We start from the raw sequence: 72,089 nt of genomic DNA, 5'->3' as shown, positions 1-72,089 counted from the left end.
CATTGGCCAATATTAGTATTTTTTATTTTTTTTATAGCATTGGCCAATATTAGTAAAAAAATAAAAAAATTATTGGAATTGGCCAATATAAATGTTTTTTTTTTATTTATTTATTATTATTATCTCCATTTGCCAATAGTTTTTTTTTTATTATTATTATCGACATTGGCTAATATGAATGTCTTTTTGAGTATCGCATTGGCCAAAATTAGTGTTTTTGTTTTTTTATAATTTTTTTTTATCCCCTTTTCTCCCCAATTTGGCATGCCCAATTCCCACTACTTATTAGGTCCTAGTGGTGACACACCTCAATCCGGGTGGCGGAGGACAAGTCTCAGTTGCCTCCGCTTCTGAGACAGTCAATCCACGCATCTTATCACGTGGCTCGCTGTGCATGACACTGCAGAGACTCACAGCATGGGAGGCGCATGCTACTCTCCATGATCCATGCACAGCTTACCACGTGTCCCATTGAGAGGGAGAACCACTAATCACGACCACGTGGAGGTTACCTCATGTGACTCTACCCTCCCTAGCAACCGGGCCAATTTGGTTGCTTAGGAGACCTGGCTGGAGTCACTCAGCACACCCTAGATTCGAACTCACGACTCCAGGGGTGGTAGTCAGCGTCAATATTTGCTGAGCTACCCAGACCCCCAAATTATTGTTTTTTTTAATGATCAGCACTGGCAAATATTACTGATTTTTAATTATCATATTGGGCAATTAAAGTGTTATTTTTTATTTATTTTTTAATGATCTGTATTTGCCAATATTAGATTTGTTTATTATTATTATTGGCCAATATTTTTTTTTATATGTTTTTTATATATTTTTTTTATACATTTTATATTATTCCCCCCTCCCACCCATAATATCAGCCATCATTTCATCGTTATTGGCCATTAGAAATAATTAGCTGTTGGTGAAAATTTCTGTTTGTGTGTCCCTTTAGAAAAGAGGTATAAAAAAAACATGAGCTCTTTCCTGTGTTTAGAGGTGAACTCTGATAAGTGTCTCTCTCTCTCTCTCTCTGTGTGTGTGTGTGTGTGTGTGTGTGTGTGTTTGAGGCTCAGTGTGGGATCTGGAAGTGTTTGATGAGTTTCCTCATTATGGCCTGCAGCCTCTTTTATAGGGAGTCAGTTCCATGTTTTGGAAGTTTGTGTGTGTGTGTGTGTGTGTGTGTGTGTGTGTGTGTGTGTGCGTGCGTGCCTGTGTGCGTGACTGTGTGCGTGACTGCGTGCATGCATGTGCGTGTGCGTGCATGTGGATGTGGTAGGGCTGACCCCATTGTCCTGTGTGACCTCGCTGATGTGAGTGTTTGTGGACGGGACAGAGGGGTGCCCTTCCTGGAGTGAACTCTCTGTGGTCATTATTTCCACCCGTAACCCTGGACAAGTGGCACTGACAGCCTAACAGATCAAAGCGCAGGCAGACCATTCAACTGTGTGTGTGTGTGTGTGTGGTGTGTGTGTGTGAGGGGGGGTTAGCTTTGTCTAATAAAATGTGATGTCGAGGCAGGGAGCTCGCAAGCAGATGACAGAGAGGACTTACAAAAGTCTTTGGCTGGCAACAGTGCATGTCTTTGTTTTTAAGTGTCTGAGTGTGTAAAAGAGCAAGAGAGAGAGAGAGGCTTGTTTGTGTGGTAGTAAAATCTTTAGTGTTTCACTCACTCATTTGACGTGTGCACATTTTCTTATCAACAAATTGACATTTGTTCAAAGATTGTGCATTATAGCTCTAATTTTCACGGCAGTCTGCACTAAAGAACTTGTTTATTTCTGCAACTAGAGTATATACAGTGACTCCAAAAGTATTTGGACATTTCAGTAACACTTAGAAATGTAAGAATGTCATTGCATTAGAAAAAAAAAAAAAACAGCTTTTCTCTTATTCTTAGTCTGAAAAAGTCTTAGTATTAACCGACTTTTATCTTTTAATTTTTAGTGTTGTAAGAAGTCCAGACTGTTACAGAGTTGAAATAATGTGGCACTAAAGCGTTAGGCTTTAGGTTAGTATAATTAACTATATGTAATTTGCAAGGCAGTAACCAGTTTTTGGTAAGTTACTCAAAAAAAGTAATCTGCTCCAAATTGGTAATTACTTCTCTATAATTGTAATCAGATTTAATGATCACTTCAATGAAAAAGTAATCACATTACTTATTAACTTTTTTAAAGTTACTTTCTAAAACATTTTTCACTTTTTTTTACATTTTTGATTTTGCCCAACAAATTAAAAATGTCTATATTTCCTCCTTGTTCACTGTTGCACATCCCTCCACTGTGACAAAAATGCAAACATATATGCATAAGAACATATGTATTCATAAAATTGTACATGTATTATACATACATATACTTTAGAAATATGTAGCTATAATTTAAAATGTAATGTGTTACACTGCTTTCTGACTAAAAAAGTAATTAGATAAAACATTATGTAATAGAGTGCAACAGTCTGGTTCCGGAAGTAAAAATCCAATTCATTTATCCCATAGACGAACTGATTTCAACGATAACTTATAAACCTTTAGAGACAGACCTACCTTGAGCTACGAGGTTGTTCTTCAATGGTTTATTCTTTCGTTAAGCCATCCGTCTGCGTTTTAAATTTCACTGTTTAAAAATTGTGTTTGATAGCGTAATTCATGATAAGCAACTGCATTAGCCATGGTACAGCAGAGAAAGATCCACCAATCAGAGAACTGCGGCCAGCGAAACCTGCAAAATGTGCCTCGGAGCGACCACCTACTCCCATGAAGCACTCTGAATGACGTAATCCCTTTCACCCTTAAACTACCTATATCATATCCTATTTACATATTGGAATATTTTACAATAAACGTAAAATACTGTATATTGTTGCTATCCTTATAATCAACAACCTAAAATCAATAGTTTTATATATTCCCATCGTTTTTTATTCAATGACATCATTTACAATGCTTCATGAGATTGTAGTTTGTGCCCTCATGAAAGACGGTAAGTACACAGTCTTGTACCTTTGTCTTTACGTTCGATTTTCAAATACTTTTTTGCCTCAAAAAAAAGTTTGTGATGTTGTGATTCACCTCAGAGCTGGTTGGTTTGGTTCATGGCTTACAACTCTTTTATGAAGGATTTTATAAAAAGTCTGTGGAAGAAATTAATGGGGAAAAATACTTCCGGAACCCAGGCAGCTGAAAAAGTGGTTGGGAACTGTTGCGCTCTATTCAAGCAGTATTCGTTTTTTTCACTTCCTGTGGCTAAAATTGGAATATATACATTTCCAAGAGGTACACACTTGACTCAACTGCACATCCTAGCACAGAAACTGATTGTGTGGAGCAGTGCACGCTTATTCATTACGTGCAACGAATCTCTCAAGCATAATAAACACGGGAGCGGATTTACTGTATGGAGAATGTAGACTTCACCTGCAAGCGCTGAGCCAGGTCTGGGAGAGATACCGGCAAGTTGCTGTATCTCTTCGCATGCCAGAAATGCTCAATCACTGTCATCTGATCCAGTGTCAAAAACGAAACCACGCCAGAGAGACCCAGCATGTGCCAATAGAGGCTGAACGTCAGGCAGTGAAAACAAATTCAGCAAATTAAACTTAGGCATTCAGTTTTTTTTATATATATATCTGTATGTAATAGTGTCTTATAATGCATTGACAACGTACACTTAAGTTTATATTGCCAATAAAGCTTGATATAAATTAAATCTGCCCATTTGATCCTGTTAATAAAAAAAGTCCACTGGAAAACGCCGGAAGATTTTGACCAGTTTTTTTGTTAACTTTTCCCCACATTTGGGATTGAATCAGTCAACGTGAGCCACTTTGAAAAGTTTTCATAAATCTATTTGTCCCACTTAATGAATACTGTGTTTTATTGGGGCCTTTAGCCCTTGCAACAGGGTGAGTTTTTACCCCAAATACCATCCTTTCACTTATTGGACAACTATATATATATATATATATTTTTTTTTTTTTTTTTTTAATCGCCTTGAACAAAACTTAAAATGACAAATAAGTCATTTGTCTCAAAATAAATGTGATAATTTCAGGGATTTTACAGGTAAACAATACATATATACTGATTAAAAGAACAGGATTTATTTGCAATGCAGTGAACTGTATTTGCATCACACAGCACAGATTGAGTCTTCATATTCTCAGTGCTGTAAGACACCCAGAATTCAGTATTCTAAGTGGACTTAGCCATCTTCTTTGTTCTATAGTCTCTTTCTCAGAGAGAGAGAGGCAGACTCGTTTAAGCGTCTTCAGGAGTCTGTTTTAGAGAGATGTCATGTCTTTTCCCATGTCCTTTGTGTGGTGCGCCGAGGTTCGAGGGGAAGGCAAACACACAAATGCATCCACACACACTCTCACAACGGGGGTAGAGAGGTGATCTCATGGGGGTGGAATGATTATCTGTGCCTCTATTTGGGCTGATAAATGCCTGGATTAGTCAGGCGGGTGTGTGTGGGGCGGGTCACTGGGTTCAGGGGAAAAGTTTGGCGGGGGAAAACGGTCCCTTGCCTCACGTTGCCCCAAACTCTCTCTCTTTCACACACATAGGTTTTTTTGGTTGTTGTTTGGGAGCTGGTAGAGGGCATGAACGTTGAAGTAAAAAATGGTGAGAGTGATGAATGAAAAAGAGATTAATAATATAAGAAAGGGAAGGAGAAAGACATGCTGGGATTAGAGAAAGAGAGGTCATAAGCAAAAGAAAGGAACAGAGAGAAAGAGAGAGAGAGGGTAACATATGGAAGAATTTATGGATAGGTTCTCCTGGTGGAGGTGTAAGCTTAGGAATGCCCTTATAAAGTGAATAACAGGCTTTTGCCCTGAGGTAGCGGCCGTCACACACTCTTTGACGCGTTTTTTCAAAAAGCACACACACACACACACACACACACACACACACACACACACACACACACACACACACACACACACACACATTCTGCACTTATAGTGGAAAGACTTGGTCTGTGGAGGGAAATAAGTGTGTGCTGTTAAAATGAAAGAGCATGATGGTATGGCTGATGTGATCGCTGACAGGATATTTTCCATGTAACCTACACCTGGTGGTCATAACTGTTAGTAATCGACTGCACATACACTCACATCAACACACACTTGTGCACACATCAGGTCACACACATCTGAATTAGCCTAACACTTGAGTAATTGTGCGATTGACGAAGTACACTGCCATCTAGTTGTTTATCTTGGTAATTGGAATATACCAAAACGTTTAATCCTAATGTTTCAGGTTCAGTTCAAATAAGGTCTATTGACTGCATTTGTGGCGTTATGTCGATTACCACAAAACAATTGTGGTTATATGCAGGGCAATGCACTTCGAGGATTTTTCATGGGATAGTTCACCCAAAAATGAAAATTCAATCAATGTTTACTCACCCCTGTGTTGTTATAACCCCATATGACTTTCTTTCTTTTATTTGACACAAAGGGAGTAATTGTGAAAAAAAATATTGTTCTCAGTGATGCCATACAATGGCAGTTTTTGTTGACCACCTCTTCAAGCTTCAAAAGGGCACAAAAGTATAATTCAGAATTCTAATTAATTATTCAATGAGACTCATAATTGTTATGAAAGCATACGATAAGGTTTGGTGCGAAACAAACCGAAATTTAATGTATTATTTAGTACAAATGTTCAATGGCCGTTATTCCCTGTATGCGGCATTCATGAGTCTTTGCATGAGAGCAACTGTAGTTAAGCCCCGTTCACACTGTCAGCGATTTTGTCGCTTGTCTCTGTATTTCTTGACGCTAGTGGGCGTTCCTACTGCTGTTGCTCTAACGTTATTGACTGGCTGCACAACTGGCCATAGCTAGATTGCCAGTAAAACAAATATATAATTCTTATTTGACAAGGAATCATTTGTTTTGCCTCTAATAATGAACATTCTGCAGGGGAGAGAACAGTGAAATCGATGACAACAACAATTCCGTCTTTGCTGCACTCGTCTCCAGTATCTCACAAGAGACAGATGAGGTGAGCTTCTCTGTCTTCGTCGCTTGACACGCCCACATCCTGTTGCCAAAGGCTGCTGTCATTCATGTTGCAGGAAGTCACCAGCTCTTATTGAAAATGAATGGTCTCCGGTCGCTTGCAGCGACAAAATCACTGAAGCCCCGTTTACACTGTCAGCGATATTGTCGCTGCAAGCGACAGGAGACCATTCATTTTCAATGAGAGCTGGCGACACAAGCAGCAGCAATGTGTGGGCTTGTACCTGATTCTGAGGTAAATTTGTATAATTTGTATTTGTAAAATAAGACAATCTACAATAGAAATATGAAGTATCTGACTACAACTGCCTCTTATAATTTAATTAGCCATGTATTGTATTACTGAAGTATGTGTGGGATATATAGAAAAAATCATGACACCCTTTTTCATTTAATTTATTTATTTCATCATGCTGCTCAGCGGCTCTGTAATGTCTATGCCAGGGGTTCTCAACGGGGTCGGTACTGCCACCCAGTGGGCGTTCAAAGGATGCCAAGGGGCGCTAAGAGCAAATTAGTAGAGAGGGGGGTGTTAGGTTACAAATTGGGGGGGGGGGGCGTTTTTTAGTCATGCTAATCAAATCTATTGTCAAGTTCTTGTTTGCATAAAACATTTTATCTAGACTCCATTATATGGGTTGGTATGCATTTGTACTGTGGTTCATCTGATTCTGAAGTCTAGCAATACAGCGTCAAATAGACAGGATAAATTACAACCTCGGCTAATGCACCTGTATGGCTCTGTAGGGGGATACATCTCAACGGACAGAGCAGTGCGAGCGCAAAGCAGGTGTGTTTTTACACACAGACTGGTCTCGAGCTCTTAAACGCGAACCTCTGATCATTGCAGCGCTGCGAGAACCAGTGAGAAGCACAAAACCATTTGAATTCGGCACAGAATTCTACATGACCACCCTTGAATTTACTATAGTAACACTAACTGTACTTTATGCAGAAATAGATTCATAATATTCATATTAGCATATCACTACTTCAGCTCTATTAAATTTAAATTAGGGGAGTGAGGGAATATAATACATTTTTGTTTCAACTTTTAAATGGTTATATTTTGTATTTACTGTTTTTACATGTGTTTAGAGTTGGCCTACTGTTTGTAATTACAAAAAATGCCATAGTTTGTTTTATAGAAATACACAAAACCAGTTATATTTTCTTACACTCAAACAAACATATTTTAGCCTATTTTTTATTATTATTATTTTTTTAGATGAAATAGAATGTGTAAATCCTAAAAAAAAAAAAAAAAAGGCTAAAATATTTTTGAGTGTAAGAAAATATAACTGATTTTGTTTGCCTTCAGAAATTCCAAGAGAATACTCTTTTGAATCAATAAGTACCTGATAAAAGGAGTTCCAACTCAGTCACACTGTTAGAATAATTTAAATTAGGTGTTAACTTTTTACTTTTTGTAGGTGTTATAGATAATCTTATTGTTGTTGATACCAGTAAATTTACATCTACATCCAACTCAAAATCATTGCTGTAATGTTGAATGAGCATTTCAGTGGGACAAAATATTCAATATTATTGGTCTTCTCACTTATTTTTTAAATATAATAACAATCCCACTTTTAGTTCCTGTTTTCACATTTTCATTTTATAGGCCCCAGATACAGCCCTCCATCTGCTTAAATTTAAGAAACACAAGGTTTGGTCTCACAGTCATGGCCTGCTGAATTTATTAACAAAACTTTAAAATTATGCAATGCAACAAATTTGCATCGAGCAAATTAAGCAAAATAAATAAATAAATAAATAAATAAATGCATGTAATCAAGTGAACTTCATTTAAATTAGTTGTTTCAAAGAAAAAAGTTTACTTGAATCCCTTTGTCTTGGGAAAGAAATAAAAGGTTCATTTAAATTACTTTGCCATGTCAAATTTTGTTGGCTTTACACAATTTAATTAGGTTCCCTCTTCCAGAAGTATTTGAGTTGAGAATATATAGTGATTTTAAGATAAGAAACTAATTTCAAACATGTGGAACTACTGTCCATGATTAAATCAAGTTCAGCCAAAGAGTTTTGTGTGTGTGTGTGTGTGTGTGTGTGTGATTTGCCTTCTTAATAATAATAATAATAATAATAATAATAATTATTATTATTATTATTATTATTTATATAACGCCTTCCACAAAACCCAATGTCACTTCACAATGCAAATGAACACAGCACAAGAAAGAGGTATAACAACAAAAAAGACCAACAAAAAGAACTAAAACAAACAATATGTAAATGGTCCTTCAATGGTTCTTAAGTCTATAGCACCTTATCAATTATAATTTTCTCTATATAGGGTTCTTGAGTTGGCTGTAAGTTTCACTGGAGATGCAAGAAGTTTTTGATGTTACATTATAAGTTCTTCAAATAAGCACATTAGGTCCTCGGTTCTTTAAAACAGAACTTTTAATTTTTCTAAAAGAATAGACCAAATAATGTTCTAAAGAACTAGAGAATAAATTATTTGTGGAACTTTTAAAAACTCCTTTTTTTTCTGTGCTAATAGTTATTGACATCATTACACAGTTCTTTTTCAGTTGCAAATGTTCAACATTACAATGTCATGAACTGACATGAGGTTACATTGAGATTCATAAAAAGAGCAAAAGATTAGTTTGGAGCAGACCCTGTCATGGTTTACATCATGTCTTCATGGCTGCCGTGGTAGTGTGAGGTCATAACATGTATGTGTGTGTTCTACACCTCTGGATTCTTTCTCACATTTAGAGAGAGAGAGAGAGAGAGAGAGAGAGAGAGAGAGAGAGAGAGAGAGAGAGAGAGAGAGAGAGAGAGAGAGAGAGAGAGAGAGAGAGAGAGAGAGAGAGAGAGAGAGAGAGAGAAAGATGACCCAGATATTACTGGGCAACTGAACAACCAGACATGTAACACTCACCTGAATACAATAACATTACACAGACAGCAAAATGCGAAAACATATGTATTTATTTATGTAATACTCTATCAATTATTCAAAAGAAAAACAGTGATACACTAAGCATAATCTTTTTGTTTTTTTACATTCTAAAATAAAAATACTAGAAAAGGTAAAGACTGCAACACTCTCAGTGCAAAAAGACACACACACACACCCACACACCCACACACACACTCGGACACCACTGTGCTTATGTTACACTCTCAAAGTGCAACAAACACATCCACTGAATAAGCTAGAGAATATTTACACACTGTAAAACTCATAATTGCAGAGAGAGAGTGTGAGGGTGTGAAAATAAGAGAGCTTGTGTCATTTTTTTATGTGTGTCAACCACAATTGCAATGCTTCTGAAAGGTTCTCCTTTTTTATTTATTTTTATTTATTTCTTTTGCATTTTATAGTTCTTTAGTATATTGTATTTAGTGTTTACTGATTTGATAATTTTTTCTTTTATTTGTATTTTTCTCCAACATCTAGGAAACTAAACATTTTGTGTATCAGAAAATCCCTCTGTATGTGTAAAAGTGCGCTGTGAAATTACTGCAAACTGCTCTGAAGGAACTGGCAAGTGGGTCTTTCACTTTTAGTTTGACACTGATGGTAGTTTTCAGCTAACTTTGTAAAAAAAAAAAAACTCCCAAAGCATTCTCAAAGCATGCCACGAAAACCAGTATTCTGGAACATTTCACATTAGAATTAGAATACATCAAAGAACTCCATTTGCATCACATGTGTTCTACATAGAACCCGCCTTTCTTCATTTCAGGTTCCATGAATCTGACTCTGGGAAATCACTGTTGGGTGATGTATGCTTGGTTCTAACACTCTAACTGAGATCTTCAAGGGAAACATGTTTAGATCATTTCCTAAACCCCCAATAAAAAGATCTGAATGATTTCACCCAAGTATACAAAGAATGAAAATTCCCCCCCAAAACCTGAACATTCTCATTTTTGGCTTTTTGTCCTTTCAGTGTTTAGACAAGATGGTTATATTTACTATAAGAACCATGATGGAATTTTGGTTTCAGTGGCTGCATCCCAATTCACATACTATCAGTAGCCTACTGTATAGTAGGCAAAATTAGAATTAGTGTCCCCAAACCATAGTATGTTTACAATAATTAGCCTAAGGTGCAAGGATGATATACATTTTTAGGCGGATTTTTTAAGCTTTTTTTTTTTTTTTTTTTTGCTTATATTGCCTACAACCCTTTTGCGCAATGGAAGAGAAGGTATTTGTAACGGTTTTCCTTTGACTGTTTTAGTTCAAGTTAAGTTGGCATTGCTCCCATATTAGATTTTAAATGTATTAACCTTAAAGTATAATGAATTTAGCTAAATGCTAATGCTTATATGCAAACGTAAACTATCAAGACACCATTTTAAAAAGTGATGTCATTCTTCATGCTCAAAAGTATGTACTTCCCCATTACCAGCTAAGTACATACATTTAGTGTGCAGTATGGGTGCGTTCCGTTCAGAAGTGATCCTCCCTAAGCCCTATTTTCTTTCAAAGACATAAACATTCACTGTGAGAGATTTAGATGACTGAAAAGTGTGGGGGTCAAAAATAAGGGTTATTCGGAACTCAATTTTTGAATCATTTTAATTGGAAATTCTGTTTGGAATGACCTTACAGCATGACTATCATAATTGTTCTCCCTTCGAAGTGCCCTCAGAAAGGCATCATCTATGCCGTTTGACATGCAGGGTATAAGCATGCGAGTTGGGATGCAGCACACGTGACGAACACTATACTGCTACTGCCCTCTACTGTTGAGTTATGTTAATCCACCTGTTTGTTTGCAGAACTAAGCACCTTACAATGTTTTGCCAAAGTTTTTGGTTAGTAATAACCCCCCCACCCCCTGTAAATTATGTTAGCTGTAGGATTAGCCTTCCATTTGTAAACCTTTATGACATCGTACCTCTGACCTTTAATCCCCTCCCTAAAGTCTCTTATAAATCACAGTGAACCCAGGTCTCCAAGGCAATACTTTTTACTTGGATGTCAGCTTTGTACATGTGTATGAGTGTACATATGTGAGTGTATGCGGTACAATAAAAAAAAGTGCTGCATTTTATGTGCAATTAATTGTACATGGTTAAGAGTGACATCAAAGCGAGTAAGTACATTGACGAGTGTCTTGTGTGTGTGTTGATGTAATTTTGTGTGTGTTAGATGAGCAGAGAACATGTTTAGATGTGTGATTGTGTTAATGGGATGGCAGTAAGGGCTTCAGACATTGGGCTCCATCTTTAGGGGTGTGGCTTTATCACACCTGAGTAGACATCAACCAGAGCTTTAGCATGACATCACAGTTCTGCCCATAGCAAAGAACAAGAGAGCACAGTGTCTCCATTGCAATCACTGTATACTAGAGCGTAACACTGTGTCTGTGTCGCATAAATTGGCATATAAAATCTGCATTGGTCCCTCAAATGATTGACAGCAAAGCCAGACAATGGCTAAGTGACACCAACACCTGATCACTGTTCATTGGCAATTCCACATAATCATTAAGTAACATTAAGTTTCCACTTTAATGTGAATGCAGTACATCTCTCAAAGTCATCCTTATTCAATTCTCTGAACACATATTAAATTACTTCGACTCTATTAAAGGCCAGAAGCATACTTTAAGCAAGTATATGAACGCAAATGCCACTATCCAAAAACTTGCATTTTCAGAAATGCATCAGAAAGCAATTTATGTTCAAGTATGCAATTCAAGTATGTGCTGCACTTTCAGGTCACATCTACTCTAATCCTTTTTCACTGAAAACTCTATTTTAAGTTTCCTAACTGTTTTTCAAAGTATGGGGTTTTTCAAAACACACTGGATGAGAGGTGTAAACGTAGTGAAATCAATGTGTTTATAAATGAAAATGTATTAATGTGGACATGGCCACAGTGTTGTCACAAGGTCGTGTCTAGAAGGGATCCCTCTCTCGCCAATCACGCGAGATTCTTACACAGTGTTCATTTGAAGTCGCACAGCAACAAGGAGCGCTCGTAAAAGATTATTTTAAATGGTTTTGATGAACAGTCAGTTTTCGTGATCAATTCAAATATTTCACATAATGCATTTTATAACTTTAGCTTTATGTCTTCTACTTTCAGTCATGAGATATTGTTGGTCACTGGAGAAGTACATCAATCAGCTCAGTTATCAAGAGGCTGACTGGGTGGTCAAGTGATATCATTCATGAATTACTATTATTGTCAATAAAGTCAACATAACAGAATCTAAGATTTAAAATAATATGTGCCTTAACATGAATTTATTGTATGTCAAAATATTACTGTATCCAAGAAACATGGGATGCCATATGAGATTACAAAAAATAACAGTATTTCTTAATAATAATAATACTAATAATAAGGTGGAGGCTATTTGCACTAAGTGTAAACAGCAACATCTTCTTTGCACTAAGTGCAAAATTGTTAGACGGATATTATTTGCACCTCTAATTAAATACTAACAGGGCATCTCTGCAGTGTGTTTATTTAGAGTCCCACATATACTCTAAACCACCCTATCACTGCAAGGAAATCAACCTTTTTATTCATTTGATTTATTATTATAAGTAGTATTAAAGAAAAATATTAAGAGAGGAGACAGGAAACAGGGTTGGGAAAACTAAAAGGGAAGATTAGAACCCAGGTCATCCGCACTGAAAAAGCACATTCACATCATCTTATCACATTTTGTATCTCACCATTGTAGAGACACTTAAGGAGCAGTTTTCTTTAATTTAGCTGTTTCCACCACACTATTTCAGTGCAAATAGCCACACTATGTGCCAGGTATTTATACCTAGTGCTAATAGTCACTCTGTGATAATGATAATAATAATAATAATGTTATATTATTGATATTATTGACATTTCTAATGCTTTCCATCATTAATACGTTGAGATGCGAGCAAAAAAGCACAGGCGAAAGCATCTTAAGAGAATGTGCAAGAAGTTTACACCTCTTGTCCAATGGAATGGCATTTTCCTCCACCGATAACAGACACTATCGGAAATGCTCTCTAGTGCCACTTACTTGGGAAGTGATGACGTTAGAAAACAGAGATTTCAAACGGATTATTGTGGACCTGGACATATGCTACGTCCAAACTTATATGCTTTTATTTGAAAACACATTGATTTTGCTACGTTTACACCTCACGTCCACATTGCAACAACATTTTCCACCAAAGAAAATGGACACTTTCAAAAACTCTCTCTAGTACCATGGACGTTAGAAAACTGAAAACAGACATTTCAAATGAAAACGGATTAGTGTGGATGTGAACTTTTTTTGCCACATTTTGCGCTAATTTCGCTATGTTTACACCTCTCATCAACACTAGAACGGTGTTTTTCTCCAATAAAAAGTCCTCCAATACCGCATACTTCGGAAAACGATGACGTGATTTTCTAATAATAATAATAATAATTCCTTACATTTATATAGTGCTTTTCTAGGCACTCAAAGCACTTTTACATAGAATAGGGGGACTCTCCTCAACCACCACCAGTGTGCAACATCCACCTGGATGATGTGACAGCAGCCATAGTGCGCCAGTACACTCACCACACACCAGCTACTGGTGGAGAGGAGAGAGTAGAGTAATACAGCAATGGAATGGGGATTATTAGGAGGCCATGATTGAAAAAGGCCTATGGGGGAAATTTGGCCAGGACACCAGGGTTACACCCCTACTCTTTACAAGATGTGTCCTGGGCTTTTTAATGACCACAGACAGTCAGGACCTCAGTTTAACATCTCATCTGAAAGACAGTGCCTTTTTACAGTATAGTGTCCCCATCACTATACTGGAGCATTAGGACCCACACAGACCACAGGGTGAGAACCCCCTGCTGGCCTCCCTAATACCTCTTCCAGCAGCAACCTTAGTTTTTCCCCAGGAGGTCTCCCATCCAGGTACTGGCCAGGCTCAACCCTGCTTAGCTATAGTGGGCAACCAGGCAAGAGCTGCAGGGTGATATGGCTGCCGGGTAACATGCATGTAGTTATCATAGGCACTGCCCTCCTGGCAAACCAAGCATGGTTCTGACATGGCAATAGTGTAAATGCCTTTGTGTATGCTTTGAGTGGATTCTAAAATCAGATGAGCTGATTTTAAAGGAAAATGGATTAGTATGGATGTGGCCTTAATTAAACTGTCGACATGTTTAGCTAGCTCCCTGCATAATAACACTTCTGGTTTAATGAACACATATTTGAAGGCAACTGTCACCCCATTTTGGTTTGTTAAAAATACATCATGTACAACAGTACAGCAAGCTGGCAATGCGTTTGTCAAGCATTTGCTTCTGCGTATTTGTGTAGTGTGTTTCCAGCCTAATCAGCTCATCTGATTTTAGAATCCGCTCAAAGCATAGACAAAGGCATTTACTCTATTGCCATGTCAGAACCATGCTTGGTTTGCCAGGGGGGCAGTACCTATGATGACTACATGCATGTTTTTCATAGTTAACATCCAATGGCAAGTGTGCTTAAATGCACTAGCATAGCTCTTTAATTGTCCATGGTAAACTCAGAAGAGCTTTGGGTACAGTCTGATGAGAGTAAATAGACTGTTCTTTGTTGCTTAGTCTTTTCTGTGTAAGCTAAGCCTTTTTATATAACCTCCAGAAAGTCTTCAGCAGTACAACAATATTGCCTCATGCCTGCCCTTGACTCTAGTCACAATGATATACGAGCATGTAAACTGACAGTATGTCTGCATTGTGCTTCATAAAAGTACGCTGTCTGTAATAAAGATTTATTATCTGACATGGTGTATGGCCAGATTTATGAAAGCCATTGTGATGAACGAAACCTCTCACCTTAGTCAAACGTGGTACCACAAAATTTGTCATTCTCCGATCCCTGATCAGGTGACTGGAACTGCATGTGCAAACTAATTTAAAGGTATAGTTCACCCAAAAAGAAATGTTGTTATCATTTACTCACCCTTTATGTTGTTCCAAACCTGTATGACTTTCTTTTTTTGCATGGAACACAAAAGGAGATGTTTGGCAGAATATTAGGCTGCAATGACGCAACTAATATTCTGCCTAACATCTCCTTTTGTGTGACATGATAGAACAAAGTCAAAGGGGTTTAGAAAAACACAACAGTGAGTTAATGATGAAAGAATTTTCATTTTGGGGGGAACTATCCCTTTAATATGTGCTAACTTCCCTAGTAAAGTTCTTCAAAAGTTTTACATGTGTATGACATGTAGCTGTTAAGATTGAACATTCAAGAAAGGAGTTGAACAGCACCAAATGTTAGGCCATAAAGCAGCTGATATTAGTGTGTATCTGTGAGTTTCCAAGACTCACAATTGGGTGCACCTGCTGACCACACAAGACAGGAAGTGCCCAGTACCTCACAGTTTATCTGACCAACATCCTCCATAAAGGCTAATCCATAAAAAGTCCAATCTCTACAGTAATAACCCAACTAATCAAACCAATAACCTAATATCTCACAATCCAGCCAATCAAGTCCATCCCAGAAATCATAGGAACAACAGCCTGACACCTAACAATCCAACATTTAAAATATAGACACCAAAAATATATTATTTCCAAATAAACTCTGAATATGAAAACAAAAATAAAAATAAATAACAAAAACGTCATCCATGCTGTATAACCAAATGCATAGGCATAAAAAACCATTTTGTTTCAATGGAATTACCGCACATATTTCACCACACATTATATATTATTTCCCCAGACACACAGATGAGTGCCAAATATACACCGATCAGCCACAACATTAAAACCACCTGCCTAATATTGTGTAGCTCCCACTCGTGACGCCAAAACAGCGCCAACCCAATTCTTCTCACCACAATTGTACAGAGTGGTTATTTGAGTTACTGTAGACTTTGTCAGTTTGAACCAGTCTGGCCATTCTCTGTTGACCTCTCTCATCAACAAGGCATTTTCATCCACAGAAATGCTGCTCACTGGAAGTTTTTTTTTTTTTTTGAGACCATTCAGAGTAAATTCTAGAGACTGTTGTGTGTGAAAATCCCTGGAGATCAGCAGTTACAGAAATACTCAAACCAGCCCATCTGGCACCAACAATCATGCCACAGTCCAAATCACTGGGATCAAATGTTTTCCCCATTCTGATGGTTGATCAGTGAACGACTGGCTGATTAGATAATCACATGGATGATTGTTGGTGCCAGATGGGCTGGTTTGAGTATTTCTGTAACTGCTGATCTCCTGGGATTTTCACACACAGCAGTCTCTAGAATTTACTCAGAATGGTGTCAAAAACAAACATCCTGTGAGCAGCAGGTCTGTGGATGGAAATGCCTTGTTGATGAGAGAGGTCAACAGAGAATGGCCAGACTGGTTCGAACTGACAAAGTCTACGGTAACTCAAATAACCGCTATGTACAATTGTGGTGAGAAGAATATAATCTCAGAATGCTATTCTGAGATGCGAGTTGGCGCTGTTTTGGCAGCATGAGGGGGACCTACACAATATTAGGCAGGTGGTTTTAATGTTGTGGCTGATTGGTGTATATAAACACCCCCAAAAAAGGATAGAAAATAAATAGAAATACCATTTCGAAGAGGACAAATATCATCTCATGGGTATAAGTGTACTATGTCCACTCTTAGATTTTGTCTCATTTAGAGTTCTTCTTTATAAAACTGCTAATTATATTAATCATATTTAATAATAAGACAGTTATTTCCGATATAAAAATATCAAATATAAACGGCAAAAGGAAACCAGGGAGATCTGATAATCCTTCAGATATATTTCATGTAATCCTGCTTTTTCTGTTCCTGCTAGCTGTCAATCAATGTTTGAACATGCCCCCAATTGGGTGTGTTGGTTTATCTCCATGGCTGCAGTCCACTGGTCACCCATTATATAGCAGTGTCCCAAAATACAGTTGTTTGGGTGGAGTAAGAAGAAGGGCTGTATTTCTTTCCCCCATTGGTCTTCTTCCAGCTGGGGAGGATAGGCATGCTGTCCTGCTTGCAGAGAGCTTTGTCTGTAGGTCTCTGTCTGGCTTTTATCTCCTTGCAGAGGTGACGTTTCTTCTCGATCATCTCCATCATGGTGCTGTCCCCACATGCCCAAGGCATTGGGGGGATCTAATGTGCAAGGAGGGGTGGCAAGGGGGGTCAGAGAATGTTGGTGGCAATCAAACCTGGCCACATTACATAAACATTCTAACTCTAGAATACTATCTTATCTTTTTAGTAACCATGGGGATTTCAGAATCCTAACTTGAACTAGATTTTAACATAAGACCAAAAAATGAATTCTGTCATCATTTACTCACCCTCATATTGTTCCAAACACTTCCATTGCATCTTTTCCCACACAATGAAAGTGAATGTTGACTGAGGCTGTCATTCTGTCTAGTATCTCCTTTTGTGTTCCAGAGAAGAAAAAAGTCATTTTGGAACAACATGAGGGTGAGTGAATGTTTGGATGAACAATCCCTCTACGACTTAAGATAGGAAGTTTCTACCATATTTAACCCTTTGATTAGGGGTGGGCAATATACCGGTTGCATTGAATAATGCCAGAATATTGCAGGAAATGCACATATTAACTAAGGAATTATTAAATAACACCTTTACCAACTGTGCATTTATATCTAGTATCTAGCCACAAAAAGGTCTCCAGTATCCAACGGAAATCTAAATGCAAAACAAATTAGTAATGGAGGGGTTTGATTCAGAATCAAAGCAAACACTTCAACATGTTCGTAATAAAAGAGAGAAACCTTTTTTTTTTTTTTTTTTTGCTTTGGATTGAAAAACAATGCAGAGTAGATGAAATAGATAAATAATTATCAAAAATTATATTTTATAATTGTTGAAGAGAGAGGTCAACAGAGAATGGCCAGACTGGTTTGAACTGACAAAGTCTATGGTAACTCAGATAACCACTCTGTACAATTACGGTGAGAAGAATCCACATACACACAAAAACAATATCTCTCAGTCTTAATCATGTCCACACACATAATAAATGACCATGCACCTAAACGTTGTATAGGCAACACAAAATCTCAGAGAATATTTCAGACATGTGCACACACACACATACTGTACAGACTTGTGCTTTTAAGGTAGGAAGCAGTAGACAGACAAAGAAAGGACAGTGGACGCAGATGAGGAGAACATGTAATTTTGACAAAGTTTTATTTTTTGTATTTTTTGGGGGGGTTAGTTTTATCCCTCGGTTTTATGATTTATTGGGGTTAGTTAAATTACAGTCACTAACAATCAAACACACACAACTGGGGAGTGAGAGTGGAGCTGAATACCATAAACTTTATGTTTTTCTTTTGAAGTATTCTGAGTAAAAGAGTTTCCATTGTGTAAGCATAACTGATCTGTGTCATCAGTGTGTATATCCGTTATCTATGGCTATAGCTATGTCAATATGAAACCATTTTAATTGGTTTGTTTTCTAATATCGTTACATTGTGTCCTAATGTATCAGAAATCTCTGTCAGCTGTGAGATGTGTAACTGACTCCCCAGTCTCTGTGAAAGTGACAGCAAAATGAAAAGCAGACTAATTATTACAGGATTTGTGTACATAATACAGTAGCTCTAAAAACCGTTTGAAGAAGGCAACAGACAAACAGGAGAGGGCATTTGACAGACACTGAGGTAAATGTCATGTCTAGATACGTACATATATACACACATTAAACAGTCTGTAGAAATTGAAATACTTTATGGAAATGTCAGACAGTTCTTTACTGCTTAAAGTGGCACTTAAATTATGTTTTAGTTTAAAAGGATAGTTCACCCAAAAATGAAAATTCTCTCATCATATACTCACCCTCATGCCATCCCTGAGGGGATGTGTATGACTTTCTTCATTCTGCAGAACACAGACAAAGATTTTTAGAACATCATCTCAGCTCTGTTTGTCCATTCAATGCAAGTGGACAGATCTTTGAAGCTCCAAAATGGACATTAAGGCAGTATAAAAGTATTCATATGACTCCAGTGATTTAATCCATATCTTCTGAAGCGATGTGATAGGTGTAGGTGAGAAACATATAAATATTTAAGTCCTGTTTACCATAAATTCCATGTAGGTATAGCTGAAAATCACCAAAATAAGGTGGGGTTACTCGAGAAGGGGCATGGTTACTCAAAGAGGGTTGAATCATCTCCAAAAAGGTTTGTCACTTCCACTCAAGGTTAGGGTTAGGGAAAGGGTTAGGTTAGGGGCTCCCTAAATCTTTACTGGTGGTTTGGAGCTCCCACCCCATATTGGAGCACTAGCTGCAGCTATATACTTCTCATATATTCTACTCAATGCCCAATAGGTTGCGATATGCATGAAGACTGAGGATTGCCAACAACTAAAGAAGAAGAATGTAAAAGTGAAAATGGAGATTTCTGATATTGATCTGTTTCTCATCCACACCTATAATATTGCTTCTGAAGACACTGGAGTCATATGGATTACTTTTATGCTGCCTTTATGTGCTTTTTGAACTGTCAATGTTTTGGCCACCATTCACTTGCATTGTATGGACCTACAGAGCTGAGATATTCTTCTAAAAATCTTTGTGTTCTGCAGAAGGAAGAAAATCATACACATTTGGGATTGTGTGATTCAATTATGAGAGAATTTTCATTTTTAGGTGAACAATGCCTTTGAGAAATATTAAAGCAATGTTGCAAAATATTATGTTAAATGAGATCTATGCCTCTGAATTCAGGAGCTGATCATTGTTTTTGTATGTTTCATGGTATTAGTGCACTTGTTGTTTGATGTCTGTACATCTGTGGATCCCAAACAATGTCTGAAACATTAATAGAAAGGGACACATTGGTCGAGAGTAAGACTGTCCATATGCTCTGAGGAGGTTCTCATTCAAATTCACATCAGTTAAACCTTCTAAAGTGCTTAAACCGCCTGACATATAAAACCCTGATTGTGGATCTCTTGGCATAAACTCCACTGAGAGGATGATTTCAATGTGAGAGCCTCTTCAGGGCATGATGAGAAGAGCAGCCCTAATCTGGACCAAACACAAACACACACATACACATATACAGAGACAGACAATGAACGCTGTGAGCGTTGATCCAAAATGAACTGAACACACAGCAGTAGCAGCAGTAGAGCCAAAGGAAGTGCAACAGACATGATAGGATAAACACACAGCCATGAGGTCAAAGGTCAAAGACATGAAGTTTTGTATTGCTGGGCAGATTGAGAGCGACAGACACGCAGACAGGAACCGAACTCCACACGCATGCGATCTCGCTCACTCTGAGGAATAAGGGGGCTGTACCTGGCACGGGCTCCCACTTTGATGGGCTGAGGGGTCAGGGCCATGTCTTTGGGGCGTTCCAACAGGGCAGGGGACTCCTGATGTGGAGGCAGAGCGACCAAGTTTACACCCCGTTTTTGTTTCTAAAAAGGACAGAGTATGCTAGCTCAGTGTCTAAAATCAACTTAAGGGAGTTTCTTTAACTTATAGCGCTGTGGATTTCTAGACACTAAAGTCTAGTTACAACATTTTTACTCTCTTTTTTTTTTTAATTATTATTATTAGTGTATGTACATGCATCACTCATGTTTAGCATTGGTTTTTTTTTTTTTTTTTTTTCAGTCATGAAAATTCTCACCACAGTGTCATTTCCACCACATCTCAAACTCTTTATTGTGTTTAATAGAATTCTATGATGGAATTTAATTTTTTTATTATTATTTTTTTTATAAAATAGCTTACTCCTTTGTCTTGCTAAGGCTTATTTCATAGCTAAGATATTGTGTATCCATAATACACTAAATGTAATAATATTTTCACACTTTTTGCATAATTTGTCAAAATTACAACTTGATTGCAAATGACGGCCAATGAAAAAATTATGCCTGCAGTTTTTATTTACCTTGATTTGATTTTGTTTTCCCTAAACATCACTTGTCTCACATTTAATCTGATGCATGCTCTTCAATTACACTTTTGTAAACTTGGTACACAAGTACACTAACTTTTGAAAAAATAAAATAAAAAATAGAAAATAGAAAATAAAAAATAGGGTGGTAGAAATGACACCATAACTGTGGGACAGCCATAATTTTGAAACATTTATAGAAATAATTTTCACACAATAAATACTCAAAAAGGTTAGTTTTTTCACTCTTTGTTTGCATGATCATAGTTTAAAACATGTCATGATTTGTATTTTTATCATGGATTTTTTATTTTTTAATGTTGAATGTCTGGGTCTGGGACAAGGCTAAAACAACAAAATCTATATTAAAAAATGCGTTTGAAAAGCAAAAAAATAAAAAAATAAAAATAATACATAAAATAAAATAAATAAATAAAAATACACGATGAAGACCTAGTAACAAGTTTTCAAGTCAGTTTTAATGTGACCTTCAAATAATAAAAAAATAAAAATTAAATTTTTTTTTTTTTGAAATCTGTTATATAATGTCAATAAAAATCAAATCCTGGGACATGAAATTAACCAAAAACGTCAATATGACACACCTATTTGCCTTTACCTGATTATTTTTCACACAACTAGTGTTGACCTAAAAACTCACCTCCAAGCATGGTGGTCGGGCTGACGGAAGAGCGGCCAAACCGACTGGGCGTGGCTGTGGGTGTGGATGATTGTCCTGTGGGCGTTTCCCAGTCTTGTGATTTTGGAGAAGAGCTACGAAGAGCTCTGTCCCTACTGTCACTTCTGCCTTTATTTTCAACTAGAAGAGAAAGTAGTAGAGATTTCAGCATGCATTTTAAGAAACCAAATGCCAAGAGTGATTGTATGACTGGCATAAGCAAGAATACGGATTGCTGCACCTCTTCTGTCTATGTGCCTTGATCTCTGCGTATGTCTGTCTCTGTTAATATGAGAATGACCAAACAGTACCATACATGTGTGCTATAGTGCTGTACAGCAGTGCTGCAGTACAATATATGACCACAGGGTGTCACTACAGAGCCAAAATAACATGTTTGGAATAGCATACAACCATATTACCCTTACTACTTCTGTAGTAAGCAGCATGTATACTCTGCACAGAATACCTGTATTCTCAGATGACCTAATACAATATGCCAAATGTTCCTTATACAACAGCACACTTTGATGGGTACTTCTTCTCCCAGTGTATTGAATAAACCAGAAGGTAGATCAACAATTTTTAACATCTCCTTTTTGATTCATCATTTAGGGTACTGCAAGAAGTTAAGTCAGTTTTACACATACTTGGATTAAAAGCGCAAAATAGCTGTTTTTATCTCTGAGATCATAACTGGATGCTACTTGCTGAATAAAACATGCAATATAATGAGGTCAAGTGACAATGGTGAAGCCTAGTATTGTTTGTAATGTCTATGCATAATGCATACTGTTTCACAAACACTTTTTAAAAGAATAGTTAAAAGTATGCTGTAAGCAGTACGCAAGTATCCATTCTGAACATAGCCATTGAGCTAGCAAATGACAAAGTTGCTTTTGTAATAAACAAGGCTAGTATTAAATAAATATTGAAAATGAATAAAAAAAAGCATCTTTCTCAGATCTTCTTCTGTGTGTTTCTTTTTGCTTCTTTACATCTGTACCTTTACTGAAACTTTAATTGTTTTTGATGTCTATCCATCATTCACCTTTCTATTTGCCATTCCATCTCTCTCTTAATCTCTCTCTCTCTCCCTCCCTCTCTCCCCTCACAGGGAATCCATTAATAGTCACATTCATCACGTCTTTTGTTGGCTCTGAAGACATTAGGAAAATTGCTTTACTAACAGATGAAAGCTTTTCAATTATTTCAGCTGGCAAGAGTATCTGAATGTGTGTCCGTATCGTCTGTATAGACGTGTGGTTAGTAACATTGTCTGACACTTATGGGCATATGAATTGAAGGTGACATCAGTGTATTTCATCAGTGAGTGTAGTCGGGTGTGGGTGTGTGTATTGGACATATCCATATGCTAATACAAAGCCATGAGCTACTTCAGTTCATTTCAGTTCACTCTGCATTGCCACAATGTTAAAGGGCTAGTTTGCCCAAAACTATTCTCCCCTTCATGTTGTTCCAAACCTGTCTGTCTTTCGTTCTTCTGAGGAACACAACATTTTTGTTAACGAACATTCTGCATTCTTGTCTCATGTGATTTAACTCGCTAAAAACCGTACTACCTGTATGTTATCTCTCTAGAAACACACACACACATGTTGGTGCGGCTATCCTTATGAGGACTCTCCATAGACATAATGATTTTTATACTGTACGAACTATAGATTCTATCCCCTAACCCTAAATTTTTTTAAGCATTTTGAATTATGGGGACACTAGAAATGTCCTCATAAACCACATTTATAGCATAATACCCTTGTAATTACCAGTTTGTAACCTAAAACAAGGTCCTCGTAAACCACCCAATCCCCCCCCCCCCCCCAAACACACACACACACACATTCAGTTGTCTGGCCACGTCTGTTGAAATATTCCATTAGTCTGTGGTGTCCTGCTCCATCAGTTTCCATTTAATTAGTGTCCTCTGTCATTAATGTTGGGCACTAAGGCTAAGACTGCAGCAAATTTATCATATTTGCCTATTAACACGCACACAGTCAATGCCTGCATGTGGCCTGTTGAAACACTCTGCTGTGTGAGTGTGTGTGTGTGTGTGTGTGTGTGTGTGTATGAGTGGGTCCATTAGAGGAGGCAATTTGTGTAGGTGTGAACTGGCAATACTCTAGTCTTATCAGTGTTCACAGGGTCAGGTTGTTCTACGAGGTTCCTCAGCTTGCAGCAGCCAACTTAAGAAGCTGTTCCCTTCATCAAGTTAGAAGCAAATTTCATGCCAAATACCTTTTAGAAATCAGAGATAATATGCACATCCTAGCTCATAAACATACCACCTTTGACACACTTAAACAAGACGAAAAGTGACATCAGGAGAGAGACAGAACAGAGATGGGGAGGAACAGATGAGACTGGAACAGCCATTAGGAAAAACATGGGCACACACTATTGATGTCATAAATGAGAAATAGAAGTCATTGATGTCATGAAGGAGCTTTGGAAGTGATTCTTATGAGAATATCTCAGCTCTATAGGTCCTTTCAATGCAAGTGAATGGTGGCCAGACTGTTGAAGCTCCAAAAATCACATAAAGGCAGCATCACTGTAATCTCTATGACTCCAGTGGTTTAATCTATGTCTTCTGAAGTGATGCAATCATGTTGGGTGCGAAACAGATAAATATTTCAATCCTTTTTATTATAAGTCTCCACTTTCACTTTCACTTTCAGAATGTGAAATTGAAAGTGGAGATTTATAGTAAAAAAAGGATCTTAATATTGATCTTTTTTCACCCACACCTATCTTATTGCTTCTGAAGACATGGATTTAACCACTGGAGTCATAGGGATTACTTTTATGCTGCCTTAATGTGATTTTTTAAGCTGCACTGCAAAAAAATCATTTTCTTAATTAGTATTTTTGTCTTCTATTCCTGTAAAAATATCGAAATATTCTTAAAACATGATATGTTTACTTGACAAGCAAAATTGGCATAAGATATTTAGTAAGGTTTATGCTTAAACCAAGAAGAAAAAAAATCCGCCAATAGGATAAGAAAAATAAACTTGTTTTCCCTTTGAATTTATTTTTCTTACCCCTTTGGCAAATATTTTTTTTTTTTTTTTTTTAAAACATAAACCTCACTAAATTTAGTTAGATTTCTCTGAAAACAACAAAAACTGTCTTAAGCCATTTTGCTTTTTGGAAGGAAAAGAAAACAGTGATGTCATAAAATAACTATGGAAGTGATAGAAAACAGTGATGTCATCAAGGAATGTTGGAAGGAACAGAAAATAGTGAGGTTGTAAAGAATATTTAAAAGGAATAGTAAATAGTGTTAAAGGAGATTGTGTTGGAAGAGAAAACAGTTATGTCATAAAGGAGTTTTGGAAAAACAGAAAAATGTGATGTCATAAAATAACTATGGAAGTGATAAAAACAGTGATGTCATCAAGCAGCTTTAAAAAGGGACATAAAACAGTGATGTCATAAAGGAGCTTTGGAAAGAATAGAAAACAGTGATGTCATAAAGGAGCTTTGGATAGAACAGAACAGTGATGTCTTAAAGAAGCTTGGCAATTAACAGAAAGCAGTGATGTCATAAAGGAGCTTTGGAATTAATAGAAAAGGAAGCTTTGGAAAGAATAGAAAACAGTGATGTAATAAAGTATCTTTAGAAAGAAATTGAAAAGAGTGATGTCATAAAGTAGCTTTGAATAGAACAGAACAGTGATGTCATAAAGGAGTTTTGGAATGAATAGAAAGGGAAGGTTTGGAAGGAATAGGAAACTGTGATGTCATGAGCTTTAGAAAGAAATAGAAAAGAGTGGTGCCTTAAAGGAGCTTTGGAAGTAATGGAAAAGAGTGATTTCATAAAATTATTTTCAGTTGCATTGGAACCAGTTCTCCTGTTGAATGGCACATTCAGATAGCCAAACTGATCTGCCATCATGATACTTTTGCACAGATAAGCACTCTATGTCTCAGTAGGGCACAATGTAAGCACTCCTGTACCTCTAAATTATGCTTATGAATGCCAAACCCATTGCCATAATGATGAGGAAATATATTAAATGTGTGGGATCATTATTAGCATATGCTAATGTAACCTTAGAGTATTTGAACGTAGACACTTAACTATTAAACTATTCAGTGCTGCAGGGAAAGCACTATTAAATTTAGATGCATACATTATGCGTAACTGTAGATTACTGTCTGTTCAGGCTTATTTATAGCCAGTTATGGGCACTGTATGGTATATTAAAAACAAACTAATATGTCTTTTAATCTAGACTGATCCTTTACATAGATTCACACACACACACACACACACACACACACACACACACACACACACACGTTGGTGCGGCTATCATTCTGAGGACTCTCCACAGACATAATGATTTTTATACTCTACGAACTATAGATTCTATTCCCTACCCCTACCCCTAAACCTAACCCTCACAAAAAACATTCTGCACTTTTACATTTTCAAAAAAACATAGTTTTGTATGTTTTTTAAGCGATCTGAATTATGGGGACACAAGAAGTGTCCTCATAAACCACATTTATAGCATAATACCCTTGTAATTACCAGTTTGTAACCTAAAAAAAGTCCTCGTAAACCACCCAAACCCACCCACTCACACACACAGTGGCAGCCTGTTAATCTCACAAACTCCACACTCTGTCAGGCACGAAGCCAAAGTCACAGATCCGTGGAAGACATACTGACAGGAGGTGTTTGTGTGTGTGTACCTGTATAATGCCATTGCTGGACCTGACTGATTGACAGACTGTTGTGATTCTGTGTGTGTTTTTTATGTGCCTGTGTGTATGTGCATATGCCTCAGAAATGAGCTCACATTGAGGTATGAATAGAATAACAATAGAAAATCTAATCTACATGTGTTTGTGCATGTGTATTTTGAGGGTTCTTATCGACATGATAGCCTTGACTGATTAATTTCAAGTACGTCAGAATTAATTAATAACGATTTTAATCATGATTTGAAAGCTCATGAGAAAGAAATTCAACAACACTCTCTACACAAAAATCCAGCGACCTTCACAGTAAGCCAAACTATTACACAACAAATAATGATGTTAATTTGAAGAGGCTCCGTTTGGGGTGGGAGAATTTGGGTAATTTTCTCTCTCTCTCTCTCTCTCTCTCTCTCTGTCTGACTGTCTCTTGCTCTATAAGCACGTTGAACAGTCCACGTGTAGGTTGATTGCTCAATTTATAATCTGTGAACATCCTCAAACACATTTCCACACAGACATACCTGAGGTGATGATGGAAGTGGACTGTAGAAACAGGACATGAAAGCCATCTCTTCTCCACACACAGGGGAAAAAATAACACTTGAGAAAAAGTCCTTAGCTGCAGCTCTCAAGACGATTGCACACGCTCTTTAAACCCAATCAAGCTTTGCTCTCTGAGACAACACCGCTCGCTTTGAAGATGTAACTGAAAGAGCTACCTATCACCCCCAGATATCACACAGTCAAACCTTTATTTAACCATTCTAGCAAACTGCAGTATTAGCTTGGTTTAAAATCTGTGGATCCAATTGATTCATTTCACTTTTAGTATCTTTAGAAACTGGCATTTGTTTGATTGCCCTACTTAAAGACCATGCTGATCTGGTTTATGCTGGTTAGTGATGGTTTGATGTAGCTGGTTAAACAGGACACAAAGAACACCAGCATTCAAAACACAACATACACTGGTGACCTGACATTTATATATATGCATTTGATGGACGTTCTATCCAAAGTGGCTTACATTCAAGGCATATATTTTGCCAGTATGTGTGTTCTTGGGAATCAATCCCACAACTTTGGCTTTGCCAGTACCGTGCTAAAGCAGTTGAGCTATGGGAACGAGCCATGCTGGTCTTTTCAGCAGGATGTTGTAGGCTTAAGTATTTTTTCTAGATTGTTTATTTTCTTCTTAATAATACCCTACTGGTAAACCCTTGCTAATAACATGCTGCAGTCTTTTAAATGGCAAAAATGGCATTATATATCCATTTAGGGCCAAACGTATAAGACATGCTAGTGCTTTTTATCATGCTTTAATATAATTTGCTCTAATACTTTGGTTAACAATTATTGTATCTTTGAAGGAATATTCCGGATTCAAGCCAAGTTAAGCTCAATTGAGATTAATGTTGATTACCACATAAATACATTTTGACCAGTACCTCCTTTTCTTGAAAAAAGGCAAAAATCTGGTTTAAAGTGAGGTACTTAAAATGGAAGTGAATGGGCCAATCTGTAAAAACTAAAATACTCAAAAGTGTACCCACAAGATATCAACAATATGCATGTTAACATGATTTTAGTGTAATAAAATTGCTTACAAATGTTTTCTATGCAAAGTTATATCCAATTTTAAAACTTCGTTACCTAGATGATGTTACGACGTAAACCCTAAAACTAAAAAACAACCGTAAAACAATTGACACTCACCATCTGCTGACTCTTTGCTCTTGCGTCCTCCAGAACCTTTCTTCAGCATGTTCCGGCCAGAGGTGAACAAATTGCTAAGCTCATCTAATGGACTGGTGGGTGTACGACAACCCCGACCTCCTGATCCTGAACTTGACCCTCCTGATCCTGAAGCTGTGGAGACATTTTGCATGGAGCCCCCGTGCACGCTGGACGAGTTTGAGAGCCGCCCACTTCCGTGTGGAACTCCAGATGCACTGCGAGGGATTGTACCAGTCATGAGAGCGTCATATGGTGGGGGCCGTTTCAAAGTGAGAGGCGTTAGTGCACGACCCATACTAACAGGAGACGGGCAGGCGGAGTGGCTCCGTGGGTAACCGTGCGCTGCGGATGATCCCCCGTTTTTGTACTGCCCAGATGGCAGAGGTGGGGCAGAAGACCGTCCTGATGCTGTGATCGTCTGTTGCTCCTTAGTCTCTGCTGACTTCTTATGATGATGATGATGATGGTGGTGGTGGTGTTTACCAGACACCTGCTGAGCTTCCAGTGGTTGTCCAGGGTCTGCAGAAGTTGGGGATGCACCAGGTTTGCCATATCCAACGTTCTCCAGCACGGGCAGTTTGGTGACCTCTAGTGGAGTGAGAGGGGACTCATCAGAGTTGGGGGAATACTGGGCAGGCATGGGTGGAAAAACCAAAAGTGGGGGGCGATGGGAAAGCAGATTTGGGAAAGGGGCAGGAATGTCACAGAGTGCACCGCGTGGAGTGGTTGGTCGTGTAAGTTCTACTTCTGGCACCAAAGGAGTGGGACCTGTCTCCCAACGTAATTGGTTATGGTCTAACAATGAAGCAATATCATCATAGGTGGGATATTTCATTTCCTCATACACACTTTCACTTTGATCGTCCTCCTCATCGCCGGTGGCTCCGGCAATTTGACTAAAGTCTCGTAAAATGTTTCCAACCATTTCTATATAAACAGGCTCTGTCTCCTCGTCGGTGTCTGGGGCGGGGCTTTGATTCTGAGATGCCGACTTCTTTTTCTGTCGTCGTGGCAGAGAGGCAGACTTGGCCTTGTTTCCATGGTTTTGGATGTAGGACTCGTCAAAGGATGTGCTGAGCTGGGTGTTGGGGTTGCGTTTGGGTTTAGGCGGAGGCATGCGACGGTACTCCTCACTGCAGGGGCGGGATTTAGATGCTGTAGGTAAGAGAACAGAAATGTTTAGATTATGTCCATTTGTAATGTCACTATACATAAATACAAAAAATAGAAAAAATGTATGTTGCTTGCATAGACACATGTAGACCTTATTAGCAAATATTTAAAGATTTCTTGCTATATTTTCCCCTCTCATATGCAGATGTGTAAATATATGTAGACAGAGGCTCTGTTCCAAAATGTAGTCAGCTGCTTGCTGTCAACTGCCTAAATATGAAGCAGCAACCTTCTAAGGCAGCATCCTAAGCATCACTGAACCTCATAAATGACTAAATTTGAAATGCATGCAACACACAAATAGCATTCCTCACCCAAACCATATGAGAGACTTGACATAACGTAAATTGACAGATGCTGTCTTGTGCCAATTTTCACAAGATTTGATTTGTCATAAACATTGGACTATATTTTGTGGATGATACAGTACTGTACAGTCAGGGTTGGGAGGGTTACTTTTGAAATGTATTCCACTACAGATTACAAAATACATGCTGTAAAATATAATTTGTAACGTATTCCGTTAGATTATTCAAGGTCAGTAATGTATTCTAAATACTTTGGATTACTTCTTCAGCACTGGTAGATTTTTTCACTTGTTTTGACTACAAAAACTCTGCCAGTACAGTAAGACAAAATACACGTTAAAAATACATTCTCTGAAAATCCTAAATATCTTATGCAGTGTTGTTTCTAAAACAAGATAAATCAAACTGATCTTGTTTTAAGGATTTATAGATATTTTTACAGGAAAACAATAAAAAAATTATCAAGAATACGATTTTTGCCCTAATATCAAAGGTCTTACTAGAAAAAAAGAAATTATGATCCAATGTGAATTTTCTTGATAAAAAAATATGATCGTGCCTGGTAACATGTGCATGTAAAATGGCTAGAAATATCATTTTAGCTTAGCGTAAAGCTGACAATTTACACAAGGTTTATTTCTATTTCTTCTGCTCCAAACTTACTTCAAATTTACTTCTCTGTCTGCTCGTATGAATGTGACACATCATAAGAAAGTGTTTCACCGCTGTTCAAATGCACTTTGGAATGCATCATTTAGATGTATAAATGTTTTCCATCTGAAAGGACTAAATATTAAATGAAACAAATGACAATAAAATGCAAAGTAACCTCTTCAGTAATCAAAATACTTTTTCAATGTAACTGTATTCTAATTACCAATAATTTAAATTGTAACTGTAGTGGATTACAGTTATTTATATTTCGTATTTTAAATATGTAATCCCAATACATGTATTCCGTTACTCCCCAACCCTGTGTACAGTACAGTAAAGTTCAAAATTAAACAGAGTATTAGTAAAATGCTATTATAAATAATGTTGATCATCAGAGAACTGCCAGAGAAAATCTTTATTTAAACATCTAATAAAAGGGGTAGGACTAGTTATCATAAACGCAACGGGATGGATTGGTAATAACCATAAATTAATCTTACTCCAAAAACATCCATAATATAACTGTTTATTAAATCTTAGTATGAGCTAATAAACTATTAAACCAAATGATTATTTCAACTGAGACAATAAAAAATTGCAGTACAACTTATAGTCTATAATTTACATATACATCTATATTACCACACAGATATAATGACAATGCAGTATTCAGAATTTAATTATGTTAGCCAGTCTTTTGATTTGTGGTAAGTACAACCACAGATATGAAATGCTTTCAGAATTGTACAATTGTAAATAAATCCTTCTTGATGCAAAATTCCTGTGACTTCTCTTCTAAAACAGCAATTTTTTTTTTTGTTGCAAACTCCAAATAATGTTCTCTTCAAATGAATGTATAATGGCCAACATATTGAAAATATAACACCTAGGCAGTCAATTTATTATATGATGAACTGTTTCCACACTAAAGCAACTTATGCAGCACTCTGCAGCATCTCCTCCATTGATGTACATTCAAACAGGTCTCCTTGTTGACCATTCCAAGATGCTGGTGTGGTTGACGTATCCTGACCAGCCGAACTGATTCTTTTCAGTACTGGATGCAATACAATTTCTTGCCATCTGTCTGCCTTCTTGGATGAATGTATTCTGTTCTCTCTGTTCTGTTGCTCAGATTTTGGTATCTTATAAGGCAGAAACATTTTGCTACCTTCTGTTCTCAGCAGTCTGTAGGCAGCTTGCTAGGGTTTGGAACAGAGCTACTGTACAGTGTCTTTAAGTGCTTGCATTTTAGCATTGAAGCCAATAAGATAAGAATGTATGTACAGTAGTCAGGGTTGGGGAGTAACAGAATACATGGAATGGGATTACGTATTTAAAATACAAAATATTAGAACTGTATTCCACTACAGTTACAATTTAAATCATTGGTAATTAGAATACAGTTACATTGAAAAAATATTTTGATTACTGAAGAGATTACTTTGTATTTTATTGTCATTTGTTTCATTTAATATTTAGTCCTTTCAGATGGAAAACATTTATACATATAAATGATGTGATCCAAAGTGCATTTGAACAGCGGTGAAACACTTTCTTATGATGTGTTACATTCGTATGAGCAGACAGAGAAGAAAGTTTGAAGTAAGTTTGGAGCACAAGAAATAGATTTTTTTATCAAGAAAATTTACGTTGGATTATCATTTCTTTTTTCTAGTAAGACCTTTGATATTAGGGCAAAAATCCTATTCTTGATAATAATTTTTGTATTGTTTTCCTGTAAAAATATCTAAAAATCCTTAAAACAAAATCAATTAGATTTATCTTGTTTTAGAAACAACACTGCATACGATATTTAGGTTTTTCAGAGAATGTATTTTTAACATGTGTATTTTGTCTTACTGTACTTGCAGAGTTTTTATAGTCAAAACAAGTGAAAAAATCTACCAGTGCTGAAGAAGTAATCCAAAGTATTTAGAATACATTACTGACCTCGAGTAATCTAACGGAATACATTACAAATTACATTTTACAGCATGTATTCTGTAATCTGTAGTGGAATACATTTCAAAAGTAACCCTCCCAACCCTGACAGTAGTATACTGTATATAAGTGGATGAGGAAGAACAGCTTCCTCTAGTATCAAAATGAACCATGAGTTTATAGCATTTTGCTATGGAATTTAACAGTACAGCTTACATAGATTAGATAGTTTAGCAGTACAGTATTGCAGCTAGCAGTGTCATTGTGGCCAATACTTGTGTTAGCATAAAATACTAGCACTGCTAGCCTAGTCAGCATGCATTAACTTTTAAAGTGAGTGCAAACCCACAAAGCTGTATGGGGCTGTGCTGGTCCCATTACTGTTCCATTGTGTATGTTATTGTGTAGATGATACAGTACAAAAATTCCAAATTAAACAGAGTATGAGTAAAATGCTATTATAAATCATGTTGATCATCAGAGAACTGCCTGATGCTTTATTTAAACATCTAATAAAAGGATTTTGTGTATGTGGTCGCCTTTGATGCTTCTAACGTTTTATTCTTTCTGCTCTCATCACGTCCTCCACTGCTCTCCCTGTACGGTGGGTAATCCTGAATGCATGTGGTTATGAAGTGAGTTAATAGGCTTCTCCGAGGACTTTTTAGTGAGAATAGAGTTCAACACTCTGCTTGAGACAGGATTAATTATGCACAATTGAACTACCAGTGCTGAGAATCAAGGCAAGCTGGCCACACTCAATGTAACTGGTGTTGTAAGCTTGAAGAGATTTATAAGACGCCATGAAATCGCTTGTCAAGCACAGTTTTTATTCCCATTTCTATATTTTTTCTATTGAAACAGGAATTTTGGGTGGGAAGCTGTAGTTACATCCCAGCCATGAACCATAATTTGCTACTTGCTATTCAGGTGCAGGAGGCAGTAGGGAGAGGGACATTCTCATTCTAGAGGAGTAATCGACTAATCAAGTACTCGAATACTTAAATTTACAAGTAATCGAATGCTTTTTTTGTGGTTTAGAGTACTGAACTACAAAATTACTTGAAAATTCCTATCCCTATTCTAAAGAACATTTGATTGGACAAAAATCTATGTAGTGCAAGATAAATCATCAATATTTCTAATCTGTTCTCCTAGGAGAAAAAGACTTTCCATTTTAAATGTGTATATCTACTGAAACTTAATTTTGCCTACATTTAGGAGTACACTTGCATATAGATGACCTCAAAGCAAAAGAGACATGAACTAAGCTACAATTTTGATATCATGGGGTCTATAGATGGTTTATGACCCAAAATGAAAATTCTGTATTATTTTCTCACACTTGTTTCGTTTCAAACCTGTATGAATTCTTTCTTCCTTGAAACACAAAAGCAGATGTTAGGCAGAATATTAGCGACTGAAAACCTCAGTCACAATCCAGTTTCATTGTATGGGGTAGAGCAGCATCAACATTTCTCATGTGTTCCACAGAAGAAAGTAATACAGGTTTGGAACAACATAAGGATGAGTAAATGATGACAGGATTTTAATTTTTGAGTAAGCTATCCCTTTAAGATTTGATTTGTGAATGCGAGGAGAAGAGGTCACAGAAAAATCAAATACACACAAACAGTTTTATAAACATAGAGGAGGGCGGAGAGAAAGAACTCGTGTAAAGAAAACTAGGTCATTTTAATTTCATGAATGAATTTTGCTCTGTTTAATCATCTCAGTGGATGCCACTGTTTCCATTTCTCTTCCTTTCTCCCCCTCTTGTTTTCTCACACACTCACACTCCACCTTGTCATCATTCTTTATCATATCTACATCACCTCAACTGTGCTCAGTGAAAGGCGGCTTCACTGACCCGTTTCTTCTAGCAGTTTTAAGGGGTGGTGCGTGTTTGAGTGTGGCTCATGCCAATAGCAAGTGCAAGTGATAGTTATTGGGGCAGCAAGTGATGGATGCAAATTTTTAATCTCATGTAAAGCTGGCTGAAGCCATAATTACGTAATTCTCAAGAGACACAGTCCTGTGTGTGTGTGTGTGTGCGTGTGTGCGTGTGCGTGTGTGTGTATGTGTGTGTGAGTGAGTGAGTGAGTGTGTGCTTATGTTATGTAAAGGACAGGGGTTTAAATCAGCATTGTGGTGGAACTCTATGATACACAGTCAGCAAGAATGACAAAATTATTTCACTTATCTTTCAGTAAAAGACTGAGAGACAGAGAGACCCATGTGACAGAACAAGGACAGAGTAGACTGCATTCTCAGCAATTTCACACACACACACACACACACACACACACACACACACACACACACACACACACACACACACACAATTTTGATATTTACTTTTTACTTGTACACTTTGTGAGGACTTCCCATTGACTTTTTTCACTCTTAATTACTACACTCTAACCCTACCCCTTACAGACACCTTGTGGTTCCTTATGAACCTTTTTCTTTTTTTAACTAATGAGGATATCACAGGTGGGTTTAAAATGGTTTTACTGTATTTGTGGAAACATTTTAAGAAATGTACTAGAAAATATACTCAAGTATAGCAAAACAAGTACACACTACATAATGATCTTTTTCCTACCAGCATTCATCCTGCAAGTACATACATGTTAGATTATACCTCTCCATGCCCTATCTCTCTCACCCATCTATCCATCTCTTTCATTTCCCTACCTTTTCCATCCATCTCTTTCGCTCCCTTCTCTCCCCTCTTGTTTTCAAGTAAGAACATTTTAAAAGCTGGAAAACAAGTTTTCAGCTAACGACCCTGCATCAGTGTGAAGTGGCCTGAAAGACATTACTAACTACAAGACACCACCCCCAACACTGTAGGGAATCAACTGGCTGGCAACCTTAATGTGTTTTACTGTAGATTTTAAAAGCCCAGTCTCACCCCCCACACACACTCTGACCTTCACTTCACACAAACACCAACCCCCCCCCCCCCCCCCCACCCAAACCTGCACTTAAGGTCTGTGAAGAGGATGTGTGCCTGGACTTCCGGAAACAGAAGACAAGGAAAGCACAGGGCCCAGATGGTTTCACCCACTTGTCTAAATGCCTGTGCTGACCAGCTGGCCCCCATCTTCACACAGATCTTCAGCACATCACTGGAGCACTGTGAAGTTCCCAGCTGCTTCAAATGCTCCACCATCATCCCTGTCCCAAAGAAACCAAGATTGCAGGATTTAATGACTACAGACCTGTCACCCTGACGTCTGTGGTCATGAAGTCATTTGAGAGACTGGTGTTGGCCCACCTGAAGGACATCACTGGAGCATTTCTGGATCCCTTGCAGTTTGCCTATCGAGCTAACTGGTCGGTGGATGATGCAGTCAGTATGGGACTGCATTACATACTGCAACATCTAGACAGACCAGGGACTTAACCAGCTTTCTGACAGACAGGCAGCAGTTAGTGAGGCCGGGAAAATTCACTTCCAGCACATGTACAATCAGCACTGTGTCCCCCAGGGATGTGTGCTCTCCCCACTACTGTTTGATCAGTTTGATGGCTGTGACACTATGGTTGGCTGGAAAAAATATAGGGCACTGTGTTCCAGAGGGCAGCAGGTGCATGATGTACCTTCCTCTCAAAGCACATCCCTCCCTCCCTCTCTCTCTCTCTCTATCTATCTCTCTCTCTCTCTCTCTCTCTCTTTCTCTCTTTCCCTGTCCCTCCCTCTCTCTTTGAAGCAGAGTAACAGTGTTGTGCTGTTTTTCCCCATCAGAGGATTTGGCCAATTTTCTCCTCTCTAATCTAGTACACTAGATATAGTATACCAGATAAGATAAGATGTAGTGTAATAAGATCTGGGTTACCCACACTGTTTGGCAAATGTATTTTTATGACTGTTCGAGTCATTTGTGATTTCTGGATGCAGATTTCTAAAAATCATTTTGATTTAGACTGATTTGTTGATGAATTTGAAACTTTCTTTGAAAAGAATCGACTCAAAATGATTTGCTCACAAACTGGGCATCTTTATGGCTTTCAAACAAGTTTTACTCTACACAAGAACAGACGATTACAGTATTTTAGACTAGAGCATAATAAGAAAATTATACAGTATATTCACTGTAGAAATCTCAATGACTTTTAAAATTGTCTTAATTTTCATGGCTTTGCCAGACCTGGAAAACACAATTCTAAAATTCCATATTTCCTGGTCTTCCATGACCGTGGGAACCTTGTTAGCTACTAGATCAAGTGTAGTGTTTCATAACTAATATACTATATATGTTAATCTGTGTATGTGTACGTGTAACACAATGCATTTGTATTGATTTCCCTCTAAATTAGAGGTGAAGTATGGGGTGAAATAAGCCCTGCCACTGAGATATACAGCACAGGCCGTAGGGGCACCACATCCCAAATGTCATTAAGTTTAATATGATGCTGTTTAATGAATGCTGATCATGATTTATTTAGGTTTGTATGCATGCCAAAAGCTCTCTCTCTCTCTCTCATATATATATATATCTCTCATGTGTAGCAGAGATGCATGTATGCATTTGTGTTATCCCATGTGTCATCTACTCTATATATGGAACAAACATGTTCCCTTTTACAATAGGCCAACATATAGAGGAAAACACACTCACACACATGCAGGCCATCACACACACTATTGCTCTTTGGAATAAAATGGAAGAAGAGAGAGATAAAGTGTAGAAAGTGAAGGGTACACTAACATAAAAGTACCACAGTATTACCATTTCTTTTTTTATTTAGATATGTACCATGATAAATCATGTTTTTTGGACAATTACCATGGTAGTGCCATGTTTTTTTGTTTTTTTTACCATGTAAATACCATAGTTTACTCTGGTAAATATCAAATTACCATGATAATGGCAGGTTTTTATTTTTTATTTAAATTTTTTTAATTATTTTTTTTATTTTTTTTTACATATACCATGGTAATACCATGATATTATTTACCATGGTATATGAATATGGTAGTCATTCAGTACTTTACTATATATCAAAGTACAATGTTATTACCATGATTGTTTGCTTTGTCATGGTAGCATACCATGTTTTTTTTTTGTTTTTTTTTACATTTACCATGATAAATATGGTTAAAATACCATGGTAATAATTCAGAAATATGGTTTATATCAAAGTACCATGGTGATACCATGTTTTTGACATATACCATGGTAATACTATGGTATCCTTTAAAGTGCCTGGAAGAACCATAATGATATATGAATATGGTAATCATTCAGTACTGTGATAAATATCAAAGTACTAAAGTAATACCATGTTTTTGGACATGTGCCATGTTAATACCATGGTATTCTTTTAAGTATTATGGTATGAAAATGGTAATCATTCAGTACCGTGTATATATCAGATTACCATGGTATAACCAGCTGAAACCATCACTGTACTATGGTACCTCCACAGTACCACCACAAGGAAATAAAAGGGATAAGGTCATGGAGATGGAGAGAGAATTTCTCATAGAAAAAGGTTTTGTAAAATAAACCATATGAAAGAAAAAATACAGGTGCATCTCAATAAATTAGAATGTCATGGAAAAGTTCATTTATTTCAGTAATTCAACTCAAATTGTGAAACTCGTGTATTAAATAAATTCAATGCACACAGACTGAAGTAGTTTAAGTCTTTGGTTCTTTTAATTGTGATGATTTTGGCTCACATTTAACAAAAACCCACCAATTCACTATCTCAAAAAATTAGAATACATCATAAGACCAATAAAAAAAACATTTTTAGTGAATTGTTGGCCTTCTGGAAAGTATGTTCATTTACTGTATATGTACTCAATACTTGGTAGGGGCTCCTTTTGCTTTAATTACTGCCTCAATTCGGCGTGGCATGGAGGTGATCAGTTTGTGGCACTGCTGAGGTGGTATGGAAGCCCAGGTTTCTTTGACAGTGGCCTTCAGCTCATCTGCATTTTTTGGTCTCTTGTTTCTCATTTTCCTCTTGACAATACCCCATAGATTCTCTATGGGGTTCAGGTCTGGTGAGTTTGCTGGCCAGTCAAGCACACCAACACCATGGTCATTTAACCAACTTTTGGTGCTTTTGGCAGTGTGGGCAGGTGCCAAATCCTGCTGGAAAATGAAAGCAGCATCTTTAAAAAGCTGGTCAGCAGAAGGAAGCATGAAGTGCTCCAAAATTTCTTGGTAAATGGGTGCAGTGACTTTGGTTTTCAAAAAACACAATGGACCAACACCAGCAGATGACATTGCACCCCAAATCATCACAGACTGTGGACACTTAACACTGGACTTCAAGCAATTTGGGCTATGAGCTTCTCCACCCTTCCTCCAGACTCTAGGACCTTGGTTTCCAAATGAAAACTTGCTCTCATCTGAAAAGAGGACTTTGGACCACTGGGCAGCAGTCCAGTTCTTCTTCTCCTTAGCCCAGGTAAGACACCTCTGACGTTGTCTGTGGTTCAGGAGTGGCTTAACAAGAGGAATACGACAACTGTAGCCAAATTCCTTGACACGTCTGTGTGTGTGGTGGCTCTTGATGCCTTGACCCCAGCCTCAGTCCATTCCTTGTGAAGTTCACCCAAATTCTTGAATCGATTTTGCTTGACAATCCTCATAAGGCTGCGGTTCTCTTGGTTGGTTGTGCATCTTTTTCTTCCACACTTTTTCCTTCCACTCAACTTTCTGTTAACATGCTTGGATACAGCACTCTGTGAACAGCCAGCTTCTTTGGCAATGAATGTTTGTGGCTTACCCTCCTTGTGAAGGGTGTCAATGATTGTCTTCTGGACAACTGTCAGATCAGCAGTCTTCCCCATGATTGTGTAGCCTAGTGAACCAAACTGAGAGACCATTTTGAAGGCTCAGGAAACCTTTGCAGGTGTTTTGAGTTGATTAGCTGATTGGCATGTCACCATATTCTAATTTTTTGAGATAGTGAATTGGTGGGTTTTTGTTAAATGTGAGCCAAAATCATCACAATTAAAAGAACCAAAGACTTAAACTACTTCAGTCTGTGTGCATTGAATTTATTTAATACACGAGTTTCACAATTTGAGTTGAATTACTGAAATAAATGAACTTTTCCACGACATTATAATTTATTGAGATGCACCTGTAGGTGAGATGGTCTATTAGAAAACAAAAGAAAACATGAATGAGATAAAAGAAAGGATAACAATGAGCAAAACCAGAGGAAGGGTGCTAAAGTGGGGCGGGAAATAACAGCAAGAAAGTGAAGAAGGGTTGAAGGAGAAATAGGAGCTTGAGGGAGAGAGAGAAAAGGAGAGAAGAGGAGGAAGACAGAAGAGCAGACGTTCAGCTCTTTGAGGCTCCTGTAGGGGAATAAACCATTGCCCTCCAGTGTGGAAATCCCACAGAGCCTCAAGCTAAGTGAATCAAACACAATCAGATTATATAGGGAAAAACCCTCTCACATACACACATACTCACACTGCCTCTTTGTTTAGAGATTCTTATGTGTACATCAAAGCATCAGGATCCTATATCCTGTAAAGGTATATTCCCGGTAGGATATTAAAGCAAAAGAAACAAGGGGATGGAAAAAGATGGCTATATGTGTTTCATGTAGAGAGTGTTAAAAGTGTGTGTATGTGTGTAAGATTTGTAAAACATGAGACAATACCCAGAGCAGAGTATATAATGAATGTGCATATCCCTTACAAAACAGTACTGTGGTGGTACTATGGTACAATGATGGTATCAAATGGTAATACCATGGTACTTTGAGATATACCATGATGCTGAATGATTACCATATGCATGTACCTTGACATTTACATGGTACTCCAAGGTGCTTCAAAGAGTACCATGTCAAAAAAAAAAAAAAAAAAAAAATATATATATATATATATATATATTGATATTACCTTAGTAATATAGTATGTCAAAAAAACAAGGTAGTACAATTGTACTTTGTGGTACTTTTCTGTTAGTAATGTTTAAGGTTCTATACAATTTATTAAATGAGGTTGAATGCTTAAGGTTGAGTGTTCAGTATATATATAAATTAGGTTGTATGTTTGAGATTGAGCATACTATAAAATGTGGTTGAATGTTTGAGGTTTATTATTTGAGGTTGAGCAAAGTATACAATGAGGTTAAATATTTGAGGTTCAGCATAGTATAAATATAAATTGAATGTTCGAGATTGAGCATAATATAAAATGAGGTAGATTATTTGAGGTTAAGCATATTAGAAAAGAAGGTTGAATATTTGAGGTTGAGCATTCATGTACTATAAAATGAGGTTGAATGTTTGAGGTTGAGCATCCTATTAAATGGGGTATAATGTTTGAGGTTGAGCATAGTATAAAATAAGGTTGAATATTTGAGGTTGAGCATTCGTTAATATAGGTTGAATGTTTGAGATTGAGCATACTATAAAATGAGGTAGAATGTTTTAAATTGAGCGTACTATAAAATGAGGTAAAATGTTTGAGACTGAGTGTACTATAAAATAAGGTTTAATGTTTGAGGTTGAACGTACTATAAAATGATGTAGATTATTTGAGGTTGAGCCTAGTATAAAATAAGGTTACAAATTTTAGTTTGAATGTTCGATAAATATAGGCAGAAGGTTGAATGTTTGAAATTGAGCGTACTGTAAAATGAGGTTGCATAAGTTTGAGGTTTGAGTGTTCTGCAAAATGAGGTTGAAATTTTTTTCATGTTTATTGCCGCAAAATATGTAGAATGTGTTTGATGTCCAGTATATAGGTCGGATGTTTCGTTGCAGAGAACATCGTTGATGTTTTTGGGTTAACATACTCTAAATGAGGTTGAGTACATACTGTATATAAAATGAGGTCAAGTATTCAATTTAGGTTAGGTATGTTGTTATATGTGCTACTGCTTAGAATTTGAGAGTAAAGCACTGTCCTTTGAGTGAGATCAGTAAAGATCTGGTTTAGGGTTAAGGAAAGACTAATTTGTGCTTAATAGAGTGTGTCAGAACTGTGTGTGGAATAGTAAAGGACTCTGAACAGAGTCCAGTAGAGCATTTGTCCACTGTAGCACAACAGAAAAGACTTTTACTAGAAAATCGCCTACACAAGCACATTTAGCTTTGCTCCTAAAAAGGATGTATGTGAAAACTTGTTTCTTTGTGACTTGATTGACTCAAATTGCAATGCATTTGGGTATGCACATTCTTTGTACACTTAGCCACATGCTGTAAATGTGTCATAGGAAAGTGGATATAAATATGATCTATCTGTCTCAAATGCGTCTTGAAAGGCATTTACACTTAGTCTTTTCATGATTGGATAACTATCAGTAAAATGCATTAAGTCACTAAGTGCACTGTAAAAAGTGGTAACCTGCAATTGGTACCTTAAGGATTAAGTCCTACTTGATTAAACCATTAAAAATGACTTTTGTTGACATAACCTTTTGTATTCAAATTGTTCAGTCATATTAAATTATATGTTTGACTGAAATAAAACCAGTTAATTTAGATATTTTTTAGGTAATCTGACAAAACATGATTTATGGTATGTAAATACACCCTTATAAAGGCCTAAAGTAAAAAAAAATTGTATATTTAAACGATACATGATTTGTTCCACCAGTTTAAACTTTACTTAGGAGCAAAACGTAATACAGTATATGATCACGCCCCAGTAGTGTCTGAGTGTGGATTTGCGACTGTGTGTTGTTGTGTATGCATATCACAAGTTCATGATTCAAGTGTGCTGTCTACTGCTTCTTGACCTTTTAGCTGTGAACTTGTTTATACTGTATGAGACATCATCTGTGTTTTGGTTGATTCTGTCTGAAGCTGTCACCGCCGGTAAAATACTTTGACACGGAATGTTGCCCCCATTCATAATAACACTGCAACCAGCGAGAGAGCTCCTGCAAGCTCAAGGTGACCAGTCATAAGAGGACATAGAGTTGATGACACTTGTTCCTAGAAAGATGCTTGATTATATTTACAGTGGCAAGAAAAATATGTGAACCCTTTGGAATTACCTGCATTTATGTACACATTTGTCTCAAAATCTGGTTTGATCTAAGTTACAATAATGAACAAGCAATCTGTTTTAACTAATAACACACAAATTATTGTATTGTTCTTTGTACACATTGAATACATCATTCAAACATTCACAGTGTAGGTTGGAAAAAGTATGTGAACCCCTAGGCTAATGACACCACTTTGAATGTGATGTTTATATGGTTGATAAGAATTTTTTTTAGTGAGCATGGTACACACACACACAATTTACCATCACATTTTTCTGCCTCCTTCCCGCTCTTTCCTGTGCTAAACCCAGCATTGACGGTCTCTGAAGAAGTGCTGAGTTTGGTATTTGGATCTCGTCTGGGCTTGGGAGGGGGCTGTTTTCGGGACGTGGGGCTCCCCTCCTCCTCTCCCCCACCCACTGAGTGCAGAGACTGCGAGCGCACGGTGAAGCCCGGCCCACAGGGAGGAGGAACACGGTCCTGAGGGGCAGGCATCGTCATGAAGCCCATGCGAAAGTGTTTACCTGCATAACACCCTCCTTCCGTCACCCGGGCCACATCCTCACCAATCCTGTAGAAAGAAAGACATTTTAGTTTGCAATTATCACTAAGTGGCAAAATCATCTATGATATTTTTCTTAAAGGTGCACTTAGTATTTTTTTACCTCATAAAAAAGATTTACACGTAAAGAAGCGAATACTACTTTTGAAAATCTTTTAATATTAATACACTCACATGAGATGAAGACTCCATTCATATCAATAGCCTAATAAATGTTGTTTTATTTTACATGGAGCAGGTTGCCTCATGGGAGCTGACATGTTGAGAAAACATGACCAGCCGAGTATTACTTATTCCGTCTCTGGAACTGCCCTGTTATTGGACACTTTATCTCATGCAATAAATTAACCATGGCTGACTGTTAATTGGGTCTACAAGGGCATCAGTAACTTTTGTATAGTATAATATAGAGAGGACAGACAATGAGGGGGTGGGGGATTGTAAATAATACAAGCCAACATCGAACTTGCATTACCTGCATAAGCACCACTGGTCAACATGTCAAAGCATGTGTACTGACCACTTGACCATAGCCATGCCCATCTATGAACTTTTGACTCTGTATATATCCTTAAACCTGGATGGATTACAGTGTCCATCAGCTGAACTTCCCAGACCAGAGCAAAGTGAAGCAGATGTGATCACTGAACACAAGACAACAGCAGCACAGATGTTGATATTCTATACCAGTCCAACAGTCATTAAGGAAGACTGGCAAAGAATACAGCACAGAAACAAACACAAACATTAAACTGTATCCAGCAGGATCAGTGCCAGTTTAATTTAGATGGATCAGGGAATGATGTTTGTGGAGAATTAAAACCTGAAAAAAAATATATTATTATGTAAATAAGGCTATACTATACTATACTGTACTGTACTGTACTGTACTGTACTATTACAATACTATACTTTTCTATACTAAGCTACACTACACCATGCTATACTATACTACTGTATATTATATTGTGCTGCAGTGTGATATCCTACACTGTACTGTTCTATACTATACTTTGTTATAATGTGCTGCAGTGTGCTAATATAGATTGTACTGTTCTATACTATAGTATACTACACTTTTATGAAGTGTGCTTTTCTACACTGTACTATTCTATGCTATGCTATACTATACTATAATGCGATGCAGTGTGCTTTCCTACACTGTACAGTTCTATACCATACTATACACTATTATATACTATAATGTGCTGCAGTGTGCTATTCTACACTGTACTATTCTATACTATGCTATACTGTAATGTGCTGCAGTGTGCTATCCTACACTGTACTGTTCTATACTATACTATACTATACTATACTATACTATACTACACTTTGCTATGCTATAATTTACTATATTGTCAAAATAAAAGCCCCAGGTGGAGGTGAAGTAAACAGGACAGAAATATATTACTTAGAGAGAGAGAGAGAGACGCACAAAGTTGTGTGTGTTTGCGTCAGATTTATGTTGTGTTTTGTTCATTTGTGTCATTAAAAGTTTAAGTTGACTGCTCCGCCAGGAAGCGGTGGAGCCACTGCCATCAGCCAGGAGGCGGAGGAGCTGCTGACATCTGCCTGGGAGGCGGAGGAGCCCCCTGCCGTCCGCCAGGAGGTACGGTCCAGTGAAATCTTCAGGCATCACGGAGGACATCTGCACAGCTGGCTGAGGACCAGTCGACAGCGTGTTCGGGGACCAGCAAGCCAGTTTTTCTCTCTCTCTCTGTCTCTCCCGCTCGCTCTTTCCCTCTCCCCTCTCCCCTCTCCCCTCTCCTTCCCCTTGTCCTACTAGGATTCCCAGGAGGTGGGGAAGACAGGCCGGCGGAAGGACGGCCGAAAGGGCAACACCTCCCCTCCAGGAAGGGAGTGGGGGAGTAAGTCAGGCCGGCGGTTTCCCCAGCCTGAATGGGGCCTTGGGGGTTTGTGACGAGGAGGAGGGTGTGGCTGGGTGTTAACGATGGATGCCCGCCACTGAATCAGCCTAATCAGATGGGAGAGGGATAAAGAGGAGCCAGGGACACCAGTTCGAGAGAGAGAGACGCACAAAGTCGTGTGTGTGCGCGTCAGTTTTATGTTGTGTTTTGTTCATTTGTGTCATTAAAGGTTACGTTGACTGCTCAGCCGGTTTCCGCCTCCTCCTTGCCCATCTTGTGAACCCGTTACACTATACTATCGGATAAATCGTGTTTTTAGGTACACCGTGGCTATATTCACAATATGAGTGCCTAATTGTTTTAATAAAACAGATATGTAATACATATTTTAAGGGCACTTTTATTTATTTTTTAATTAAAACAATGATTTATTAAACAAATTTATTAAGTTCCATCCTTCCACTTGAAAATACAGTCCTTGACATATACTGTAAATATAAGGTTAATAGTTGGCCTCTATGGTTAATGCACAGTGCAATGCACAGAAGCTAGGCTAACAGGTGTTTCATGTCAAAGCTGTTACTGCAACATGTATTCTGGCATGGTTGTAATGCTGTATTGACCAGTCAGCATCCCGGACTGGAACTAGGAATTTAATAATATACTATTTATACCAAGGTAGGCCTTGCGTTTAAAGGATATTCTGTGCAGGACCACCAATATGGAGTATGATGATCTTGTGGTACATGATTTACATCTTGTTTCTTTGCCTAGATGCAGAATTCCTGTAGAGATTATTTAATTCCAATACAGCTTCTAATATACAGGTTTCATATTTTATTCCATATGCAGCCTTAAGAAATACAAATGTGACAACATATTTTGTGTCTGATGTGCAGGAATGTTACAGAGGAAAGACAAATTCACTTCATTTGTTCATCCATCTATCCATTCCCTCATAACTTCATGAATCTATCTTGCCTGAGATCATTTATGCGTAATTTAATTCAGAGCAATTTGCCTGGATTTTAGGATGATTTCTGCACTGAATAGTGGAGAAAAAAATTGAGTTAGTTTCATCTGCTTGTTCATGAGAAAGTACAAGAGAGAGTGAAATGGAGAGAGATGGAGAGAAAAGGGGGCAGTCAGTTCAGTTGCTGTCTTTCAATCTCTCTCTCACTCTCTGAGGAAAACTAATCATGCTAAAGGGCAGACAGGATTTACTCGCGTTGATTTTAAGTAACCATTCACTCACACTCTCTCTCTCTCACACACACACACACACACACACACACAAACACACACACAAACACACACACACACATTGTGGGTGTATAATCAAAGTCGAGGGTTGTTCGTAAAGAATGATTGAGCATCTGGTTTGCTGTCTGCCAACCTCACTGCACCAATGTCCCTCATCCCTCCACATCCACACATCCTCTCTATCACGCTCTTTCTCGTATCTTGTCTTTTTTTGTATCGTCTGCAGTTTTTCCCTCCCTTTTAGTGTTCACACTTCTCGCCAGTCTGAGAGGCCAGTAATTTAGTTACACCCCTTTTTCTTTCTTTTCACTTTTCATCCTCCCATTTTCTTTTGTCTAACCAAAGTAATCTTTTATCTGTTTCTTTTAGTCTCTTTATTATACGGTCAGTGTAGGTAAATTGGGACACTTTCTGATCATTTGTCTCTCAATCACACCTGTCTCTGTCGCTATTTCATATTTCAGAAGGACTGAAGAGAGGAATGTTGTCATTCCTCCCGTCACTCTCTTAAAGGGATAGTTCACCCAAAAATGAAAATTCTCTCATTTACTCACCCTCATGCCATCCCAGATATGCATGACTTTATTTCCTCTGCAGAACACAATTTTAGAAGATTTTTTTTTTCTTTCAGCTCTGTAGGTCCATACAATGCAAGTGAATGGTGACCAGACTATTCAAGCTCCAAAAATAACGTAAAGGCAGCATAAAAGTAATCCATATGACTCCAGTGGCTAAATCTATGTCTTCAGAAGTGATGAAGTCACTTTTGGTCAGATTTTTACTATAAATCTCCACATTCCTTTTCACATTCAGAATGTGAAAGTGAAGATTTACAGTAAAAAATGACTTAAATATTGATCTGTTTCTCACCCACATCTATTATATCACTTCTGTAGAACATAGATTTAACCATTGGAGATTACTTTTATGCTGCCTTTATGGATTTTTGGAGCTTCAAAGGTCTGGTCACCATTCACTTACATTGTATGGACCTACAGAGCTAAGTTGTTTTTCTAAAAATCATTTAGTCTTCATTTGTGTTCAGCAGAAGAAAGTCATACACATGTGGGATGGAGTGGGGGTGAGTAAATGATGAGAGAATTGTAATTTTTGGGTGAAGTATCCCTTTAAAAGCTTCCACATCCCTTCGTTATTCTCGGAAGAATATTGTTTGGTATTGTTTCAGTAACATACTAATTCATTATGGTGACTCGTTCACCGCACAGAGAATGGTATAATGGAATTTCGCATTAGCACACTGTCTACTATATAAACACCACACTTATAATCATAGATAAGGAACTGCAGGTACAAAGTTTTCAAGAGTACAATGGCAAGTTCTGTACAGAAGTGTCATGTCTACTATATACAGTGTTGCCATGGTCATGAAAAAGCTAGAAAAATCAGGGAATTATAAAACAGTTTTCCAGGCCTGGAAAAGTCATGGAAATTTCTATAGTTAATATGTATTTTTCTAGTATTTCCTATGCTCTAAAATATCTTGTCTAATAGCTAGATATGCTCTTGTTTAGAGTAAAATTTGCTGGCAAGCCATTGTGATGTTCGATTTGTCAAAATTAATTGGGAACCCTGTAAATAGCAGTGTTCTTCTGGACTGTGGTGGGGTGACATATCAGAATCAGAAGAATCAGAATCAGAATAAGCTTTATTGACAAGTGTGCTCACGTACACATGGAATTTTTTTTTTTTTTTTTGGTGATAGGAGAGACAAGTGCACACAGAACATTACAGTGAGACACAGAATATAAAACAATGTAAGAGTATAAATAGACATACAAAAAAATAGGACATATAACATAGAATGGCGTATGTACATGTGCAAGTGGTAATATATGTGCAAGGTATGGGTATGTACAGTTATTGAATTAAATATGAGGGAATTTACATATGTACATGACACATTTATACATTATTGCACTGTCCTGAATTCCACTATCATCTCCTCTGTTTTGAGCATCAAGTCAAGTCAACCTTTATTTATAGAGCACATTTAAAAACAACAGAAGTTAACCCAAAGTGCTTTACAGATCAAACAAACAAAATATATAAAACAGACTGATTTAAAGTTAAATATAAGACATAATAAAATAAATAAAAACATTTAAATACAACAACATGTATTAATCCACTTCAACCTATTCGATGATCTATTCAAAAGCTACAGAATAAAAATATATTTTTAAAGAAGATTTAAAATGGCCTGTGATGAAGCTGACCTCACATGGAAAGGGAGACTATTCCATAGATTAGGAACTATCACAGAAAAGGCAAGGTCACCCTTAGATCTATAGCGGCAATGAGGAACCTTCAATAGAAGTCAGAAGACCTGAGCACTCTGGTGGGGGAGTAAGGGTGTAGAAGGTCACTGATATATCGGGGCACGAGACCAGATAGTGCCTTGTAGACAAAAATCAGAATTTTAAAATCGACCCTGAATTTCACTGGAAGCCAGTGAAACCGGGGAAATGTGATCCCTCTTTCTTGACCCTGTTTCACTGGAAGCCTAGCTGCCGCGTTTTGAACAAGCTGTAGGCGGGATAACGCAGTTTGGGGCAGACCAATGTACAATGAGTTGCAATAGTCTAACCTTGATGAAATAATTGAGTGGATCACAATTTCCAAGTCTTTATGGGAAAGAAAATGTTTTAGCTCAAGGTTGTTGTGACCGCACCAGACAGCCATCTATTCAACCTCCCGTCTGTATGCAGACTCAACACTGTCGTGGATGAGGCCAATGACCTTGGTGTAGTCTGCAAACTTCAGGAACTTGACAGAGGGGTCCTTTGCAGTGCAGTCATTCGTGTACAGTGAGAAGATCAGTGGAGAAAGAATGCATCGCTGTGGAGCTTCTTTCTTCTTCTTTTCCACCCATGCTTAGGAGCGTATTGGGAGAGGAGACTTATCCAGCGGGTGTGATCAGTGGCGAGGTCTTCAACTTCGTCCCAGGAGACCCTGAGGAGCACCAGTGCTAATAGTGAGGGTCCCGGATGTGATTTTCCCCAGTCTCACTAGCTGCTGCCTATCTGTCAGAAAGCTGTTGATCCACCGAAAGATTGTGGTTGGCATGGAGAGCTGGGTCAGTTTGGTTGAGAGAAGATCAGGCATGATGGTACTGAAGGCTGAACTGAAGTCCACAAATAGGATCCTTGCATAAGTCCCAGGTTTGTCGAGGTGTTGCAGGATATAATGCAGTCCCATGTTGACAGCATCATCCACAGTTTGCTCGGTAAGCAAATTGAAGGGGGTCTAGCAGGGGTCCAGTGATGTCCTTCAGGTAGGCCAAAACCAGTCTCTCAAATGACTTCATGACCACAGACATAAGAGTGACAGGTCTGTAGTCATTAAGTCCTCTGATTATGGTTTTTTTTGGAGACCGGAATAATGGTGGAGCATTTGAAGCAGCAGGGAATTTCACACTGCTCCAGTGATCTATTGAAGATCTGTGTGAAGATGGGGGCCAGCTGGTCAGCGCAGACTTTCAGACAGGCAGGTGAAACACCATCTGGGCCTGAAGCTTTCCTAGTCTTTTGTTTCCGGAAGACCCAGCACACATCCTCCTCACAGATCATAAGTGCAGGTTGAGTAGTAGGAGGAGGGTTCCAACAGGTGTTGGTGTGTGTGTGTGTGTGAAGTGAAGATCAAAGTGGGGGAGGGGTGTGAGACTGGGCTTTTCAAACCTGCAGTAAAACACATTCAGTTCATCAGCCATTTGTTGATTCTCTACAGAGCGAGGGGGAGGTGTCTTATACTTGATAATGCTTTTCAGACCTTTCCACGCAGTTGCAGGATCATTGGCTGAAAACTGAGTTTTCAGCTTTTCAGAGTAGCTTCTTTTAGCCACTCTTATTTCCTTAGTCAGTGTGTTTCTGGCCTGGTTGTACAATATTATATCCCCACTTCTGTAATCATCCTCTTTGGCCTGACGAAGCTGCCTAACTTTTCCTAAACCATTGTTTATCCTTATTGAATGATCAAAGTGTCCTAGTGGGATGCACATATTCTCACAGAAACTGATATATGATGTTACAGTATCTGTGAGCTCATCCAGGTCTGTGGCTGCAGCTTCAAAAACACTCCAATCAGTGCAGTCAAAGCAGACTTGTAGTTCCAGCTCTGCTTCATTAGTCCATCTCTTTACAGTCCTTACTACAGGCTTAGCTGATTTTAGTTTCTGCTTGTAGGTCAGGAGAAGACGAACCAGACATGATCAGAGAGTCCTAAAGCTGCATGTGGTACAGAGTGATATGCATTCTTTACAGTGGTGTAGCAGTGGTCCAGTATATTTCTTTCTCTGGTGGGGCATGTGTTGTGTTGTTTGTATTTTGGCGGTTCACAGGTGAGGTTAGCTTTATTAAAATCTCCCAGAATAATGATAAGAGAGTCCGGTTGTTGTTGCTCCGTGTCTGTGATGTGATCAGCCAGCTGCTGCAACGCTGCGTTCACGTATGCTTGTGGCAGGATGTACAAACTCACCAGAATAAATGAGGAAAACTCCTGCGGCGAGTAGAAAGGCTTACAGTTGGTGAAGAGCACTTCTAAATTAGGACAGCACATCTTCTTCAACACTGTTTCATCTGTACACCAACTTTCGTTGATGTAAAAGTATGTTCCACTGCCTCTCGTCTTCCCCGATTACACAACGTGATCCACTCTGAACAACCTGAAGCCCGGCAGATTTAGCTCGCTGTCAGGGATGGCTTCATTCCGCCAGGTTTCCATGAAACACAAAGCAGCAGAATTAGAAAAGTCCTTATTTGTTTGAGTGAGCAGAAGCAGTTCGTCCGTTTTGTTGGCGAGGGAGTGGACATTCGCCAGATGAATACTTGGCAGCGGAGTCCGAAATCTGCGTTGACAAAGCTTCACAAGCGTGCCGGCGCGCTTCCTTGCGCCTCCAATTAAGATGTCTAATAAAACGTCCAAATAATCAAACACTGGCAAAAAATGCTCCGCAGAATATTCAGCAGTTCATCCTTGGTGAAACTGATCGGGGAAGAGTGACAAAAAACATGACAAACAAACAAAAGTAAAAAAAAACACTAGAGAGCTCCACACTGAAGCAGCCATCCACGGCGCCATCTTGTAAAAAGCATAAAAATCTTGTAAAAAGATTTTCTTTTTTCTCTGTGCCATCTTGTAAAAAATCTTGTAAAAATGTTGGTGTCTTTGAAGCTGGTTTTGTTTGTTAAGGGTTAAAGGTCATGAGAATAGTGGTTAGTGGGTCACAGCTTGGATTTCCTCTGCTAATGGATTTAATGGACACAGTTAGCAGTGACTAGTGTGTGTGAATGTGTCTGTGTACTAGATACACAGAGGATACATTGTTTTGCATGCTACTTTGGACACAATTTCTAACAAGCAGATTCAATGCAATTGCCATATTGACAGTTTTGTCCTGACATTTTCTACTGAAATATTTTTCTGTGAAATCCAGGTGTGACTGATACAGGTGTGTGTGTACATAGCTGTAGTTTGCAGACAAATTTGTCTGACAATACCTGACCTTTCAGGACATTTGGTGACAGACTAATTTGCAAAAATGATTAATAAATAAATAAATAATATGCAATATCCAGAAAATGTAAAAAGCATAAGGGTTTGGGGTACTGTTAGTCTGTAGTGTCTATAATGAGCATCTGCTATATTGTGGGTGATATAGCCTGAAAACTGCTTTAAAAAAAACATACTAAATACTGTCTTAATTTAAAAAAAATAAATAAATAAAAAAAAGGGTTTGTTTGAGGGTTAGGTTTAAGGGTTAGCAGACAGAAAATATCATTAGCTCAGAATAAAAACAATTAAAGTAAATGGAAAGTCCCCACCATAATATAAAATGTGTTTGTGCAGTGTTGTGTTATATTTGTCTGTATTGATCAGAGCTCAGTAAATAAACTTCTGTCTCTAGTATCAACCTCTCATCCCTTCATCCATCTCTCTGATGTTTATCCTGCAGTCTTTTTTTCTGTGCTTTTCCAGTTTTTGTAATTCTTGTCAGCCTATCTGTCTTTTTTGTCCTTTTCACGTCCTTTGTCTTGTCTTGTGCTTTCTTCCAGATATAGCTCTCTGGGGTAATATGTTTTCCTCCCTGTCATTTACTCACCCTTATGTTGTTCCAAACTCTTATGACTTTCTTTCTACTTTTGAACACAAAAGATGTTTTGAACACAAAAGGAATGACAGCCTTGGTCACTATTCACTTTTATTGTATGGAAAAAAAGATGCAATGAAAGTGAATGTGACTGAGGCTGTTATTCTGCCTAACATCTCCTTTTATGTTTCATGGAAGAAAGAAAGCCATATGGGTTTGGAATGATATAGCAGTGAGTAAATGATTACAGAATCTTCTTGAATATTCAGAATATTCCTTAAAAGGGATAGTTCACCCAAAAATGAAAATTATCTCATCATTTACTCACCCTCATGCCATCCCAGATGTATATGACTTTCTTTCTTCTACTGAACACAAATTAAGATTTGTAGAAGAATATTTAGACTCTGAAATATTTCATACAATGCAACTGAATGGTGACGAAAACTTTGAAACTCTAAAAAGCACAAAAAGGCAGCATAAAAGTAATCCATACAACTCCAGTGGTGAAATCCATATATTCAGAAACTGATCAATATTTAAATCCTTTTTTACTCTAAATTCTCCCTGCCTACTAGGTGATATGCACGAAGAATGCAAATTGCCAAAAGCAATAGAAGAAGAAAGTGAAAGTGGAGATTTATAGTAAAAAAGAACTTAAATATTGATCTGTTTCTCACCCACACCTATAATATTGCTTCTGAACATATGGATTTAACACCTGTAGTCTTATGGATTAGTTTTATGCTGCCTTTATGTGCTTTTTGGAGCTTCAAAATTTTGCTCACCATTCACTTGCATTGTGAGGACCTTCAGAGCTGGAATATTCTTCTAAAAATCTTTGGCTGTGCTCAGCAGAAGAAAGAAAGACATACACATCGGGGATGGCATAAGTGTGAGCAAATGATGAGAGAATTTTCATTTTTGGGTGAACAGTTCCTTTAAGAAAAGATCTTCTCTATATTCTTCGCCATTCCTCTTTGCAGTTGTTGTTTACATTAGGTCGTAGTGACACTGTTGTCATATGTTAGCATACACAATTCTATTGAATGCAGTTTGCGTTGGAGATTAAATTGCTTTCGGGTCTCTGACTGCTGCTATGGCAACCATGTCAAATCTAATATTAGCCAATCTATTTAACCTGAATTATAAATAATATCGGAAAGCTGTGCCAGACAGTTCACCCCCTCTCTGTGTAACACAGTAATGATATACACCTGTCCAAGTATGCACACCAATGTAGAGCTTTACTGGTTGTTTAGATCAGTGTTACTATCAGAAATAATTAATAATTATTTCTTTAGTTATTAATTAATAATTAAATTAATTAATTGAATCTAACTCATTAAAACCTCATATGGGGCTCCAGTAAATGTAGTGTGCTACGTTTAGGAGCGGGTTTGGTTATTAGCAATAATTAATAATTATCAAAGACAATTATTAATTATTAAAATCAATAGAACATTGATGAGAATCAATGTTAGCTTTTTTTAATCCTTTAAATCAACAATTATCAAAGATAATCGTTAATTGTTAACATCAATGACACATTAATTAAAATTAACACTAGCTTATTGATCATTCAAATTCAACAATCATCAAAGATAATTATCAATTATCAAAAATCAACAGAATATTAATAAGGATTAACATTGACGGGGCACCACCCTGGGATCAGGGACTAATAACCAGATAGTAAAACAGTCTCAATATTAGATTGTTTTCTTAGGAAAATCGACATCCGAAGAATATTGATTTTCGGGGAAAAAACAATGAATGAAGGCTTGAATCCGAGCACTGACATCCTGTCAGCATGACACAGGCGTATGCAAAACAAACCAAAACACTTCTCTTTGTAATATAAACAAAGTTTATTTATGCAGTAATATCAACTAATAATTAATACAATGCAGTCAATAAACTTCCGACTTACAACTACAAACTAAACAGTGATATGATTAGATATGGAAATCAAAATAATCCTATAACATATGAGGGTGTGTGTGTGAGAGCGAGTGTGTGTGAGTGTAAGGAGGGACGCACACAAAATGGTGGACGTGACTCTCGTGGAGAGTATGTCACGCGAGACTTCCGGCCAGGGAGAGAAACCAGTCAATGGCGTCTACCAGTTACCACGTGTATTCGCTTGTATGATAGCTTAGGGACAAAGCTGAGCTTTAGCACGAAGCTATCTACGAGCCAAAAATGTGTGCCAGAATGTTTGTGAGGGGTCGTGTGTGTGTGTGGTTAGTACGAGAGAGAGAGAGAGAATAAGGTGACGGCCCTAAAGCCGATTTCGTGATCGTGGGAGAGAAAGCAGCTGTTAGTTTATCGCTCAGAGACGCGGTGGACGGCTCGTAAATGTCCCACGTTCTTTGACACTTTAATGGATAAACTCAGTTTGCCGGTCTCACCCACGATGGTGAAAATGCACAACAGTCCAATTTGGTTGGACCACAATACAGCAAAACAAATTCGTGATAATTAATACCCAGAGAATTAATAATGAACGGACATGGCGGTCCGTAAACTGTACAAGCAAAAAACCTTGAAACACAAGAATAACACACTATAATATTCTATCTCTGCCCAGACATAAACCTCTTACTTGAATCGCATGAGGATGCAGAATGTGTGTTCATCCGTCCTTTAACTCAGACTCGGTTCCTCGAAGCTTGGGTGATGACGGGAGGCCGTTTCCTCGCTCTGTTGGCGGGCACGGCTGCTGATTCTCGGCGGGCTGGCGGAGAACTCAGAAATGTCGACTTGATTGAAGATGGAAGAGAAATCTTTAATCTCTTCACTTCTGCAGGCAAATGGATGAAGATGCGGATTGCTCGGCGGTCTCCTTCGGATCCGTTAGAGTGTTCGGTTGAACACAGAGTAATCTCAACTCGTCCAGCGAGATGGAGATTGTATGGCCACAGTTTCAAGTCGGACGTTACTTCCTTGTGCCACAAAGCTGCACCTGAGAGCAGCGATGAGCTGCGTCTACACATTGCAAGCAAAGTTGCTGGAAGCAAATCCTGGAAGCATTTCAGATGTATTTCCACTCCTGATGATGTCATGGTTGAGGTGTGTTCTGTTGTGTGCCTCATCCAGTAGGAGTTGAGAGTTCGATCCTTTAGTGAGCAAGGCTTCATGGGATTTGTAGTCTGTTTTGAACTCCCTTAGTTTGTTTTTGGCGTGGTTTTTATCAGTAAGATTTACGACTTGGTATGTGGGGGCCTGAGTTAGGTTTTACGACTGTGTTAGGCCTGCCTTTGTCTTCTATCTGAATACATGAGGCCCAACACTAACTAACCCTAACCCACACATACTGTACTCGCTACCTGCACAAACACCACAAGAATGAAAGGTTGCTTGATTTCTGCCTTATTTGCTGTGTGTAACACAATATGATTGACGTGTGTATCCTCATGTAGATTTTAGATGTAATGATGATCTTAAATAACATGCACTGAGCACTTTATTAGGAACACTATGGTCCTAATAAAGTGCCCGATGTGGTCTTCTGCTATTGTAGCCCATCTGCCTCAAGGTTTGATGTGTTGTGTATTCTGAGAGGCTATTCTGCTCACTACAATTGTACAGAGTGGTTATCTGAGTTACTGTAGCCTTTCTGTCAGCTTGAACCAGTCTTGCCATTCTCTGTTGACCTCTCTCATCAACCAAGCATTTTCGTCCACAGAACTGCCGCTCATTGGATGTTTTTTGTTTGTGGCACCATTCTGAGTAAACTCTAGAGACTGTTGTGCATGAAAATCCTAGGAGATCAGCAGTTACATGTCTGGCACCAACAATCATGTCATGGTCGAAATCACTGAGATCAAATTTTTTCCCCATTCTGATGGTTGATGTGAACATTAATTGAAGCTCCTGACTGTATCTGCTTGATTTTATGCATTGCACTACTATTGTCGTGCAACATTTGTGAGTCAGAGGAACACAGTTTTGAACCAGGCTATTACAAATGTGCTTAAGAGGAATATATTTGAGCACTCCACGGGAAGAAAGGGGATCTGCGCAAGTTTTGTGAGGTTTGTGAATTAAATCTATTTAATCGATATATCCACATATTTGCAGACTGTATATGATAGAAGTTTTATTGATAATAGACATCGGTCTATTATTGTGGTAACACGATGGCACATAACAACAAATCTAACTGGGTTTGGTCATTTACATGTCTCAGATGGCTCCTTCAAGTGCAAGCAGGCGATTGCTGGTGCCATCCCGGCTAAAGAAACAAATCGGCCAGACGGGAATACCAAATATTGGCCAATTTACCAGCCTCGCCGATATATCGATTGACCACTAGTCACAATAGATTAACATTTGTACCTATAAATTCAGATTAAATCCCAATCTGATCATATTCACATTAGTTTTAAGCCTCATGAACGCACACACACACCAAACACACACAAGTGTAAGGTTAGATTTGTGTGTGATGGAACAGGATTTGTGGCACTAATTAGGTCCTTAAAGGTCATCAAATCCAGATTTTACATTTGTTCTATTGGTTGTGTGGTATTGCATGGCTTTTCCAATGTGTGTGTGTGTGTGTGTGTGTGTGTGTGTGTGTGTGCAGGTTTAAGTGGTTTACGAGGACTTTTTTTTTAGGTTACAAACTGGTAATTACAAGGGTATTATGCTATAAATGTGGTTTATGAGGACATTTCTAATCTCCCCATAATTCAAATTGCTTAAACATACTAAACAATGTTTTATTGAAAATGTAAAAATGCAGAATGTTTTTTGTGAGGGTTAGGTTTAGGGGTAGGGTTAGGGTTTGGGGATAGAATCTATAGTTCGTACAGTATAAAAATCATTATGTCTAGGGAGAGTCCTCATAATGATAGCTGCACCAATGTGTGTGTGTGTGTGTGTGTGCGTGCGTGTGTGTGTGTGTGTGTGTGTGTGTGTGTGTGTGTGTGTGTGTGTGTGTGTGTAAAAGACAGATAACAGTTGAATGACACATGCAAACCTGTCTTTTGTTTTGTGTTTTGAGGAAGTGAGTGTGCATGTGTCCTCAGGGGGGAGCAGTCTAAATTTAGTGACGAGAGGGTGAGGAGGACCAAACCCACTGTTGCCATAGAAACTCACCCCTCTGTCTCCATGGTGACAGACCTCGGTTTTTTCTCTCTCTGAGCTGAGGAGGTGTGACTTAGCTCCTCCCACTGTAAATGTTTATGTTTGTGTGTGTGTGTGTGTGTGTGTGTGTGTGTATGTGTGTGTGTGCTGATCCTCTCTGTTTTAATTCATGAATTTATATTAATGAAGTTTAATGTGTATTATGTAATCCTGATTGATTAATCTCGCTAAGAAAATCTCACAGGAGCGAGACAAACCCACAGATGGACTCAGTGACTCTCTCTCTCTCTCTCTCTGTGTGTGTGTGTGTGTGTGTGTGTGTGTGTGCTGTCATTGCCCTTCTCTCCACATGAAGAAGACCCCACTCACGCCCCATTACAGCGGTAAGAGTTTCTCAAGCTGTATGAAAAGAATGCCAACACTCAGACAGAGTGAGAGACAAAGAGAAATGCTTAGGAGGAAAGATCAGCTAAGGTTCAATTACAGGGTGAAACTTTCAATTTTAATTTAAAGTTGTCTTTAAATATGGCAGTTTACATTGTTCTCAATTCCATGAATTCCCTTAAATCACACACACACACACACACACACACACACACACACACACACACAAAGAAAAAGCCCAGCAGCAGCTGGGAACCACGCAATTGTCAATGACGCAATTGAGTCGGTCTCCCTAAACTCTCAAACTATTTATTTACATATACATGTATTCATTTGGCAGACGCTTTTATCCAAAGCGACTTACAAAAGAGGAATACATTATAAGCGAATCATCTTAAGGACACAGTGGTATGGAAAGTGCTCTATTACAATGTTTCACTAGCATCAGAATAGTAGTATTCAAGACAGATTAAAGTGCAACAAGAATTATTTTATTTTATTTTTTTATTTAGTGACTGGTTAAGTGCTCATGGAAAAGATGTGTTTTTAGTCGTTTTTTAAGACAGAGAGTGAGTCTGCTTCATGGATGGCATTGGGAAGGTCATTCCACCAGCGTGGTATAATGAAACCTAAAGTCCGGGAAAGTGTTTTGGTGCCTCTTTGTGTTGGTACAACAAGGTGCCGTTCCTTAGCCGACCGCAGGCTTCTAGTGGGCGAGTAGCTCGGCATAAATGATTTTAGGTATGCTGGAGCAGACCCAGTGACTGTTCTGTTTGCCAGCATCAGTGCCTTGAATTTGATACGCGCATCAACCGGTAGCCAGTGGAGAGAGACAAGGAGTGGTGTAACATGCGCTCTCTTTGGTTCATTAAAGACCAGACGTGCTACTGCATTCTGGATCATTTGCAGGGGTCTAATTGCACATGCAGGGAGACCTGCAATGAGAGTGTTACCGTAGTCCATTCTAGTTATGACAAGTGACTGAACAAGAAGTTGTGTGGCATTTTCAGAAAGGAAGGGTCTTATCTTCCTGATATTGTAGAGTGTAAATCTACATGATCTTGCTGTCTTTGAGATGTGGTCTGTGAAATTGAGTTGGTTATCGATGGTTACTCCTAGATTTCTGACCATTTTGGAGTAGAGGTACATATTTATTTGTATATATCTAAATATTTTGCAATATACTTTAAAGGTGCACTCAGTAATTTTTTCCTTATTAAAAAAGCTGTACTCCTTAAGAAATGAATTGTAATTTTGAAACATATTTATAAAATCATGACCAATCACATTAAAATGAAGATTCCAATCACATCAGTAACCTTATAAAAGCTGTTTTATTCTACATGGAGAGGGTCCGCACAAGGGGGCCGCCATGTTATTATCACATGACCAGCTGCATACTACTCGCTTAATCTCAGTAACCGCCCTGTTATTGGATACTTTCACTCATGGATTAAATTAATAATGGCTGACTGTGAATTGTGAATTTTTATATTGACATCTGTAACTAAAAACTATTGCATTTGAATGATGCTGCATCCAGGCCACAAGGTGTCAGTGTAAGTCTAAGATGACATGAACAAAAAGTTTCTGAGTGCATTTTTAAATATATTGATTCTTATAATCAACAGTTTAATTCGATTATGTCATTCATAGGGATTGCTTCATGGGATTGTAGTTCAATCCCCTTATTAAAGACGTTTAGTACACGGTCTTGTATTTTGTCTTTGTAGTGATGAGGGCGTGGTTAAGCGCCAGTTTGTGAATAGAGAGCGAGATCAGGAGATGAGAACGGTAAGGATTATCACCTGGCAATGATTGTCTCTAACAGCTGTTTGTCATTGCAGTGAGAGTGGATATGTCCTTTAAGAGTGAGCCAGACGCCAGTCCAGACAGAGAGTGACAAGACACGAGCTGGAGAAAGACTCTATTGTTTTATGTCCGCTGAAAAGTGGAGTTCTGAGTGCGACAGCTGAAAAGCGGAAATATTGAGTTTAAAAGAAATAAAAACATACTGTTTGAGCTGGATTTGCCGGCTCCCACTTCCTCCTTTTCCCTAAATGTGAACATTGTTACAGTCATCTTGTTCAATTTGCAAACACTTTTTTTGTAATACGATTCACATCGGAGATGGTTGTTTTTGTTAATGGCTTGAATGATTTTATGAAATCACTACGAAAAAATTAATGGGAAAAATATTTCCTGAATCAAGATGGCTGAAAAAGTGGGTGGGCACTGTTGTGCTCAATTACATAAGGATAAAATCAAGTCTTGCTCTACATCATTTCCCAATTAATATTCTTTTTCAGTCTGAAAGATGTCACATTACTGATGTTAGATGTGTTGTGAATGTCATTTCATGTTGTCTTTTAAGTGATTTTGGTCTGTATTTTAACAGTAAAATTAGCAGCAAATTAGCATTACGCACACATACACAAATTCACACACTTCAGGTCACATACTGCCAGATGCTGTTAAATAAATCAGAGCATCATTTTGTGTCTCTAAATTAAATCATTTTGTGGCTCTAAATTACTTCCTCTCACTCTTTATATCCATCTCTCTCTTTTTCTCTCACACAGATACTCACACAAACATGCCATTATGGCCTAAGGTTTTCATTCACTCTGTGTTTGTCTTTCTAATATCCAGCTATTTCCTCGTTGACTTTTAGAGCTCAGTACCAGTGACCTTTATCTCTCTCTCTCTCTCTCTCTCTCTCTCTCTCTCTCTCTCTCTCTCTATCTCTACACTTAACTAACCTCTCAAATGTTAAAGAGCACAACAGGCAGAAAGAAAGCTAGTGACAAGTGACAGGGTGTTGCAAAGCAGTTGCTAAGGTGTTCTGAGTGGTTTTGAGTGCATTGCAAGAGTGATCAGAGTGGTTGCTAGGGTGTTCTGGGTGTGGACGGTTGCTTACTCTCCCACCCACAAGTCGCTATGATATTCTGGTTCCTAGATATGGCTTAAGGGCCCTTCTTCAATGCAAGTCTATGGGATTTTTCCACCGTTCTATCATCCGCCAGGCGAAAATCGTAACAAAAGTACCAAGAAAAGCCTCATGATTTGATCAAACATTCATGTCCTAGCATAAACGTGTGGGATGAGTTATGCATAAAATTTTATACTTAGGATCAGAGGTTTGTTCAAATCCATAACTCTGAAATGAGCAATAGTAGTAATGCAGCCTTAGTGTAATTATGTGCAATGTTTACATTTGCATAATCCTGTCTTAAATTGTCTTTGTATGTGTTTGTGTGTATCTGTACCTCTTGATAGCCTCCTCTTGCCTTCTCTTCTTCTGGTTTTTCTCCTGTAGGTATGTCCAGTGCGCATGGTTGCGGATGCGGTCGCTCTCTCGGGCGATGTCAGAGGCGTTCTGGATGACAAGCTCGTCATAAGCCCTCAGACCGTTGTCTTCCACGTACTGTAGGAAATGCATGCACTCGTCTTCCCCTGGATCCATTCTTCAGCAGAGCAGAGAGACTACCTTAGAGAGAGAAATACAGAGAAATAGAAAGAGAGAGAGAGAGAGAGCTGAGTGTCTCACACACAATGTCATAATGTCCTCTTGAGAGCTTGTGCTTTAAAAAAAAACAATGCACTATGGAGGGACAGGTGGGAATTATGCACACACACACACACACACACACACACACACACACACACACACATTTACACACACATGCATAAATACTCTATATATTCCTCACACACACACACAGGCCAGTCAGTACCCTAGCATTACATGCAAATGGCTTTAGCATCTGGATAAATCTCAGTATGATTTGTTATTTTGTGTTTGTGTGTTGTGGTCAGGTTTTGCTATCTTTCTGGGGAACAAATGTTCCCATAAGTATAATGAAACCTGTAATCACCAATATTGTGAGGTCCCATGCAGAAACCTGCTTAATAAATAAGTGCATAATTTGTTTGATTTTAAAACACTTTCTCCTATCCCATCTTAAAATGCAGATACAACTATAAGTAGTTTGTTGGTAGGTCGACTTTAGCTCTGTAGCGAGATTAAACATTGTTCTGAGAGTTTGGAGCAGGACTATATGTCTGTCTGACCAATACCAGACTGATACACCTATTATGTTCAGGTCAAATCTGACCCCGAGTTAAATACTGCTGGTTTTCAATGCAGCTGTGAAACTTCTCTTGAGTCAAGAGTGTCACAAGATCTATCTTTCTCTCTCTCTCTCTCTCTCTCTCTCTCTTTCTCTCTCTCTATCTCTCTGTCTCTCTCCCTCTCTCTCCCTCCCTCTCTCTCTCTCTCTCACTCTCTCTCTTAAAGCGATAATAAACATTATTGTTACTTTTACTTTACAGAAACTTTCACTGCGAGACATAAGACATCTAATACATTGCATACAACAGGGTTTCACCAAAATATTTATCATGTTGATGATGTAGAGTTTTTAGAAAATTGTTTATGAAATATGTTCCACACAGCTTTAAAGGGTTAATATTTGCAAATATTATACACAGACCTGCAATATTGATTTGACAATGATGACAATGTATTTGCTGTACAATAATATATGTTCTTTTTTTGCAATATTCCGATGGTTGTAATGTTGCAGAATATAAACCATGATTGTTTTTCTTTCAGACTAATACATTTGTAAGTAATATGAGTATCAGCTTATTTTAAACACTGTAAATCCTTACAGTAAAGCTAAATATTTACTGTATATCTATTGTACATGTGTAGTACCACAACTCACAAATAGGTTTCCCGTTAAAATGCTACTATAGAAGCCTTTATTCAGTGTGAAAAATTTTAGGTAAGCCTATACCAATTTTCAAGTTTATAATTTATAGATAAGTGTGCTGTAAATTTACTGAAAATCTATTAAACTCAATACAGGTAATTTTTTGCCCGAATATCACAGGTGTCATTATTTTTAAACATAATAGAAGGGTTAAATCCCCTTACTGCTCATGCGAAAAATCGCCTTTCCATGTATGGTCTGAAACGCACTTGTCCTCGTGTTCCATCACCGGACAGCAATTCCGAGTAAACTTCACATCGCCTTTGAAGGAATGCAATGTGATAGTTGTACAAAGTAATATTTATCTTTAACAACACTATCAAAGTGAATAGCAGGCACAACAATGCAGCTACAACATGGGCAGCCATCTTGGTTGTTTTTGGTTTAATGGATCACATAGCTGCGTCCTACTCCTATGACAACAAATATGCCATCGTTTTCAGATATCTCCATTTCCCCTGTCCAAACTACAACGCAAAGACAGAGTTTTCAAATGTATCCACTTGGGAGAGCAATTTCGAAAAGCTCAGTTTTCGCTGTCAAAAACGACGTATCTGTGTGGACAGAAAGGCCAAAACTCAGAGAAAAAGAGCTGTTTTCAAACGAAAACATATTTGTGTGGACGTGGCCTGAGAGTGTAGGGAGAACGATACGATTGCGTCATTAATGCCATGGAAGTGAGCGGTCATTACAGAGCTTCTTTGGCACGCTCTTTGATTGGTGGATATTTCTCTTAAGGATCATGGGAACTGAAGGCGTAGTCCTTCACCCAGAATCTTGCAAAAAAAAGTTGATATAACACGGACATTAGCATATACCATCGTTTAACAACCTAGAACTTATGTGAGGTCTGTCTTTAAAGGTTTATAAGGTATCGTAAAAAATAATTAATGGTATATTACTTCAGGAAACAGACTGTTGCACACTATTCAATTCAAATGTGCTTTATGGGCAGGATAAAAGGTACAATGTTTTGCCAAAGGTTCTGCAGGAACTACAAAAAATTTTGACAACTTGAGCTGAGGAGAAGAAATACTCAAATGAATAAGTGATTTTTTTAATAATTTGTTTGTGCTTGCTCCAAACATGGACGATGATATAGAGATACATGCACATGAGTTTCAACCAGCACTTGTATGAGAGAGAAAGTATGCTATATGTTTTTTTAGCTACTTTGTGAAGATGTCAGGAAGACTGTTGTTCATGTTGTATTATTCAGCATTTCTTAAAATAGAATCTGATCTTACATCTCTGTCGCAATCCCTTCCTCTGTCATAATCCCTCACCTACTCATTTGTCTTTTCTCCATTTAACATCTTTTCTACACCAAAACCTGCACACACACATTTAGACACATGGCCACAGACATTCTCTCACACACACACACACACACACATCCACACACACTCACATCTGCACATGCCCAAAGACGCTCACACACACGTGCATGCACGTGCATACACACGAACACACAGCTGTATTCTATAAATGGAATGTGAGGAGAGAGAAATGTGGGTTTCCAGGCAACAGAACCCTAGTATGCTGACATAACGTAGGAAGCTGGGAACCTAATTCTGTACTGAAGATGCATTAGTTATGCTTTACACTGGCAGGCATGATATTCCGACCGTGTGTGTGTGTGTGTGTGTGTGTATCTGATGTAATGCCTAAGCCATGAAACTTGATATTCCTTCGTTCTACTCAGTGTATCTTTGCTGCAAATGGATAACATTTACATTTTAGCATCCTTTGTGTGTTTGAGCATGTGTGATTGTGGCTGTTTTAATATCACATCAAATACTAAGTGTTGTATCTCTCTTTGGAATGATGAGGTGGCAAGATGCCATATTCCACGTGCTGTGCACACACATATAAAATAGATCAGAGAGAGACCACAGAACTACATCAGTGGTTCCCTGTGAGTGGAGATTAGCTTCCTTGTTCATTCCATTACCCTGTAATTCACTGTTTCCTCTGCACCACATTAATAGCTCCAATTCATCACAGCTGCATAGAAATAGCCTTTAAACCATTTAAAGACACACATGCATCAAATAATCCAACATGAGTGTAACAGTATATGGATGGGCAAGAAGGCAGCGGGAACTGGCTGAACAGTCATCATAAAGGTTCAATGATAAAAATTTACTTAAAACAACATAAAACATGAACACAGACACACATGCAGCATGGCTGCGTGCGTCTCTCTCTCTCGAACTGGTACCTCCGGCTCCCCTTTATTTCGCTCTCCCGCTGATCAGCTGATTCAGTGCCGGCCATGCACCATCACGGCCCGGCCACACCCTCCTCCTCATCACACTCCTCCCCCGCTCGATTCAGGCCGGGGCGCCACCGGTCTGACTAACTCGCCCCCCCACCATCTCTGGAGGGGAGATGCTGCCCTTCCAGCCGTTCTGTCAACCGGTGGTCCACCCCACCTCCTGTGAACCTGGGGGAGAGATGAGGGGAGGCGTGGGGAGAGGCAAAGGGCGAGCAGAAACACAGAGAGAGGAGAGAGAGAGAAGAACTTGCTCGCTGGCTCCCGGATGTGCTGTCGCCCGGACCTCAACCGCTCCTCTGCCCTCTGGCGGATGCCAGCTCGCTCCTCCCCCGGCAGATGGCAGCGAGTCCTCCGGCCCCTGGCGGATGGAACCACTCCTCCCCTTCTTCGGCAGATGGCAGCGGTTCCTCCGGCTCTCGCCGGCCAGCAGCGACCCTTCCGTCCCCAGGCAGACGGGCATGGCTGCTGCCCTGGCGGATGGCAGCAGCAAGGACTCTGCGACAGCGCATCCCTCCTCCCTCCAGGGTTTCGACACCACTGTAACAGTATAAGTTTGGGCAAGGAGGAGGCGGGAACTGGCTGAACAGTCAACATAAAGTTTTAATTAAAAAAATGAGCTTTAAAAAACATAAAACATAAATGAACACAGACACATGCAGCGCTCTTGAACTGAGCTCCCCTTTATCTCACTCTCTCGCTGATCAGCTGATTCAGCATGGTGCATGGCCCGGCCATGCCCTCCTCCTCGTTACAATGAGTAAATCAAGAACCATGGATCCACGTATAGAACTATTCAAACAGTGCTGTCATCAAAACCGTTCAACTACACCACCACCAAGCGGTTTTCATACACTTACACAGAGAAAAAACACATGCTCAATTAACACAATATTCCAGCTCATTTCATCTAAACTCTTTGAAAAAAGAAAAGATGGAAAGATGGATCTCATATCTGTGCCATGATAATCAAGAGCTTGAATCTTACATGAATTCAATTGTATAGGTGGATAATTTCTGAAATGTGCAGATTTGGATCCCAAACCCTTGAACCCTTCACTCAAGATGATGCTCAGTGTGACAACTGCCTTCATATGGAAGATGAGGGACTGATGAAAATGACCATAGAAGAGGAAAGAAGGGACAGAAACAAGACAAAACAAATGGATTTATCTGGAGTCAAGTACATTGATGTTAGATGTACACTCACACATGGTTACGATCAAAAGAACAGATTCCTACTCACAGTATCCCAACTCATTTCATATAAAGATGGATCTTGTATCTATACAATGACAATCAACAGCTTAAATCTTGTATGAATTTGAAGTTGTAGGTGGGTAATTTCCTAAATGTGCTGATTTGGATCCCAAACCCTTGATCCTCAATTTGATACTTTCCTTCATATGGAAGATGAGTAACTGATGAAGTAGGGAGACAAAGGGATGGAAACGAGACCAAAAAAATGGTTTTATCTAGAGTCAAGAACAGACTCCAGATGGACACACACATGGTTACGATCAAAAGAACAGATTCCTACTCACTGTATCCCAACTCATTTCATCTAAACACTTTTACAAAAAATATAAAGATGGAAAGATGGATGTTGTATCTATACAATGAAAGTCAAGAGCTTAAATTATGAGTGAATCTGAAGATGTAGGTGAGTAAATTTTGAAATGTGATGATTTGGATCCAAAACCCTTGAACATTTGACTTGAAATGATCCTCAATTTTACACTTTCCTTCATATGGAAGATGAGGAACTGATGAAGATGACCGTAGTAGGGAAAAGAAGGGATGGAAACTAGACAAAAAAATGATTTATGTGGAGACAAGAACATTGAAAGAACAGGTTCCTACTCACGATATCAGTGAATCTCCAAGAACAGCTGATCTCCAGGTGTGTTGTGTGTTTCTCAACACCATACGTTGTCAATTCCCCCCTCGGACACACTTGGGCTCACATACACAGCTGACAGACAAGCCCGGCGACAGCGACGCAGCTCGGAGGAAGCACTCACTGGTGTGAGGAAGAGAAGGATGAAGGTTAAGTGGAAGATGTCCATCTTTGGCTTTCCAAAGGCTTGATGAAGTCGAATATCTTCAGCCTCTGGAGGTGGTCGGCGCTCCGGCCCTTCCCCACCTACGACCGCTCCTGCTGGGCTACCGCCACCAAGGCTGTCCCCTCCCTTAGCACACGTTTCTGGAAAGATCCACGCCTCTTCATCTGCGCTGTCCCCACACACGTGTGGTGTGTGTGTGTGGGGTGGGCTGCGTGTGGATGTGCTTAGTATGAGTGTGTTCTCGTTTAACCGGCTGCAGTGTGCGCACAGCAACGTTAGGCTGCTAAAAGCATCATGCCCTACAATCGCTCTGATCATTCCTCCCCTGCTGCTTCCACCATGGCTGCCGTCATACACACACACCCCCGTGCATATCACACACACGCAGCACTGAATTCCAGCTCGGGCATCACAAGAAGTAGGCTAAGTGACCAGCTACAGCATTTGTCTTGTCTTCTATTCCCTCTCCTCCTTCTATTCCTCTCTCTCTGCTCTCTTCACATTCTCTCTCTCGTTTTCTGATCTCCTTCCCTCAAGCTTTTCCCAACCCTCGCTTACTCACTCTGTCTCCATGGGTATCTGTCATACGCTCTCTATCTCTCTTTCTCTCCTGTCTCTCCCTCAACCCCGATGTCTCTCACCCAAGCGTGCTACTCACTTAGAGCTGTCCATGGTTCTGAAAGAGAGAGAGAGATTATTAACCATCCTATTGTCTTTAGAAAATGTACACTCCTTTTGTCCTTTGGGTCATTTTTGACCTGAACTGAAATCCATTAAAAACGCATAAATTCTTGGTTAGTGAACAACAGCACTAAAGATCATGAACTAACAATTAACAATATATTTTAATTTGTCAATGCTGGTTAATAAAAATACAATTGTTCAAAGTTAGTTTGTGTTAGTTCATGGTGCATTAACTTATATTCACATATACAACTTTTGATTTTAAAAATGTGTTAGTATGTTAAAATTTGCTTTAACCAAGATAATAAGAGATGCTGTAAATGTATTGTTCAATGTTAGTTCATGTTAACTCATGTTAACAAATGGGACCTTGTAAAGTGTTACCATTTTTTTTTTTTTTTTTTACTTTCCAAACATTGTCAAAGGATGTCTCGTGTTATGTTTATTTCAATCACTTTTGGCATTTTATAATATCTCCATGATATTACAACAATTTCTGATTTATTCTGCTTGCAGAAAATTCATAGAGTACATTTTAGAGTTAAAAGTTTTGTACATGCCACAAATTAATCTCTACTGCCTTTTCCAGCAGTCAAAATTTGCCCACTGTGTACATCCATTGCAACAAATCCATACCTTCTCACTAATGTCAAACAATTTGTTGCATAGTTACAGGGGTTTAGGAAGGTACTGTGATAGCTCTTTCTGCAAAATAATTGTCAGGCATTTTTAACTTTTGAGAGACTTTTTGTTTGTAGTTTTGTAGAGACTTTTAGTTTGAAGTTTGTGGAGACTCTTAGTTTGAAGTTTTTTTATTTTTACACTGTTATGTCTGCCTTCATGTCTATTGCCCTAATTTGTATCCCAGGTGTTCCTTGTCTTCTTGTTAGCTCTTGTGTGTACTGTATATACTCTCTTGTTTTTTGTTCCTGTGTCGGTTCCTGATTTGTATTTGGAGCATTGTAAGCCAGCATACAGCTGTAGAGTTTGTGTTTCCTTCTTTTATTGAGTGAAGACCTGCTTTTTCAAGTTATTTCCTTCATTGTTTTATCCCCTTCTTTTGTTCATAATTAAAGTTCTGCATTTGGATCCTGACTCTTTTGCCTCTTCCCTTCACAAAAACACAAACCCTGACAGTAGGAACAGACCAGCATTATCGATCCAGCAGAACAGATCCAGCAACTTTCTCAAGGGTCCATTTCTGTGGTGGAGTACTGCTTCAAATTTTGGAATCTGGCCGCTGAATTGAACTGGAATGTAAGATCCCTCAGAGCTATGTTCTGGTTTGGACTTAATGGCTCTGAGATGAAGTTGGTTCCTTTAGACTGTGATGGTCTGTCTCTTCAGGATTTTATCATTAAAATCATAAGGGCTGACCTTCTGCTCTCTACTCCGGTGGTTCCGGAAACACCCCTCGACAGCGGCCCTTCTGCTCCTAGCTCCGGTGGTTCTGGAGACCCCCCTCGACAGTGGCCCCTCTGCTCCTAGCTCCGGTGGTTCCAGAGACCATCGACAGCGGCCCCTCTGTTCCTAGCTCCAGTGGTTCCGGAGACCCCTTCGACAGACATCCTTCCGCTTCCCGCTCCTTCTCCTGAGATTCCTCCTGCGGCTCTGCCCTCTTAGTCCCCTAGTGCCCTTCTCTCTCAGTCCGCTGTGGCCTTGCCCTCTGAGCATCTTATGGCTCCACCTCCTGTGACTCTAGTCCATGAGCCTCTTATGGCTCTGCCTCCTGTAACTCCAGTCCCTGAGACTTTTGCAGCTCTGCCTCCTGTGACTCTAGTCCTTGAGCCTCTGATGGCTCCACCTCCTTTGACTCAGTCCCTGAGCCTCCTGTGGCTCTGCTTCCTGTGACTCCAGTCCCTGAGCCTCCTGTGGCTCTGCCTCCTGTGACTCCAGTCCCTGAACCTCCTGTGGCTCTGCCTCCTGTGACTCCAGTCCCAGAACCTTCTCCAGTTCCATCTCCTATGACTCCATTCCCTGAGGTTCCTGCAGCTCTGCCTCCTGCAGCTCTGCCTCCTGCAACTCCGCCCCCAGTGCCCTGGCCTCCTGCATCTCCGCCGTGGCCTCCTATTCATCCGTCGCCTCCACCTGGCATTCTGAATGTCAGCCAGCTTTGCCCTGGTCTCTTGGTCATCTGCTGACTCCATCTGCTAAACTTTTGAGAGACTTTTAGTGTGAAGTTTGTGGAGACTCTTAGTGTTTTTTTTTCCCTCTGTCTGCCTTCATGTCTATTGCCCTAATTTGTATCTCGGGTGTTCCTCTACTTGTTCCCGCCCGCCCGTATCTGCCCTCTTGGTCTTTATTCCTGTGTTGGTTCCTGATTTGTATGTAGATCACTGTTAGCCAGCATACAGCTGTAGCGTCTGTTTCCTTTTTTGAGTGATGACCTGCTTTTTCAAGTTATTTCTTTCATTGTTGTCTTACTTTTGTTCATAATTAAAGGTCTGCATTTGGATCCTGACTCTCGCCTCTTCCCTTCACAAACCCTGACACTAATGAAAATAAACATCCAGTAGGTCTTTTGCCATTGTACTCTATCCTATAAAATAATGTTAGTAAACTTATTTACTAACACATTACCTTCAAAACAATGAAAAATACTCTCTGTGTGTGGACGTGTGCACAAACCCCGTTTGAGTGGCAAGTCTGAAATTTGTGAAAAATATACTGTACCCAGTGGAGCAGGTGGGGAAGCTACAGAACAGTAGGGTGCTAGGGATACATTTTAGAAAACTTATTATTTTTGGGTCAAATTTGATTCAAAGATGTGGAAAAAAATATTTAAAGCTGCAGAACGTCCAGAGGTGAAATGCCACAACTGGTTCAAGATAGAAGGAACAATTTGTTTTAAGTTGTTATTTCTCTTATATTCAAAAAATATTTGTATTTATTTGATTGGTCATGACAAAGTTCAGTATCAAAAGCTATGCATTCTTTACCTGTCCCATGTCAAAAATGGCCTTTAGACAATATTTTTGGACTCAAGATGGCGCCGAGTATGGCTGCTGCGTTGCGAGCTCCGACACAACTTAGCAATGGTTTGTTTGTTTTGTTTACAATTCTTATGTTTCTTGTCTTGGATGTTGCCTGCCTTATTGTCTACGACAGACAAACACTTTTGGACATTGGCTCAGCGATCTCACACCGTAAACCGGACTTCACATTCCTCAATGCCGACCCGCTGTTTACAAACACGCAAGCGGAGCCCTTTGTCTGGGCAGCACGGCCGCGGAAACGCAGGAGGAAAAGGGGAAACAGAGCCGGCGTTCTCATCAGAGTAAGACGCCGCGCAAATCGACCCCCGCTACCCACTATTCTACTGGCAAATGTTCAGTCTCTGGATAACAAGCTCTGCGAGCTGAAAGCGCGGATCTCTTTCCAACGAGAGACGAGGGACTGCTGCGTTATCTGCCTTACGGAAACTTGGATGTCTGCGGAGATTCCAGACTCAGCCATTGAACCCGCGGGGTTTTCCATGCTCCGAGCGGACAGAGCGAAAGACCTCTCAGGTAAAACTAGAGGAGGTGGTGTATGTTTTATGATCAACAAATCCTGGTGCGATCAGAGGAACATACATTCTATCAAGTCTTTCTGTTCTCCTGATCTGGAATTTCTTATGCTTCTGTGTCGACCATTCTGGCTACCGAGGGAATTCACAGCGGTCATTATCACTGCTGTGTACATCCCCCCACAAGCCGACACAGACCGGGCACTCAAGGAACTGTATGGGAGTATAAGTGAGCAGGAAACCGCGCACCCTGAGGCCGCGTTCATTGTGACCGGGGACTTTAATAAAGCCAGTTTAAAATCAGTCGCACCAAAATATCACCAGCACATTAGTTTCAACACACGAGGGGACCGGGTTTTGGACCATTGCTACTCTCCGTTCCGGGATGGCTACAAATCCCTCCCCCGCCCACCATTTGGAAAATCGGACCACTCTTCCATTCTGCTTCTGCCCGCTTACAGGCAGAAACTGAAACAGGAAGCACCCACCCTCAGAACGATCCAGTGCTGGTCGGACCAATCAGACTCTACGCTACAAGACTGTTTTGATCGCACGGACTGGGAGATGTTCCGGTCCGCCTCTGATGACGACATCGAGCTTTACGCTGATAGCGTAATGTGCTTCATCAGAACGTGTGTAGAGGAAGTGATTCCGACCAGAACTGTGCGAATCTATCCGAATCAGAAGCCGTGGATCAACAGCGATGTTCGCGCAGCACTTAATGTGCGGACCTCCGCTTTTAATTCCGGGAACGCGGAGGAGCATAAACAAGCCAGTTATGCCCTCCGAAAAACTATCAAAACAGCAAAACGCCAGTACAGGAGTAAGATTGTAGGACAGTTTAACACCACCAACTCTAGAAGCATGTGGCAGGGAATTAACATCATCACGGACTTTAAAGGGAATAAAAACTCCGCCATGAACACCGCTGCCTCTCTCCCAGATGAGCTAAATACTTTTTATGCTCGTTTCGAGGGAAATAACACCGCCCTCGCGGAGAGAGCTCTCACGGCCGAAGCTACAGAGGTTAGTTCACTCTCCGTCTCTGTAGCGGATGTAACCCGATCATTCCGACGGGTGAATATCCGCAAAGCCGCGGGTCCAGACGGCATTCCGGGCCGCGTCATCAGAGCGTGCGCGAACCAGCTGGCTGGTGTTTTTACGGACATTTTCAACCTCTCCCTCTCTTTGTCTGTAGTCCCCACATGCTTTAAAACATCCACCATTGTGCCTGTTCCAAAACAATCGAAAATAACTTGTTTAAATGACTGGCGTCCTGTTGCTCTGACCCCCATCATCAGCAAATGTTTTGAGAGACTAATCAGAGATTA

General features: G+C 38.9%; 1 protein-coding gene across 1 annotated transcript; it reads right to left on the bottom strand.

The window, feature by feature from the left end:
* Nucleotides 1-16,906: 16,906 nt before the first annotated feature.
* Nucleotides 16,907-66,660, bottom strand: LOC127422573 (neuronal tyrosine-phosphorylated phosphoinositide-3-kinase adapter 2-like). The gene is made up of 7 exons (XM_051666212.1): nucleotides 66,368-66,660; nucleotides 60,711-60,931; nucleotides 42,422-42,729; nucleotides 28,064-29,239; nucleotides 21,593-21,751; nucleotides 20,325-20,446; nucleotides 16,907-17,137 (listed from the first exon to the last, which is right to left on the bottom strand). Exons 2-7 carry the CDS (start codon nucleotides 60,905-60,907, stop codon nucleotides 16,907-16,909), a joined length of 2,193 nt encoding a protein of 730 aa, XP_051522172.1. The 5' UTR covers nucleotides 60,908-60,931; nucleotides 66,368-66,660.
* Between the last annotated feature and the right edge of the window lie 5,429 nt (nucleotides 66,661-72,089).

Source organism: Myxocyprinus asiaticus, chromosome 31 (genome assembly GCF_019703515.2).
Source record: "Myxocyprinus asiaticus isolate MX2 ecotype Aquarium Trade chromosome 31, UBuf_Myxa_2, whole genome shotgun sequence".
In the NCBI taxonomy this organism is placed as follows: Eukaryota; Metazoa; Chordata; class Actinopteri; order Cypriniformes; family Catostomidae; genus Myxocyprinus; species Myxocyprinus asiaticus.
This window is presented reverse-complemented; position numbering and strand designations above follow the sequence as displayed.

Excerpts from the sequence above, each read along its gene's own strand:
- LOC127422573 (XM_051666212.1), bottom strand. The coding sequence starts at position 60,907 with ATGGATCCAGGGGAAGACGAGTGCATGCATTTCCTACAGTACGTGGAA. Across the intron at positions 21,752-28,063 it reads GAGCAAAGAGTCAGCAGATG|TTGAAAATAAAGGCAGAAGT; the intron begins GTGAGTGTCAAT and ends TTTCTCTTCTAG. Across the intron at positions 20,447-21,592 it reads CCCGACCACCATGCTTGGAG|AAACAAAAACGGGGTGTAAA; the intron begins GTGAGTTTTTAG and ends TGTCCTTTTTAG.